Source organism: Panthera leo, chromosome B4 (genome assembly GCF_018350215.1).
Source record: "Panthera leo isolate Ple1 chromosome B4, P.leo_Ple1_pat1.1, whole genome shotgun sequence".
NCBI lineage: Eukaryota > Metazoa > Chordata > Mammalia > Carnivora > Felidae > Panthera > Panthera leo.
Window position 1 is genome coordinate 75,215,365 of NC_056685.1, and position 71,915 is coordinate 75,287,279.

General features: G+C 41.5%; 5 protein-coding genes across 5 annotated transcripts; 4 read left to right on the plus strand and 1 right to left on the minus strand.

Moving 5' to 3' along the window:
* The first annotated feature begins 5,637 nt into the window (after positions 1-5,637).
* Positions 5,638-6,641, plus strand: LOC122225635 (olfactory receptor 8S1-like). Its single transcript, XM_042948475.1, has one exon. The coding sequence runs from the start codon at positions 5,688-5,690 to the stop codon at positions 6,639-6,641; it is 954 nt and encodes a 317-aa protein (XP_042804409.1). The 5' UTR covers positions 5,638-5,687.
* A 7,585-nt stretch (positions 6,642-14,226) lies between these two features.
* On the plus strand, positions 14,227-15,174 carry LOC122225636 (olfactory receptor 8S1-like). Its single transcript, XM_042948476.1, has one exon. The coding sequence runs from the start codon at positions 14,242-14,244 to the stop codon at positions 15,163-15,165; it is 924 nt and encodes a 307-aa protein (XP_042804410.1). The 5' UTR covers positions 14,227-14,241; the 3' UTR covers positions 15,166-15,174.
* A 13,433-nt stretch (positions 15,175-28,607) lies between these two features.
* Positions 28,608-31,099, plus strand: LOC122225637 (olfactory receptor 8S1-like). Its single transcript, XM_042948477.1, has 2 exons — positions 28,608-28,839; positions 30,147-31,099. Exon 2 carries the CDS (start codon positions 30,164-30,166, stop codon positions 31,097-31,099), a length of 936 nt encoding a protein of 311 aa, XP_042804411.1. The 5' UTR covers positions 28,608-28,839; positions 30,147-30,163.
* A 15,840-nt stretch (positions 31,100-46,939) lies between these two features.
* LOC122225387 (olfactory receptor 8S1-like) lies at positions 46,940-49,821 on the plus strand. Its single transcript, XM_042948301.1, has 2 exons — positions 46,940-47,715; positions 49,659-49,821. The coding sequence occupies exons 1-2, from the start codon at positions 46,940-46,942 to the stop codon at positions 49,819-49,821; spliced, it is 939 nt and encodes a 312-aa protein (XP_042804235.1).
* A 9,807-nt stretch (positions 49,822-59,628) lies between these two features.
* LALBA (lactalbumin alpha) lies at positions 59,629-62,169 on the minus strand. Its single transcript, XM_042948479.1, has 4 exons — positions 61,762-62,169; positions 61,025-61,183; positions 60,479-60,554; positions 59,629-59,958 (listed from the first exon to the last, which is right to left on the minus strand). The coding sequence occupies exons 1-4, from the start codon at positions 61,892-61,894 to the stop codon at positions 59,901-59,903; spliced, it is 426 nt and encodes a 141-aa protein (XP_042804413.1). The 5' UTR covers positions 61,895-62,169; the 3' UTR covers positions 59,629-59,900.
* Between the last annotated feature and the right edge of the window lie 9,746 nt (positions 62,170-71,915).

Consider the following 71,915-nt stretch of genomic DNA (forward strand, 5'->3'; position numbering starts at 1 on the left):
TCCCTTCACTTTAGAAATAAGGACGCCCCTTTCCTCCAGGTATAGAGAGGGCACCTCTTACGTGAGAGTTTTATGATCTGTGTCAGGGGAAGATCAGAAAGTCCTTCCTGCACCTGCCATTTCTCAAATTCTTTCAGCATGAAATATTCAATAATCCAAGGTGCTACATTTGGGGAGAGTGATTTCATTCTAGACCATAACTTCAACACAGAAGTTCCAAAAGACCATACCAAATCGAATCATCTGACGTTTTTACAAATTTCAACTTGTCTAGTTAATGAGTTTCAAATTGGGCTTCAAGCTATGACTTCAGGGAATAAAGGACATTGGCTCCTTCATCTCCTAGGCTGCCAGGCCCAGTTCACCAATTACTGACTGCTTCATCTATATATACCCTTCTCAAGGGTTTTATGTGAGAATCACTCACTTCCCGGATTCTCCTATGACAGTATTTAAAATCAGAGAGGAAATTAAATAAAAAGATGCCCGTGTGGTGCGGCCTATGACCACTGGAGGGAAGCTCTTCAGTTTTTGTTGAGGATTTGATAGTCTTACCACCTATCGAGTAGGAGAGAAAAGCAGGAGCAAGACAGAACTCAGAAAATGCTTGTCTTGAAGCTTCTACCTTTAAGAGTAGCTCTGGTATAATCAGTTTTCTGCTCTCACTGTGACTTCCAAACAGGAAAAAAAAAAAAAAAAAAAAAAAGGACTGATTGCCTTTCCTGTAACTAGGCTACAGAAACATTTGTTCCCATAGGCATAGAGATCATCCCAGTCCAGATGAAATCTCATCATGAAAAGACCAAAGCGACAGGAAGTCTGAATCACAAAAAGCCTGGAACTCGGTAATGTCCGCTCTGATTGCTCTTCTCTCCTTCCTGGTCCCTATCTTCCCTCTCCTAATCCAGCCTTCTTCTCTTCTCATTAGCTTTCTGTTTGCTGGAGACTGATCTTCCTGACCCAGAAATCACTCTTTCCATCCACTGGGGCCTTTGTCCCAACCAGCTACATGAGAAGAACTCTCTACCCTCAGTGAGTTATGCTGAACATGGGGGTATGGCATGTCTTGCAACCTGGCTTCAAAGTCTGCCCTGGCCTGGGCTCCAGCAGTTCAGTGAAACCTGGGACCAGCAGGTGGAAGCATCAAGGTCAAGGTGGATGGGGCTAGTAGCGAGTACACACCAGAGTAGATCAGAGTAGACAACAGATAATGGTCACCCTGAGAAAACCCTCTTCTTCTAGGATGCCAAACCACATCTACTATAAAAAGTTCATTTTTTTTTTTCGTTTACTAACTCCCCTTGACCCCAGTAAATATGTATGATGTGAAGCACACAGAGAAAGGGTCAGGAGTCTGACCAGGTTTGAGGAAAAATATCTGGATTCAAAAAGTTCCTTTTCAGTTCTCTCCTACATTCATCCCTCCTCCGCAGTCCTGGTGTGAGTCTAGACATCCAAAGATCTTTATACCATTTGCCACTCAGTAACCAAATTCCTACCCCATCCCATCTGCATTTGGCCATGGAGAACATCCCTACATTCGGTGAATAAAAGAAACACTGGACCTCTCTCTCTTCTCATTCTCAATAATCCACCAATCCCAGCATTTGTTCAACTAACTAACATTTTAAAAATTAAATATATATGAGTCTAACAAGACTTTAGGTACTTTGTATTATGCTATGTGGCTCCTTCGCCAAGGAGTGACCCAAGATACCCATCCCCTTAGACAGGATATGACAATGTCATATGCAAAGTTCCTGAGCCCAAATTCCAACTGACTCTTACTATCTCTATGATCTTGAGAAAGTTACTCAACTTTTCTGTGTCTTAGCTCCTCATCCCTAAGAAAGGTATGTGTCAGGACTGTTTCATAAACAAATAGAATCACCATACACAGAGGTGTCTGGGTGGTTCAGTCAGTTAAGCATCTGACTCTTGGTTTCAGCTCAGGTCATGATCTCACAGTTCGAGAGTTGGAGCCCTGTGTCAGGCTCTGTGCTGACAGTGTGGAGCCTTCTTGGGATTCTCTCTCTCTCTCTCTCTCTCTCTCTCTGCCCTTCCCTGTTCATTCTCTCTCTCTTCTCTCTCCCTCTCTCAAAATAAATAAATAAATACACTTTAAAAAATGAAGATAGAGAAAATATTAATTGGAAAGGACTTGACAAACTCAGAGATGAGAGAGGCTCTTTAAAATGGACTCTTTGTCCTGAAAGTTGCTCTCATTGTTTGCTGAATCAGAGTTAAATTGGGCCATCCTAAAACTACAGATCCACCTACAGGACAGACTGAGCTGTCATCTAGATCTAGCCTCTAAGTGAGACTCAGAGTCTTGGGATCTTTATGAATGCTTAATATTAATAGTGGAGAAAAGACATCTCTACTTTTTTGTCCAAGTAAAGAAAATGACAAAGACTGAAAACTCGGCTAGTTTTTCAGGATTTAACTTTTTGTTGTGAGTCCTCTGGGCAATACCGACATCAGACTCTGGTGTCAGAACAAAGCTAGAGAATAAAAGGCAGACTAAGAGGTCAAGGGACTGGTCAGAAGAACATGTGAAGATACCAACCAAGGGGTGTTTAATAAAGAAGCAGGACTTGAATGTAGAGTGCTATATCAAGTTTCAAATGAAGCATAAGGAACTAGTCTAGAAAGATAAGTCATCCCTGGATACTTGATGAGACTGACTTAAAATCTAGCAGAGAAATGTGCATGTATATAGCAGTTCAACATAAGTATCTGCAACGTGGCTTTCTCTAAGTCCAGCATAACCTGACATACAGCAGGAAATTCATGAGTGAATGAATGGAGCTTTGGATGGACAGATGGAAGAAAGATCAATGAATAAATGTATAGAACTTAGAAGGCTAAGTTAATGGAAAAGATGTATTAAAGAACGAATGGATAAACTAAATAAATTACTGCTCAGGAAAATGAATGAATGAACAGGTAATGTCATGTTAGCCTTTCTTATAGAGTCTGAAATGGGATAGCAGGCATGGAATATGTTAGGTACACCAACAGTTGCTCAAAACTGAGACAATCTATACACGCACTGCAAACACACATATACACACGTACCATTTCTTTGCTTCCCCCTCTGTTGTCTTCTTATTGCTGGATCCTTATCAAGCTTACGGGTCTGAAAATTTTTCTAAAGAAGATTAGCTAACGAGTCTGTCCAATTCACTTCATGGCTTTCTTTTTTCATCCAACAACTGCTAAAAGATCCACCGTATGTGCTTCTCATTGGGCCAAGTACTATGATATAGAGATACCAAGTAATTTAGAGCATAATTACCCTCATCAAAGAACTATATAGTGTCATTGTTTGGTGGGGGGAGGAGAAAAAGAAATAAAATGACATAAATATTCGAACCACTAACTGCCAAAATAAGATGGTGATTCAGCAATGTCATAAAATGAATAGAGTTGTTTATGGTGAGTTAATGACTTAGCACAGAGTGGAAGCATATCGGGTGAGATCCTCCTCACCTGAAGCAGATGGTGAGGATTACACGAAGTTTTATGGGGCAGGGCCTGTGAAAGATAAAGAGGAGGAATCAGGATTGGGTCAGAAAAGCCTTCAGACTGTGATTCAGATGTGACACCGGCGACGGGAAAGAGGGAAGACCAACAGAATTGTCTAGGAGAGCTTCAGACTGCAGTGCGGATCGGACAAATATTCATCCAAGCCAGTGGGAGATCAGAGCAACGACCTCCTCGACCTCCTCGTAGAGAAGGCATGCTCATTCACTGCCTCCCTGCAAACAGTTTGGCCTCTGCTAAAGCTGTGGTTAATCTCAAAGGTCCTGCAACTGGGTGCTGTCAGTTAACTGCATCCTTCACAGCTGAATGTTAGGTTCTTTCTTTAAGGTAGACCTTTCTTTAAGAAGTGCTTTAAGGAGCACTTCCAAGGCTGCCACCAGATGAGAGCTAGCATCCTTAAGAAATTGGCAAGAAACAGGGAGGCAGAGGTGCCAGATGAGAATAATGAAGACCCGGGTGAAGTCCTGATGTAGCCACTCATTCACTCGGGGAAGGCAAAACACTCACATACTCCTGATTCTAGATTTGAAAAATTAGTATAGAATAACCTATCCAGAATTGTGAAATGAATTCTCATTTAATTGTGAAATTAAATGAGAAAAATGTCACAATTTTAAGAGTGCCAAGGACATATTAGGCCCTCGATTAAAATATATATATATATATATATATATATATATATATAGCTATTTTTTATTATCATTATGTACTGTGGGAGTTCAAAGAAGCAAATGATCACAAAGGATCTCAAGAACAGGTCAAAATTAAGATGGGAGTAAAACAATAAATAAGATTTCAATTAATTACCTAAAAGGCATTTCCAGTAGAGATGTTCGAGTAAAAGCTGAGAGAAAGTTATTCCTGTGGGTGCTCAGGAACAAGTACACCTGTCTGTCCACAGCATTGAGACCAAAACAGTTAAGACCAATTTTAATGTCTAAATGCCATGTATGATGGAGAATTTGAAGGCAGGCTTTAAAGGAAAGTCACTGTAGGAAAGAAAGGCTAGGTATACAAGTCATGGCCTTGGACAAGTTACATAATTTATGATACTCATTTTTCAGTTTGCATAAAAGGAGTCAGCAATAATTTCCCTTATTCTTTTGTCCCACATCCAAAATTCACACACACACACAATCATTTTTTAATCTTGTTCCAGAGGGTCAAATTAACAATATATGTTAATGTGTATCATCAACAGTAAAAAGTTGAAGAAAAACAAAATGATGCTACTAAGCAATTATGAATCCTAGGAGGGTTTTGAAATGAGGCAAGAACAGATTGGAGAATAGAGAGGAGGCAAATGTTGAAATATCCCCCTAGCAACTCTGCTACAATGCATAAAACACACACAGAATACTGCTGACAAAGCAGTGCTCAGTTGAAGGAGGCGGAATAAATTAGTCATCAACTAGGTCTGAACAAATTTGCAAATTCCCCCAGCCATCTTTTAAAATTTTTTTTAATGTTTATTTATTTTTGAGGGAGAGATAAACAAAGTGTGAGCAGGGGAGGGGCAGAAAGAGAGGAAGACACAGAATTTGAAACAGGCTCCAGGCTCTGAGCTGTCAGCACAGAGCCCTAGTCGGGGTTCAACTCAGGAACCGTGAGATCGTGACCTGAGCCGAAGTCGGACGCTCAACCCGCTGAGCCACCCAGGTGCCCTATCCTCAGCTGTCTTTAAAGTAGAATAACAGTGGGGACGCTTGGACGCCTGGGTGGCTCAGTCGGTTGAGCGTCCGACTTCGGCTCAGGTCATGATCTCACGGTTCATGAGTTCGAACCTCGACTAGGTCTCTGTGCTGACAGCTCAGAGCCTGCTTCGAGCCTGCTTCGGATTCTGTGTCTCCCTCTCTCTCTGCCCCTCCCCCCACTCATTCTCTGTCTCTCAAAATAAATAAACATTAAGGAAACATTTAAATAAATAAATAAAGTAGAATAACAGCTATATGGAAATATCACAGTGAGTTTGAACCGAACCCTAGAAGGGAAAGGAGGGATTCCAGATCGTCAATAAGGGCATACGTGAAATCTAAATAATTAGGAAGTAGTATACACATAAAAGTGGGTCCCTACCTCTGTAATTGGGAAGTTTCAAGTCCATGTCTGTATTTACTTCTAGGAAACACGCTCTTTAGATGGCCTTGAGAAACCACAGCACCATCACTGAGTTCATCCTCCTTGGGCTGTCGGCTGACCCCGAAGTCCAGGTGCCGCTCTTTGTGCTCTTCCTGGGGATTTACCTCCTGACTGTGATGGGGAACCTGACGATGCTGCTGGTGATCAGAGCTGATTCCCAGCTCCACACACCCATGTATTATTTCCTGAGTCATCTCTCCTTCCTGGATCTTTGCTTTTCTTCAGTCACTGTGCCCAAGCTTCTGGAGAACCTCCTGTCTGAAAGGAAAATCATCTCAAAAGAGGGCTGCCTGATTCAAGCTTTCTTTGTGTTTGCCATTGGAGGAACAGAAATTTTCCTGCTGTCTGCCATGGCCTATGACCGCTATGCTGCCATCTGCCACCCTCTGCTCTATGGCCAGATGATGAGCAGCCAGCTGTGTGTAAGGTTGGTATGGGCTTCATGGAGCCTGGGTTTCCTGGATGCAGTTATCAACATCCCCCTGGCTATGAACTTGAACTTCTGTGAAGCCCATACGATCTCCCACTACAGCTGTGAGCTACCCTCTCTCTTTCCTTTGTCCTGCTCGGATGTCTTCAGCAATGTCACTGTCCTGATTGTTTCCACACTCTTGCATGGCTTTGGTACATTCTTCCTGATCTTCTTCTCTTATGCCCGTGTTGCAACCACCATCCTGAGCATCAGCTCCCCCACAGGCAGAAGCAAGGCTTTCTCCACCTGCTCCTCCCACCTCACCACAGTGAGCTTCTTCTATGGATCAGCTTTCCTTCGTTATCTCATGCCAACTTCAGGCTCGCCGCTGGAGCTCATCTTCTCCATACAGTATGGCACAGTCACTCCCCTAGTGAATCCCTTCATCTATAGCCTGAAAAACAAAGAAGTAAAGGCGGCTCTGAGAAGAATGTTGGAGAAATGTTTGCAATGGCATAAGTATCAGGCTACAAAGAGATGATGAATTAGGAAGGAACTACAGGCTTCAGGATATCTGGTGGGTTGACACTAAAACCTTCTGATGGCCCACTGTTTTAGATGCTAAAAGGTACCACATAAAAGCTTAAGAAAGAGACACAAAGATACCTTGAGGGTGAGGTCAGGGTAGGAGAAGGTGGTTCAGATTAAATCCGGCTCAAAGGCAGATCAATGGAATATATAGTCACCTTGATTAAAAGAGTTCTTTAATCATAATTTATTTCTCTATTGTTTCATTGACACTGAGTTTAAAAATGTGTGTGTATTGGGTTACTTTTTAGAATTAAATGTACAGAAAGTCACTGAAAACCATGAGATTTCACCAAAACATTGAACCGCGGGGAAAGAACAGTTACAGACTTGGGGTCTGTGGAGACATTTGGGCTTTGGTTGGCAAGCCCTTGCTAAAATTCTGGACAGCACAAGCGACAGGTCAGTGACTTGGGCGATACCAAGAACTCTATTGTTACTTCAGAGTTGAAACATGAGGGAAAATGTGGCTCATTCTAGGGTAAGTCAGGAAAATTTAGACCTCTGCTACGATTCACCTCCTTTAAGCTTTATTTTTTCCATCTAGCCTACTTGGGGAATGCAAGGGATTTTAGTCAATTGTTCTGGAATAATTTCCTTTTCATGTATTTTAGCATGGGTTTATGAAATACGCAGTGTGTGTTACATAATTCACCACATGTGTATCTTCTGAGAAATTTTTCCATGCTATTTATGATTTTTCTCAAAATAGATTAAACTGTAGTAACTTATACTCATTCAACGTTATTTTCTGTACAGCAATACTGAGACACCTAATAATGCATGTCATTGATGAGGGACAGAAGCAGGAAAATGTTTAGGCTTAGCCCAGATTTAGGCTGATTTATAGTCTGCGCAGTTCCAATAAGGATCAAATATGTGCTGATTGCTACATTCTTTAAGGGTCTCACAACTGCCTGTATATTACTGGTAGTTAATATCGAACTGAATGATAAGCACCAGAGGAATCTTGCAAAAGTAGTTTTGTGAGTAGAAATTCGAAGAAATTTGTAATCTGATACTCCCTGCAAGCCCTCTACCCTTTGATTCTAAACAGATAACCACCAGCCTCACACAGCAAAAGTGTAGCTTTTTCTGCCCATGGGTCCTGTCCCCATGCTGCCGAAATAAACTTACTAAGTTGCACCATACAATGTCTCAAGAATTCTTTCTTGACCTTTGCTCCACAACCCCGCATCATTTTGATGAATGGGTTAAAACACTTCAGTTCCATTTTACTTTGTTTTTTCATTAGCATGTTATCATAAAACATTATCAGGTACCGAATCATGCACTAATTAATAACACATCTGTATTTCCAATTTTTTAAGTTATAATAAGAAAGCAGATACATTAAAGAAAAGATGATGATTATCAAAAAATAATTCCATCACCCATATTTAGGTATATTTTCTTCTAATGTCTCTTATACATAAAAATTTTATTTTTTTAATGTTTATTTATTTATTTTGAGAGAGAGAGAGAGTGCAAGCAGGGGAGAGGAAGAGAGGGGGGTGGTGAGAGAGAATCCCAAGCAGGCTCCACACCATCAGCACAGAACCTGACACGGGGCTCTATCTCACAAAGCCATGAGATCATGACCTGAGATGAAATCATGAGTTGGATGCTTAACCGACTGAGCCACCCAGGCACCCCAAGATTTTAACATAATCCATTTATTGGGCAGGGCCAATTCCATGGCAAATATACATGAAACTTTTTTTTTCCATTTCTTTAGTTCAACTGTGCTGTACAATCTCCATTTCCTTCCCCACCTCATCTGTCAGCTTTTCCAATTCTTCTCTCTCTGGCTCAGACAGGCATAGAGGAAAGATCAGCAAGTCTACTGCTGAAGCAGATGTCTAACAGGAATGAGATCACAGTATATTCCGCTTGCAGGCATTCTCTGTTTTTGTGAGTTCTTCTCTTAAGAGCCCGTTCATTTGGATTCCACAAAAGAAAAGCAATCCTACTTGCCCCATGAGAAAGGAAGGAAACGACTTCTCACCACAAATACTAAATTCCCAATAAGGCCAGTGAAATGAACACCCTCCCCAATTTGTTCCCAACCCAAACATTTTATTTAGCCAGGGAAGGAGGGGGTTGGGAATAACTAGTGGTCGCATCATAGGTTCTGCTCTTACTAAGCCTTGAAAAGGGTCTGATGCCATTATTGGTAGATATTATGAAATGTGGGGTATTTATGTTGTGGGAATATAAACTGGTTCGGCCACTATGGAAAACTATATGAAGATTCCTCAAAAAAATTAAAAATAGTTCTACCATGGGGCACCTGGGTGGCTCGGTTGGTTAAGCGTCTGACTTCGGCTCAGGTCATGATCTCATGGTTCATTGGTTCAGGCCCCACATTGGGCTCTGTGCTAATAGCTTGGAGCCTGGAGCCTGCTTCAGATTCTGTGTCTCCCTCTCTCTCTGCCCCTTCCCCGCTCACGCTCTGTCTGTCTCTCTCTCTCTCCCTCTCTCTCAAAAATTAAAATAAACATTAAGGGGCGCCTGGGTGGCTCAGTCAGTTAAGCGTCTGACTTCGGCTCAGGTCACGATCTCACGGTCCGTGGGTTCGAGCCCCGCATCGGGCTCTGGGCTGATGGCTCAGAGCCTGGAGCCTGCTTCCGATTCTGTGTCTCCCTCTCTCTCTGCCCCTCCCCCATTCATGCTCTGTCTCTCTCTGTCTCAAAAAAAATAAATAAACGTTATAAAAAAAATAAATAAAAATAAAATAAAATAAACATTAAAAACTTTTTAAAAATAGGTATACCATATAATCCAGCCATTTCACTTCTGCATATACACCCAAAGGAAATTAAAATAAGATATCAAAGAGATATATGCAATCCTGTGTTTATTGCAGCATCATTCATAATAGCTAAGATATGGTAACAATCTAACAGCCCATCAAGAAATAAAGGGATAAGGAAGGTGTGGTGTAGGTATACAATGGAATATTATTCAGCCATAAAAAAGAAGGACATCCTGCCATTTGTAACAACATAGATGAACCTTGAGCACTTAATGCTAAGTCAGACAGAAAAAGACAAGTACTACATGGTATCACTTATACATGGAATCTAAAAAAGCCAAACTCATAAAAACAGAATAAATGGTGGTTACCAGAAGATGGGAGGTGGGGAGATAGGAGAGATTTCATTTAAAGATACAACCTTGCAACAAGTAGTAAATAAATCCTAGAGGTCGAATGCACAGTACAGTAAATATAAGCAACAATATTGTATTATAATCATCAAACTTGCTTAGACACTAGAACCTGATTATTCCAACCACTAAAAACAAATTATAATTATATAACATGACAGAGGTGCTAATTATCACTACAATAGCAATCATATTATATAAATGTATCAAATTAACATGGGGGCGCTTGGGTGGCTCAGTCGGTTGAGCGTCCGACTTCAGCGCAGGTCATAATCTCGCAGCTCCTGAGTTCGAGCCCCGCGTCGGGCTCTGTGCTGACAGCTCAGAGCCTGGAGCCTGTTTCAGATTCTGTGTCTCCCTCTCTCTCTGTCCCAACCCACTCGCATTCTGTCTCTGTCTCTCTCAAAAATAAATAAACATTAAAAAAAATAAAAAAAAATTAACATGTTATTCATCTTAAATTTACATAATGTTATATGTCAAATATATTCCAATTAAAAAAAAACTCACAGAGAGCAGATCTGTGGTTGCCAGAGGCCAGGGGGTGGAGGGTAGGCAAAAATGGGTGAAAGTGCTTGAAAGGTACAAACTTCCAGTTATAAAGTAAATAAGTCCTAGGGATGCAATGTACAGCCTGGTGACTATAATTAATAATACTGTGTTGCATATTTGAAAATCACAGAGAGTAAATCTTTAAAGTTCTCAAGGAAAAATTTTCTTTCTTTCTCTCTTTCTTTCTTTCTTTCTTTTTTAGAGAGAGAAAAAGAAAGTGCCAGTTGGGGAGGGACAGAGGAAGAGAAAAAGAGAGAGACAGAGAGAGAGAGAGGATCCCAAGCAGGCTCCATGCCAAGCATTGAGCCCAACACAAGGCTCCATCATATATATATATATATATATATATATATATATATATATATATTCCTTTTGGCTAACATTTGTTGAGGATATATATATATATATATATAGAGAGAGAGAGAGAGAGAGAGAGAGATTTAAAAATCCTTTTCCTATCCTTCCTTCTCCAGTCCCTACCAGCTTAATAAAAGTTCTTTTAGGCTTTAAATAATTGCTTTAATTCAGAAATTTCAAATACTCCCCTGTGCCTCTTACTATTTACCTTCCTAGTCAACTGGAAAGTGTGTTAATTGGGAAGTCCAGAACTTGGTTTCAGACTAGACTTCAGAGAATACAAAGCATTGGCCCAGCTTCCCCTGGGTGCCAAACCCAGCCCATGGCTGCATAAGCATAGACAGCCTATGATTGGTTTTATTAGATTGTTCTTTACTTAAGAAGTATTTTTAAGATAGTATTCAGAATCACAGAGGAAGTAAACGAAGAGATGGCAGGTTACTAGATCTGAGATCATGTGAGGAAGTTTTAATGAAGTATATGCTGGTTGGAAATATGAGCTTCTTTATAGATATTGTTCTTGTCCTTCTACAGAGTGGCCTGCACTGTAGAATGACACCACTCTATGTTAAGGTATTCAGGAAATAATCTTGATATTCTGGCCTCCTCAGTGTTCCTAAAGTTTGAACCATTCAGATGCCTAATATCCACCGACAACAAGAAGAAAAAGCTATCTGTTCTGTCAATAGTCAGAGTCCGGTGACATAGGTTCTCTTATGGGGAGAATTTACCAATGATGTGTCTACCTGAACGGGAACGCCGGAACACACAGGAGCTGCCTCCTCCAGGAAAAGCCAGGAACATGGTAATATCCTCCAACATATCTGATATCCCTCTACTTTTTCTTCCTAGAAAGTTCTATATGTGTTTTAATTTTGCTCACCATTCTCCACCTTGACCCCATCTCCCAGAACCTCCTGATACATCCCACTAGTGCTAGATCCCGAGACTCCTGTTCAACCCATTCCTCTTTCCTGAGCTTGTGGTGGAAACTTCCCACTCCTTGGTAGGCCACCTCCTTCTCAAGATTGGCCCCTGAGGTCTCTGTTACTGAAAATGTTGCATTTGTCCCAGCTGCCTTGGACACGACCTCAGAAAGATCTCTCTTCGCTCCCTCATGACACTGGTGACAGGGACATCTCACAGCCTAGACATAAATCCTTTTATGCATCAGGATCCCAAAAGATTGCAGAAAGCTGACACCTGAAATGAAATGAGGGTAACAGAAATAGATGCTGACTTGCTGAAGCTACTTATTCCCCTGCTTGCACAGAACTTCTCTATTCGTACTTTTTTCTATTATTAGAACAACCTTCAGATCTAGCCACCACTGTGACAACGTGAATAGTGTGACACAGTACTGGAGAGGACAGCTATGAGAACAGTCTCAAGTGGGTTACACTGACCTTTGGCTCCCTCCTGCTTCCGGCACTGATATCTTCCTCTCCTTTCAAATTACTTCTCATGCACAGAAGGTCAGAACATGGCACCCAGCCCCAGGAAGCCTCAAGCCACTTGGAAACTGACCTTCCAAACACATCCTTCATTCACTTATTCTTTCCAAATAAATCCAAAAACCAGTGTGGGCAAGGGTTGTCTAGAACACTTGTGAAATCCTCTTATTTACATATTTTACCCTTTCAGCCACCCCTTGTTTGATTTCAGTCCTTTGTTCTCACCCACGTGTAAATCTGACATGAGTCTCTCTTAGGTTAGTATGAAATAAAGCCAATGTCTTTCATTCTAAATAATGAATGAAATACTCATTTCCTGTTTAAAAACTGATTTATTGGGGCGCCTGGGTAGCATAGTCGGTTAAGCGTCCGACTTCAGCTCAGGTCACGATCTCGCGGTCCGTGAGTTCGAGCCCCGCGTCAGGCTCTGGTCTGATGGCTCAGAGCCTGGAGCCTGCTTCCAATTCTGTGTCTCCTTCTCTCTCTGCCCCTCCCCCCTTCATGCTCTGTCTCTCTCTGTCTCAAAAATAAATAAACATCAAAAAAAAAATTTTTTTTTTTTAATTGATTTATTTTCATGCCTGGAATGCAATCTAGAATTGAATAGAAGACTTTGTCCTTGGTCATTAAAGAAATCCCTGTAATCAGTTTGAGTTGCTGTTTAGGATGGTGAGGAAGGTGAGCTCCTTTTTTGTGATATCCCAAAATCATATGACACAAATAGCTGCTACCTTCATCCACACAAAACGTGGATGTTAGCACATTAATAAAAAATACTTTTTTCAAAAACGCTACAGTCTTCTTAGATGGGACCCTGAACTCCCCAAAGACACTGTGGTCAGGTACCCTCTTGTGAGTGAAAGCAAAAAAATGGAAACAGTTTTCAGGATAGCCTACCCACAAAAACTTGTTGCTCTCCAAATCTCTGATAAGCATAGAACACACTTATCATTCCACTTCACTTGAGAAGATTCCGAGCGAAATGTTTGCTTTCAACAGTGTTTACAATTTTATCCATGCAGGATCCTCAAAAGTAAATTCCCCAGCTGTTTATGCTTCACCACCACTGGATCTGGCTGAAGTCACACCAAGGTAAACACTGCACTGTTGGCCCAGGCACACAGGGAACCTAGACGTGGGTCTAAGATGAGCTTGAGCTTGGGAATAGTAGGATTTGAGGGGAGGCTGGAAGTCACATGAAAATTTGGGTCAGTGGAATAAAGGAGAACATGTGAAAGCAGAACAATGTAATCGAAGACACAAAAATAAATAGACCTTTCTAGTATCAAAAGGGGTGAAAAAGGCCAAAAGATAGATTCAGACAAATGAGGAAGAAGTCTGAATGTCAAGGCAGGAAAAGTGGTCTTTGTTTCTAGATGCTGGGATGAGAATCAGGAAAAAACTACAGAATCTATTTCCTGGCTCTCCTACTTGTTCTCAACAGGGCTCAATATCATATTCCTCAGGGGTAACATGGGATAAATTTCTATGCCTAAAATACCCCATAAAATGGCTGTGAGAACGAATAGGATTTTTGTATATACTCTGTCTACAAAAAAAAAAAAAATACTATTAAAGTTTATTGTGCTGTTTAGGAAGTAAGAAGTCTTGGATTATTTTGAACAAGAAGAATGAAGAAAGGAGAAAAGGCTTAAACCATTCGCTGTAGATATGTCATATAATGGCTTTTGAAACAAGATGGTAAGGATTTCTGAACTTTGGAGCATGCAGTGAAAATTGAATAACAACTAATGTGTAAGCAAGGCAGCAATACTATTTATCCAGCAAATCCCTGTGAAACAAGAATGGAATTCTCTAAAGTACGTGAATACTAGACAAGAAAGGATAAAAACTCTTCCTGAGATACAATGAGGGCAGCCTTGAGATACTGAGCACAAGGTCAAGCAAAGCAGAGAGGGAGGGATGTATAAGAAGACATGATGATGCCCTAAAAAATGGGAACAATCATAGGTGATATCACCCCCTTTCTATTTTATTCCAGGGAAATCCCCTCCACAAATGGCCTGGAGGAACCACAGCATCATCACCGAGTTTATTCTCACGGGGCTGTCCGACGACCCCCACATCCAGGCTCTGCTCTTCGTGCTCTTCCTGGGGATTTACCTCCTGACCATGATGGGGAATCTGATGCTGCTGCTGGTGATCAGGACCGATTCCCGCCTCCACACGCCCATGTACTTCTTCCTGAGTAACCTGTCCTTCATGGACCTCTGCTTCTCTTCTGTCACTATGCCCAAGCTACTGAAGGACCTTCTGTCTGAGAAGAAAACCATCTCAGTAGAGGGCTGCCTGACTCAGGTGTTCTTTGTGTTTTTTTCTTCGGGGACTGAAGCCTGTCTGCTCTCGGTGATGGCCTATGACCGCTATGCCGCCATCTGCCACCCTCTGCTCTACGGCCAAGTGATGAGCAGCCAGCTCTGTGTGGGGTTGGTGCTGGCCTCATGGGGCCTGGCCTCTCTCAATGCATTTGTCATTGTGCTTTTGGCTATTAACCTGGACTTCTGTGAGGCCCAAACCATCCACCACTACACTTGTGAGCTGCCTGCTCTTTTCCCTCTGTCTTGTTCTGATATCTCCATCACAACCAATATCCTGCTCTGCTCCAGTTTACTGCATGGGCTGGGAACCTTCCTCCCAATCTTTTTCTCCTACGCCCGTATTATCTCCACCATCCTGCACATCAGCTCCACCTCAGGCAGAAGCAAGGCCTTCTCCACCTGCTCCTCCCACCTCATCGCAGTGATCCTGTTCTTTGGCTCAGGTTTTCTTTGTTATCTCATGCCTCCCTCGGGTTCCTCTTTGGATTTGCTCCTCTCCTTGCAGTACAGTGCAGTCACGCCCTTGCTGAATCCCCTCATCTACAGCCTAAAGAACAAAGAGGTGAAGGCAGCTGTAAGAAGGACACTGGGGAAATATTTCTAATGTAGTGAACAAAGACACACTTACTAAGCAAAAATCACAAAGACTGTGTTCCGTTGCATTCTTCTTTTGTTCCCACCTCTTCCCACACAGTGTCAGATAATTTGGAAGAAAGACTCTAGAGCTTGTCTGAACAGAGCTTGCCTGTTCTTCAAAGGCAGTAGTTCTTGATTTGGGCTCCTCATTTGGAAAGGCTGCTCTGTTGGTTGGAAGAGAACGCGAAGACAATTTTCCACAAAACAGATCAATAAGACAAAATAATTAGGTTGAAAAGATACGATGATCATTTCAGGAGATTCGGCATCTGACTGAGGAGTCGCAGAAAGAATTAAAAACAAGGGAGGAATGGGGCACCTGGGTGGCTCAATCAAATAAGCATCCGACTCTTGATTTAGGCTCATGTCATGATCTCAGGAGTTCGTGAATTTGAGCCCTGCGTCGGCCTCTACACTGACAGTACAGAGCCTGCTTGGGACTCTCTCTCTCCATCTCTCTCTCTGCTCCTCCCCCATTCATGCTCATTCTCTCTCTCTAAAAATAGGGGGGGGGGGAGAAACTTATTACACAGAAGATAACTTTTGCAAATACCAACTACTTTTAAGTTTTTTTAAACAAAACTTGGGTAAAAAGAAAAAAACTCCTTTGTTAACACTGCAATCAAAACCCTATGTAGAATATTATGAACATGAGAACATTATATACTAAAGTTACAAAATATTGCCAGTGCAACCATTATCTTTATCTATCCTTATATTGATTCATTAGTAAACAAGAAAAAAAATTAAGTTTCTGAAAGCTCATATCCAAGCATTAAAAAATAAAAAAACCTAACATAAGCAAAGGAGAATAAAAGAACTGAGAACACAAATTAATAAGTCAAAAAACAGAAAAACAGAATTGAGAAATAAATCCAGGCTCTAGTCATTCAAAAAAGATCCATAAAATTTGGAGCACTTGGGTGGTTCAGTCGGTTAAGTGTCCAACTCTTGATTTCGGCCCAGGTCATAAACTCACAGTTGGTGAGTTCGAGCCCCACATCAGGCTCTGCACTAGCAGGACAGAGCCTGCTTGTGATTCTCTCTCTCTCTCTGCCCCTCCCTTGTTCTCTCTCTCCCTCTCTCTCTCTCTCTCCCAAAAATTAAACTAAAAATTTTTTTAAATCTATAAAATTTGACATAACTCTGTAGAATATATTCAAGAAAAAAGAAAAAGAAAAAGAAATCAATAATACATTGACATAAAGAATAAAAATTTTAATGAAATACTAAGATTCATCCCAATAAATTTGAAAAGCAGGCTTTTGTCTAATTTTAAGGAATATGTAACTCAAGAAAAAGAAAATTGAGCCATTAGATGTATAAAAACAAAAAAAGTCAAAGGATTAGCTCAAATGGGCAACAAGCAGGGATAGTTTTTCAGGTGAGTACAAACTTCAATGTTATATGCATTTTTTAGAGTACAGAATAATACGGAAAATTGTCAATGCATTTTCAGAGCTATAGCAACTCTGATTCAAAACCTAAAAAAATCATCATCCTCTGGGGCGCCTGGGTGGCTCAGTCAGTTAAACACTCAACTCTTGATTTTAGCTTAGGTCATGTTCTCATGGTTTGTGAGATCAAGCCTGCATCTGGCTCTTCTCAAACAGCATGGCATCTGCTTGGGATTCTCCCTCTCCCTCTCTCTCTGCCCCTCCCCTGCTCTCTCTCTCTCTCTCTCTCTCTCTCTCTCTCTCTCTCAGAATAAATAAATAAAAACCTTAAAAATTTTTTAATTATCATCCCCTAATGAATACATAGACAAAAATTCTGAATTAAATATTAATCCATTGAATCCAAAAGTATACTGAAAGAATAGCAATCTAAATAATAATCATGACCAAATAAATTTTGCTATTGGTTTGACTTCTCAAATCAATAGGTTAGAATGAGAATAATCTTATTCCACCTGAATAGCTTCTTAACAGGTATAAAAATAAAATTCTACGATCATTGTGACCCCAAATATTTAATAATAAAAACTCTTATGATTCTCTCTTTCAATAAAACATATTTAAAATTAATCAGTATTGAACCACATGTTTCAAAATAATAACAGATAATATCAGATTGAAGAAATTACAGTTTAATCAAAGAAACAACATGGGGCACCTGAGTGACTCAGTCAGTGAAGCATTGGACTTTGGCTCAGGTCATGATCTCCTAGTGCATGAGTTTGAGCCCCGCATCAGGCTCTCTGCTTTCAGTGCAGAGCCCACTTCAGATCCTCTGTCCCCCTCTCTCTCTGCCCCTCCCCCATTCTCTCTCTCTCTCTCTCTCTCAAAAATAAATAAACATTTAAAAAAATAAATAAATACAAAGAGAAGAAAAGAAACAATACTACCAGGGAGCCTGGTGGCTAAGTCGATTAAACACCTGACTCTTGATTTCAGCTCAGGTCATGATCGGTTCATGAGTTTGAGCCTCATGTCAGGCTCTGTGCTGACAACACAGAGCTTGCTTGGGATTCTCTCTCCCTCTTTCAAAATAAGTAAACATTTAAAAAATAAGAAGAAGAAGAAACACCACTCATATTACTTAAGAAGATTATGCAGTTTCCCTCCAATACAGTGAAACGAGATTAGAATATGACATTCAAATTTGGATGGGAGGGATCCACAAATATTCAGAGTCGCTAATGATTATCTACCTAGAAATCTAAGATATTTCATTAGAAATGAGAAATTACTGGGGCTCTTGGGTGGCTCAGTTTGTTGAGCTTCTGACTCTTGATTTTGGCTCAGGTCATGATCCAGAGTCATGGGATCAAGCCCTGAGTCCTTTTCCTCGCTGAGCATGGAACCTGCTTACAATTCTGTCTCCCTCTGCCCCTCTCCCTGCCTCACACTCTCTCTCTAAAAACAAAAGAAATGAGAAATTATTAGTATTCTAAGAGAGTTCAGAAAGGCAAACAACTTTGGAATATTCATGCAATCAGTAGTTTTTCTATACATCCACAACATTAGTTAAACCAAAAAAATGTATCTTCCAGAAAAATATCCATTCACTATGGCGAGAGAAATATAAAAACTTCAGGATTAAACTCAATAAGCATTCAGAACCCATATGAACGAAGCAACAAAACTGAACTAAATGTCATAAGAGGTGCTTAAATCAGCGGAGAAAGTATTCATCAGGCATGCTTTCATCTTCAAGTAACCAAAATGTGATTAACAATAACATAAACTGTAAAAAGATTTATCACTGAATTAGCAATAGGTCTGGAGATGGATGGTTCCAGAGTTAGTTGAGTTGCTCAATAATCATCAATGACTTGGGTTCTTTCCATCCATCCACTGTTCCATATTCATGCTTTGGATTTCATCCTCGGTCTTGTTATAGGGTAAGCCTTGAGAGCTGTTATTTTTTCTCTTTTGTAATGCAAGGGGCTGACTCAGGCTTTGGTTGCCCAGGCAACTTGAATAAACACGATTAGATAGAGAGATCTTGGTTCATGCCCATAACTGACCATTTCAGCCTCTTGTTTTTGTTTTTGTTTTTTCCTTCTTAATAAATCCTTATTTTTTCAAAGTTTCCTGATGGTTGTCTCCGAAGGGCGTCTCGCAATCATCACAAGAACCACAAGGGCTGCCCAGTCATAAAATTCATTTGGAAAAGGGAAATTGTGGGAAGCTCACCCAGACCCAGGCATTTTTAGCTACAGTTTAACTATCCATAGGCTGAGGCTGGCCCTAAACACTTGCCCAGGCAGCTTCAGTTCTAGACATCATGGTCTTATAAAACACAGACCAAAGCTAAAAGAAGGAAAACTATTACTTTAGTCCGTCCTTGAACTTTACATAAATGAAACCATTCTAAATGCTGAAAACTTAAAATATTTAGTCTTCAATCCTGGTGAGGAGGTGGTTAACTTCAATCTCCTTGCACTTCTGTTTTGCTTTCCTTATCAGGCAAAAGAACAAGAAGTGCTGTAATTTTTGTCTCTCAATTTACAAAGGAATGTTCTCTAGATGACGTCACCTTCAGCTTTGCTACTTACAATTATCTATTTGCATGACCTTGGGGAGCCTGTTTGCATGACAATTGTCTGTTTGTATGACCTTGCTGCTTACAAGTATCTACAGTATTTGCTTGTCTATTGCATTAAGAGGTGTTGGATTTTAAAATCCTGAATACACTAAAAGGCAAAAAAAATAGACAAACAGCAATAAGAATTGGTCAAGTCCCCAGAGCAATTGAGCTATCCCTCATATGTGAAATTTAATTTGCTAGTAGAGATTTTAGGCAAATGCACATTTATATAAATGGGCTTTTCAGTGATTAGTCTTAAGGAGAACTGGTTTGGACCAATTTAAACCTGGGCAGTCTACACATACTGACTGGTTTCTCATGCTCTGAAATATTCTCTTCCATAAATGTGTAAAATCAGTATCAGTGGCTGTGGTGGTGGGTAGAAGCCAGACTTCAGTGTGTTGAATAAATAGAACACATTTAAAAAAGTAATAAGTTCACACCACATTCTCAAGGTGTTTTAGAGAATGAAAGAGGAAAATAACAAGAAGGTGTGTTGAGGTTGAAGACATTTTTAACAATGAGAAAAAGACGTGGCTGCACTTACAGGTAGTGAGAGAAAAAAATGGAGAAAAAAATTGAATATAGAGATATGGGAGGTTCGAATAGAAAAACTTCATATTAGGCCAGTTAAGTCCAGTCCCCCTTCCTACACTAATCACTAGGACCAAGGGACTTGTGCATTAAGACAGTCTACACCCAGGTAATGGGCCTATCAGAGAACAGAGCTTGGGCTACTACACTTCAGGTGCACTGAAGTCCACAGGTTGGGAGGTCATCCCTAAAACACACACTTTTTTTTTGCCTCCACCGTTTTGATCTACCCACTGTCCTTTTCCTCCTCCCGTTGGTACTGCCCTCTAGTGTTAGGTTCCCGTTCACTCCCAATGTCATAATAGCCAACTTCAGCATTAATGTTGGTAACCTGATCTCAAATTCCTTATAATGTCTACCCTAAGTCACCATTGCTCAACTTGTACAAATAAAGTGACCCTCAAGATCCGACCATTCATCTTATCTGAATGGTTCCACCGCTGTTGTCTCTAACCTCTGATGGAAATCGTCTGTCCTCACAGCTCCCTCACTTTTTCACCTGCAGCACCGCTTTCTAAACACTCAAGTTCTTCAGTCCATCCCTTCTTTCTGTCCACGACGATCACCCCACAAAAGCTTCATTTCAGTTATTTCTGTACATCGATTTAGCAGCTCTTGTGTCTGTGCCTTCAATGTCTTGCCAGCTTGTTCTTTCATTGCATCTACAGGCCCCACTACTTTCTCCATTTCTGTATCCAGGACATTAACCTCCATGGAATTCTGCTTCTGCTTCAAACATAGTTTGACCTTCAGAATGAATAGTCTCCTTCCTCCTTAAATATAACAAGAAAATTGTAGTAGATGACCTTCCTTTACACTTGACAGAGAATCACTTAATCATTTCTTCCATACTCAAAATTCTACCTATATCTGCACATGACTTTAACGCTTTCTTTCAGTGCCAGTGAAATAGTCAATAAGGACGCCTTCTATACCTGCAATGGGTGTGTGTGTGTGTGTGTGTGTGTGTGTGTGTGTGTGTATTGGGTTGTGTGAATCTTTTGCCACCTTTCCCTGGACCTTGCTTCATCATGGTTTACCATTTTATTCTGCATTCTTAACTTCGTCTGCTTTATAGGCATAAACTATACCTATAGGTATAAACACTTTCCCATAGGTACAAATATTTTAACATGCTATTTCATCCCACCTTAAAAAAAAATAGTTATTCTCCAACACTGTTGTCCTCAGCCTTATATCTTCTTATCTTTAAACTCGTGTGCATCTATTCACAAAATATAGTTTCACAGGAACACTGGGGTGGCTTAGTCGGTTGAGCATCCGACTCTTGATTTTGGCTCAGATCATGATCTCACGGTTTGTGGGATTGAGCCCTACATTGGGCTTTGCACTGACAGCACAGAAACTACTTGGGATTCTCTCTCTCCCTCTCTCTCTGCCCCCCTCTCAAAAAAGTGATACACATTAAAAAACATTTAAAAATATATATATGTGTATATATATATAAATATGTATGTATATATATATATATATATATATATATATATATATATATACACATACACATACATATATATATAGTTCACCAACTAACACTGTCAAGGTACAAAGATGAATAAAGAAGAATAACAGATATATAAACAGGTAACTATATTTCAATGATGTAATTTTGATTGCAGACTGAGTAGAGGGTACTTCTAGAGCTGAGAGGATGGGTACTTACACAATCTTGATTGGGAACATTGGAAGAAATTCATGTAAATCAAAGGATTTATTCTTGAGGGATGATCCTTGGACTGGTGCTTTCAAGTCCTTCAGTCTCTCCCATCAGTAACCGATGAAGTTTGACAGTACTGATGAGCCTTTTCTTTCGCTGGTAATTTGATTTGGATCCTCTGGATGTCACTCCTGGATCTAAAGAAAACTTCACCTCAGTCTATTTGTCGTGTCCACTTCCTGACTACTTCTATAAATGATGTTATTCCCACAATTCTGACCTTGGGAAACTTCTCTTTCTATATACATTCTTTCCTGGCATTATTTTATTCACCTCTATGGTGAATAAAACTCATATGGTTTTGACCCCCTAATCTGAAGTCCAAACTAATCTCCTGACCATTGAGCAACACATCCTACCACTATACACACATTTAAAATGCAACATATACAAAATAGAGTACATTTATTCATACTTTTGCATAATAAATGCTTATTAAAATACTTACTATGAACCAAGCACTCCATAAAATCTATCCTCCATTATGTCACCCCCATGCACTTTTTTCATTAATAAGTGTGAAACTCTCATAGTCCTTCTGTTTGTTGCATCTGACTGGTGGCGTAAATTAAATTGTGAGTATCACAAAAACTTATTATGTGAAACTCATGCTTTGCCACCAACTGTCTCATCTGATACAAGTCACTTTCATTTTCTCATTTAAAATGAAAGGCTACAAAGAATACAAAAATACTAATCCTAGGGGTGTGTGAGTGGCTCAGTCGGTTAAGCATCCAACTTCAGCTCAGGTCATGATCTCACGGGTTGTCAGTTCGAACCCCGTGGGGGGCTCTGTGCTGACAGCTCAGAGCCCGGAGCCTGCTTCAGATTCTGTGTCTCACTCTCTTTCAGCCTCTCTCTCTTTCTCCCTCTCAAAAATAAATAAACATTTGAAAAAACTTTAAATACTAACTCTAAGGAATACATGCGCCCTGATGTTTATAGCAGCATTATCTACAATAGCCAAATTACGGAAAGAGCCCAAGTGTCTATCGACTGATGAACAGATAAAGAAGAGGTTGGTGTATATTATCATGGAATATTACTCAGCCATAAAAAAGAATGAAAACTTGCCACTTGCAATGACATTGACGGAGCTAGAGAGTATTATGCTAGGTGAAATAAGTCAGACAGAGAAAGACAAATACCATATGCTTTCACTCATATGTGGAATTTAAGAAACAACCATTAAAAAAAAAAAAACATAGGGTGGGGGAAGAGAGAGACAAAGCAAGAAACAGACTCTCAACTATAGAGAACAAACTGGTGGTTATCAGAGGGGTGGGGTGGGGGGATGGGTGAAATAGGTGATGGGGATTAAGGAGTGCACTTGTTGTGATGAGCACCAGGTGTTGTACTGAAGTGCTGAATCGCTGTATTAGACACCTGAAGCTAATATTACATGGTATGTTAACTAACTGGAATTTAAATAAAAACTCAAAAATAAAATAAAGGGCTAAACCAGATCGAATGTTTTCAAACCTCTTTTAGCCCTGACTATATTCTTTTTTAAATCCTACATAAAAACATAAACAAATAAAAGTGATCAAAGTAGAGCTTCTTTGGATTAATGGGGGGCTCGAGAAGATGCAATGCCACTCACTTACGCCCCCCTTTTCCTTGTCTCCCAACAGGGCTGAGCCAAACTGCTACCACTCCATCAGCTGGTCCACCTCTCACCCAATCACGTCAAGTCCTAAACTGCCTCTTACCTTATTTACCTTCATAGTTTACAGATGCCATGCCAGTCAAGGATCGACGCTTTCCAAACACCACAAAAATCATACTAAATTGGCCTTAATTACAAGGAGTACTATTTGCTTCCCAGAACTGAGTTTTTTTGTTTTGGTTTGGGTTTTTTGCTGACATGCTGTCACATATTAAGCATTCAGTGAAGTCCGGATTTAACCTTGCTCAGAGGATGACATTTACTGGGGCCCGAGAGAGACAAAGGGCTACAGGCAGACAGCTGCAGGTGTGCTGGTCTCTGGCTGTCCTCCTGGCCACCCAGGAACACCAACTGGAATAGTCATCCATACCTTGCCCCACTCCGGCCCTAGAGCATTCCACACTCCTGCAACATGACGGCCAAGGCACCCACTACTCAGAGGCCCTGGCACAGATGCCTCCTCCAGGAAGCCTGCCCTGAGTCCCTCCAAAGTTGACTATAGACAGGTACTGGAAGATGTGTTCCAGTACCTGGAACACAGGTACTAGACAGTTCTAGACAGGTTCTAGACAGTTAGAAAATCAATAAATAAAAATAAACACAGGGGTGCCTGGGTGGCTCAGTCAGTTGAGCACCTGACTTCAGCTCAGGTCATGATCTCACAGTTCATGAATTCGAGCCCTGCGTCAGACGCTCTGCTGACAGCTCAGAGCCTGGAGCCTACTTGGGATTCTGTGTCTCCCTCTCTCTCTGCCCCTCCCCCTTTCATGCTTGCTCTCACTCTCTCTCTCTCAAAAATGAATAAACGTTAAAAAAAAAATAAATAAATAAAAACAAACCAGTAACCACAAAGATGGGGGCCCCAAAGGAGACCATTCCTGCCCACTCACCAGCCTGGGCCCATTTACCATGTCTGCAGAATGATGCCTATGTGCCCCACCACTTGTGAATCCAGCCCAGCCATGACTGCTTCACATGACCAGCCTGGAGATGGGAGCAGAGAACTCAGAGTGGGCCGTCCAGACCTCCCCATCCCCCAGACACCCAGCATAACCGCTCACACAGGGGCACACGCACCCAGTGGTCAGGGAGCCCTGCCCTTCCAGTTCCTGGCCCTCACGATGTGTTAGGGTGTTAGGGTTGCTGGGTCACAGGCACCGCTCTGGACAGGACCGCGGCCGCCCGGAATCAGGGACATGCGTGTGTCCATCTGTTCTGTCCTGTCTAGTTGCCCCCACAGGGCCCGTCCTCCCTGTCCCTTGGGGAGCACCCTCCAGGAGCACTACCCACCCTGGAGAAGTGTTTGGAAGCCGCGTATGGGCATCTGGGAGCTGTACGTGTAACATGTCTCATGTTAGTGAAAACCGACCTCTGTGCTCTGGAGCAGAGATATGTAAGGCGAAGAGAGTTTGGGTGTGAAGAAGGAAGATAGGTATTACTTTGCCAGGCGAAGGAAGCTGCTGCAGGCTCATGCCTCCAAGACTGCAAGCCCATCCGGGGGTAAAGGGCTGAGGGGTTTCTAGGAAAATACAGAATATGGCAGCTTCGATACAAATCCGGGACACGGAGCCAGCCACGTTCATCATGTCTTCTTCCAGCCATGGTCTCATGACTGGGGCTGGCACCGGCCGACCAGTCCCCTAAGTATGAGGTCAGCGGGATGTCAACATCGATACTGAGGTCCTGGAACAAAGGATTCCACAGAAAAACAAGTGAAGGGGATGGGGAGGTTTCAAGAATGAGGAGGAGTTTAAAGTTTAAAGTCGAGCCTTGCTGAAACATTAGTGTGTCCATCTTAATTTCCACCCGTTGTTTCTGTGGCAATTTCAGTCATGCCACCCAGGAGCCAGGGGAGCCGTGTGGGCACAGAGCAAGTGGGGTGAGTAGGGCCCTCTCATCACCCATCTACCCCCTCCTGGCCCTGCCCGGGCCCATCTGTACACTGAGGCGAGCCAAGGGTCCACACGGATGGTCTGGCAGGAGGAGTACAGCTCCACAGAGACCACGGACTCCATGGCATCCTCCACCAATGGTGAAGGGTAACGTGCCCTCCGTGTTTGTTACTTATATGTGAGCCCCAATAAATGCTGATGACGCTTCTCTGCCTTAAATCAGAAATACAAAATTTTGACTTCAGACATTTCAAAGACCCTCTGTAGGACTTACTAAAAACAATTCATTACATACTTCAATTACCATTCTTTAATAAACTCCTTTAAAAATTCAGTATGTGCTTAAAATAGAAACACTAGAAACTTAGGGCTGAATAATATTCCCAAGGTGGATTTATAGCCTTTCGTTTAACTATTATAACGGACGATCCTGTCGGAGGAATGAGGAAAACTGCGATGTCCGCTGGAAATGAGTTGCAGTTCAGGCGGTAATGTGTCACAGCTCACCTCCCTCAACACTTTCTACGGGCTTTCTCAGGCCAATGATGCCATGGGGGAAATGTCCATTTTCCAGCAGTTTTTCTTCAAATCTCTTTCTTAGTCTCTTGTTTTTCAACACCCCCACTCCCACCCCAAGCCTAATAATAGTCTTTTCTAGGCTTTCAATAATTCCCTCAGCTCAGAAACTTGAAATACTGCCCTGGAGAGAACCTCTGTGCCTCCTACTCAATTCACCTTTCTAGTTAAGTGCGAACTGCGGTTAGTGAGGCCCGAGCTCGGCTTCAGACTGGGACTTCAGGGAATACAGGGCAGCGGCCCAGCTTCCTCTGGGGGCCCGACCCAGCCCCTCGGCTCCCTAAGTACAGATGGCCTTCTGACTGGTTCTGTTAGATTGTTCTTTCTTTAGGTGATGCTCTCAGAGAGTATTCAGGAGCGCAGAGGAAATAAATGAACACCAGGCACGTTACTGCACCTGAGATCATGTGAGAAGGTATCCATGGGATGTGTGCCTGTTGTTCAGAACAGGAGCTTCTTTAAAAAGAACCGTCCCTGTCTTTCCATACAGCGGCCTGCATTGAAGCATGACCCCACTCTAGGTTAAGGTGTTCTGGAGAATAGTCCTGATTCTGTGACGTATCCAGTGCTTCCAGAGCTCGAGCCATTCTAATTTCCCTCACTCACTGACAGCAAAGAGAAAAGGCTCTATACTCTGCAAAGAGACGCTTGCGACGGGGGTTCTGTTATCGGGACTTACCTACCAAGAGTCTGCTTGTGATTGGGAAGACAGAACATGTGGAGTTGCCTCCTCCAAGAAAAGCCAGGGGAATGGTAATATCTCGTCTGGTTTTCTGGTGGCCCCCCTGTTTTTCTGCCTGTAAAGTGCTGTGTATGTTTCAATTCTGCTGCTTTTCCTCTCCCCCCTCTCCACCCCACGATCCTTTCCATCTGTCCTAAAGTCTGAGGTGTCTGCTCCACCCGTTCCTTGTCCCTAAGCTAGAGGGGGGAGCATCTTACTCCTTGGCAGACCATCTCCCCAGATGGGACTCTGATATCTCTGCTTCTCTGAATGACGCATCTGTACCAGCTGCCCTAGACACCTTCCCTCCCTCCCTGCTTCACACTAAGGAAGTGACACTTTAAAGTCTGGGCATAGGGGCGCCTGGGTGGCTCAGTAGGTTAAGCGTCCAACTTCAGCTCAGGTCATGATGTCACGGCTTGTGAGTTCGAGCCCCATGTTGGGCTCTGTGCTGACAGCTCAGAGCCTGGAGCCTGCTTCAGATTCGCCTCTCTCTCTCTCTCTTTTCTCTCGCCCTTTCCCTGCTTGTGCTTTCTCAAAAATAAATAAATAAAGTCTTTTAAAAATGTTTAAAAAAAAATAAAAAGTAAAGTCTAGGAATAAATCCCTCTCATGCTTCAGGACCCCAAAGGATTACAAAAAGCAAACACCTGGAATGAAATGAAGGTATCAGAGAGAAAGGTGGACTGTCAGAGGCACTTATTTTCCTGCTTGCTCAGCACAACAGTTAGAAGCACAGTAGGCTTTTTTCCTCGTTGTGGAAGTCCCCCTGCAACAGTTAACCTCCTGAGAGCCATAAACTCATAAACATACCCAATATCCTCTCTCATCTCTTTGTAAGAGAAATCGATCGAACGACCAGGTATCTGGTGGGTATGAGGCATCTGTGTTGGCAAAATGGCAACACAGGCGTTTATCCAAGACACTGCTGAAATCCTCCTTCTACATCTCCCATCCCTCCATGACCAGCCCCCCTGTCCACTCCTGCCCACAATCCATGTTCTAACTCTGGTGTCCGTCTGCCACATCTCAGGATGGAAGCTTCCCTTCCCAAGAGTAACTGCTGGTCTGCTTTACTTTTATGCTTCATTGATCTGGGATTAATTGTTCCTGGTCATTAAAGAAGTCTGAGGCATCAATCTGGGGTGCTGCTGAGGGATTGTGAAGGGGAGGGAGATGCCTTTGTGACAACTTGAAATCACACAAGAGAAGTCGCTGTTGCCTTCTTCCATAAAAAACGTGGGTGTCGGGCAGGACAGAAAAGGATTCTCCATAAATGCTACGCTTCTTCAGATGAGAGAGCTTGAAGCCCCAGCGGACACTGTAGCCAGGTCCCCCTTATGAGTGAAAGCGGAAGAAGGCAAGCGATTTCCAGGGTAGCCATATCCCTAAATATTTTGAAATACAGGAATCTTTGGGAAGATGGCTTCCACGTATCATTTTACTTTGCTTGTATGGATTCAAGATACAGTGTTCACTTACTGCAGTATCTACAATTTTATCCATGCAGGATCCTCAGAAGTAACTTCTCCAGTTATGCTTCACCACCCCTGGACCGAAGCTAGTGTCCTGCAGGCACACAGAGGTGAACATTGCCCTCTCTGTCCTGGCACACAGGTAACCCAGACTTGGGTCTAAGATGGACTCAAGTGGGGCTGATGGATTTGTTAATGGGATCAGAATTTAAGCTTTTCATGATGCGAGTTAGCACCTAGTCATAAGATGGCTGCAAAGCTGAAAGGGTCAGAAGCAGGGCTCTCTGAATCGGTAAGATTAAATATTTCTGTGAAGACAAAAGCCCACTATGGGATCGGACTGTGGACTGACAGACAAAAACAGAATACTGCTAAATTAGCCTCAGACGTCCAACTGAGGAAGGAATCTTCGCATAGGATGTAGTCTGAGAAGCTAGGGTTCAAAATGATTCTTAGTATCACGATTAACATAAATTGCTCACCATCTGGTCCTCTTGGTTACACAGCTGATCCCTAGAGCAAGCGGATGCAAGAAACACTTAAAAGAAAATCGGAAGACTCTTCACTCTGACCCGCAGGGGGCAATAAAAGAATGATACATCCACAATAAATTACAAGCAGCTTCTTGCAATGGTGGCAACAATGTTGTGGATTCTACAAAAATGAGACCGCAGGAGGGGCTGCGGCGTGAGGCGGTGTGCTCTGGGTAGATAACAGCATCCTGGAAATTCAGCCGCGGTGGCCTCCACGCAGCGTGAGTGGGCAGCCTGGCGACGCTGGGGGGCAGCAATGTCAGCAGGACTTCTGCCGGGCGCTAGCGCTGTGGGGGGCCGCTGGAGTCCGGGAGGAGACTGTGCTGAGGATAGTCCAGAGGTTTTTTTCTAAGGCACGCGGGAGATGACGTGGAGAGGCTTCCAAAATAATCGGACAGAAATCTGAGAGGTAATCAGAAGCCAACGGGCAGGCAAGAGCCAGAGAAATGCTGATTTGTGATTATTGTTGTCAAGTTGTGATCTATATTCTCAAGGAGCTCACAATCGGGAGGGGAAAACTGAGATGGCTGTCTAACATGAGACAAGACACACAGTTCAGACTATGCCATAAGGCACCTGAGAGCAAGTGTCCCAGTGATTTGAACAGAGAGCTGGGCAGTCAGGACAGGCTAGAAGCAAAAAGCAGGTTTACAGATGACACTGGAAGACCCAGGAGAGTCTGGGTCAGTGGGCTTAAGAGGAGAACATATGAAGAAGAATGTGAGCAAAGACACAGAAACAAATAGACCTTTCTGGTATCTAAAGCAGCCAAAATGGCCACGAGTTTAAGGGCAGATGAAGAAGAATTTGAAGCATCTGAATAAGAAAAGTGTTCCTTATCACTGTGCACTAAGCCTAGACATTGGGCTGATAATTAGGAAAAAAAAATAATGTAATTTACTTCTACTTCTCCTATTTTTACTTCTATTTGTTGTCAACTTGACATTACAAAATACCCCTTAATATCAGACTTCTCTCACGTAAAAATGGGGATAAAATTCCTTGCCCCATGGCTAATAATTCCTTATCAAATTTTACAGAATTGCCTTGAAACAATTGAGATAGTGATTAAAAAAATGCTCTGTATTTAATAAAGTCTTACTAAAGTTAAATGCTCTGTTCATAAGTAGAGAGCAAGGACACATTATGACTTTCATGGTTCCAGGCACTTTTGCCTCCCTAGGCTCCTTTTCTTTCCATACAAAGAGATATTGAAATGTTGCAGTTATAAAGATGAATAGAATGCAGATTCTTCTGATCTTAAAAGAAATTTAAAATGTTTTCATCAGCCATGTAACAACTGGGGCCCTAGGCACTGGACCTACTGTGCCTAATGGATATCAACTCTGGTAGGGAATCACTGGATGATTTTGAACCAAAAACTTGTGGTTGAGACATTGAAGAAAGAAGGTTTAGAAAACCACTCAGATATGTGCTAGATTTTTGACGATTTCTAAAGTCTAAGAAGAATTGGTAGAATCTAAATACTATGAATGTGTAGGTGAACCAAAGCTATTCATTGGTCCAGTGAAATCCCTAATGGAAGGGGCAGAAGATTCTCTGAAGTACGCAAAGACTGTGACGTAGGATCGCTGATAACAAAACAGGATAAAAACTTTTCCTGAGATGCAGTAAGGGCAGCTTCAAGGGATGTATGGTAAGAGGGGTGATGACCTGAAGGAGACAGATCTCATCGCTATTTCTATTCTATTCCAGGGAAATCCCCTCCACAAATGGCCTGGAGGAACCACAGCATCATCACCGAGTTTATTCTCACGGGGCTGTCCGACGACCCCCACATCCAGGCTCTGCTCTTCGTGCTCTTCCTGGGGATTTACCTCCTGACCATGATGGGGAATCTGATGCTGCTGCTGGTGATCAGGACCGATTCCCGCCTCCACACGCCCATGTACTTCTTCCTGAGTAACCTGTCCTTCCTGGACCTCTGCTTCTCTTCTGTCACTGTGCCCAAGCTACTGAAGGACCTTCTGTCTGAGAAGAAAACCATCTCAGTAGAGGGCTGCCTGACTCAGGTGTTCTTTGTGTTTATCACCGCAGGGACTGAAGCCTTTCTGCTCTCGGTGATGGCCTATGACCGCTATGCCGCCATCTGCCACCCTCTGCTCTACGGCCAGGTGATGAGCAGCCAGCTCTGTGTGAGGCTGGTGCTGGCCTCATGGGGCCTGGCTTCCCTCAATTCAGTCATCATTGTGCTTTTGGCTATTAACCTGGACTTCTGTGAGGCCCAAACCATCCACCACTACACCTGTGAGCTGCCCTCCCTCTTCCCTCTGTCTTGCTCTGATATTTCCATCAATATTGACATCTTGATCTGCTCCACCTTACTGCATGGGCTGGGAACCTTCCTCCCAATCTTCTTTTCCTACACCCGTATTGTCTCCACCATCCTGAGCATCAGCTCCACCTCAGGCAGAAGCAAGGCCTTCTCCACCTGCTCCTCCCACCTCATCGCAGTGATCCTGTTCTTTGGCTCAGGTTTGATTCGCTATCTTATGCCCACCTCGGGTTCCTCCCTGGATTTGCTCTCCTCCTTGCAGTACAGTGCAGTCACGCCCTTGCTGAATCCCCTCATCTACAGCCTAAAGAACGTAGAGGTGAAGGCGGCTGTGAGAAGGACAGTGGAGAAATACCTACACTATTTTAGGTAGTGAACAAGGACGCAGAGTGCAGGAGAGAAATTTGTTTTGCCGTCTGCTTGACCCTCAGGTAGAAGAACTCTGCGGTGCCTGGGTGGCTGGTTGATTGGTTAAAGCCTCTGACTTTGGCTCAGGTCACAATCTCGCAGTTCACGAGTTCAAGCCCCACGTCAGGCTCTGTGCTGTCGGCACAGAGCCCGGGGCTCACTTTGCATTCTGTGTGCCCCAGCCCTTCCCTGACTCACATTCTGTTTCTCTCAAAAATAAATAAACATTTAAAAAAAATTTTTTTTTGAAAGGACAATTCTTGACCACTAACTTGAAGGGAGCCCTGTACCGTCCTCTCCCTGGCTCTCCCAACAACAAAAAGTAAAATACATGAAATTGTATCTAGTTTATCTCTGTGGCTTATAAAGGTCTGTTTTTTCTTCTGCTCCTTTAAAAAAAATTTTTTTTTAACATTTATTTATTTTTTTTGAGACAGAGAGAGACAGAGCATGAACGGGGGAGGGGCAGAGAGAGAAGGAGTCACAGAATTGGAAGCAGGCTCCAGGCTCTGAGCCATCAGCCCAGAGCCTGACGCGGGGCTCGAACTCACGGACCGCGAGATCGTGACCTGAGCCGAAGTCGGACGCTTAACCGACTGAGCCACCCAGGCGCCCCTCTTCTGCTCCTTTATACCACAGCACCACTTCCTTCGTAGAGCTCATGATTCAATGTTGTGTCTCCTGAATTAATCCTTAACGTACTTTATCTTGTCACCCTTATTATTTTTTGTCCTACTGATCTACCTTGTTAAAGATTTATCCATCTTATTGCCCTCTGTAATATTTAGACAATCTTTACTTCCCCTTTATAATTTTAAGCTCATCTTAAATCTGTGTTTATGAAGCTCAATTTTATTTTTTTTAATATGAAATTTATTATCAGATTGGTTTCCATACAACACCCAGTGCTCACCCCAAAAGGTGCCCTCCTCAATACCCATTGAAGTTCAACTTTAAAAAAAAAATGTCGGGGCGCCTGGGTGGCTCGGTTGGTTGAGTGTTTGACTTCGGCTCAAGTCATGATCTCACTGTACGTGAGTTCGAGCCCCGCGTCGGGCTCTGTGCTGACAGCTCAGAGCCTGGAGCCTGTTTCAGATTCTGTGTCTCCCTCTCTCTGTGACCCTCCCCCATTCATGCTCTGTCTCTCTCTGTCTCAAGAATAAATAAAAACGTTTAAAAAAAAAATTTTTTTTTTTAAATGTCGACACCTCCTACAAAAGATTACAAATTTATTTTACTTTAACAATCTTCCTCCTCCCTCTGCCCCTTCAATATCCTTCCCCAGTTTTTGTTTTTGTTTCGTTTTTGTTTTTGTTTTCACCCTTTGGGATTTTCTGTCCGTGGATATTATCAACAAGTTATTATCTTTACATTGGGTGCTGTTGAAATCAATTAAATTCTGGATTTTAATCATAATCTATATTGAGGCTTCATTCTATGTTTAAATTTATTTAATATTCACTGGCATCCCTTTCACAGCACATTCCCCCATTTTACTTCCCCTTTGGCACATCAGAGCATAATGGTTAGGGGCTTTGGGAACCTGACAAATTGCTTACCTATTCTGTGTCTCGGATTCCTAAATACAGAATTGGGATAATAATAGTATCTACATCGTATAGTCATTTTGAGGATTAAAGGAAATGGCACGTAGAGCACCAGAACACTAACAGCCACCGTTTGAGTGTCACTAATCATTATTCATGAGCTCTTTATTTCATTCCGTTTTTATTTTGTTGTCATATGTACTCCTCTAGATTTTTGGTAAGAAGTGGGGATTGTGAAATATTCCAAGACCTTGCATATCTGAGAGTCTATTTTTACTCTACATATGAAAGAGAACTTACCTTGCTGCAGAATTTTGGGGCGTCCTCTTTCTTCTTCTGGACATATTATATACACTGTCATCTGGTATCTAATGGTCTTCAGAATTGTAAGACCAGCATAACATTCTTGCACAAACAATAGATAGAAAACAAAATAGCACTAAGAGAGAAAGAAAAAAAAAAACAGTAAAAAAAAATTTTTTTTTCAAGAACATGGCAGAAAATATCAGTAATGGGAATATACACTCATCGCTTACAGGGAAAAGACTTTAAGATTGGGTTATAAAAGTTATATGTTATATACAAAATAAAGACTTCCAAATAAAGACTTCATAATGGATAAACTTGTAGAATCACTATGCTGTTCACCTGAAACTAATGTAACATGGTATGTCAGCTACACTAAAAAAATCCAATTATTTTAAACAATAAAAAATCATAATCTCAAAAAAAAAGACTTCAAAGTGACTCATGAAGTTTGAAAGTTTTAAAAAATCGTTCAAAGATCTAGAGGCGCCTGGGTGGCTCAGTTGGTTGAGCACAGGACTCTTGATTTTGGCTCCGGTGAGGATCTCAAGGTTTGTGGGATCAAGCCTTGCATGGGGCTCCATGTGGATACCACAGAGCCTGCTTAGGATTCTCTCTCTCCTTCTGTCTCTACCCCTCCTCTGCTCTCTCTCTCTCTCTCTCTGTCTCTCTCTCAAAATAAATAAATAAACAATTTAAAAATAAATAAAATAGGGGTGCCTGGGTGGCTCAGTGCATTAAGCATCTGACTCTTGGTTTCTGCTCAGGTCATAATCTCACACTTCATGAGTTCCAGCCCCGCATCAGGCTCTCTGCTGCCATGGCAGAGCCTGCTCAGGATCCTTTGTCTCCCTCTCTCTTCCCCTCCCCACTTATGCTTTCTCTCTCTCGCTCAGAAATAAATTTAAATGAATGAATGAATAAGTAAATACATAGTTGTTCAAAGATCTAAACTAGAAAATGCATACAAGGAGAAAGCAGTCGTCAAGGTCTCATTGTCAGTCAAGACTGAATTTGAAGAAAAAAAATTAGGGGTGCCTGGTGACTCATTCAGCTGAGTATCCAACTCTTAATTTTGGCTCAGGTCCTGATCACAGGGTCATGGGATGGAATCCCACACGGGCTCTCACTGAGTGTGGATCCTACTTAAGATTCTCTCTCTCTCTCTCTCTCTCTCTCTCTCTCTCTCTCTCTCTCTCTCAATGTTTCTCTCTCTCTCTCTCTCTCTCAAGTCACATAGCATAAAATACTGTAGAAAAGAACAAGGGAAATTAACAAAAATATAATAATTGTGGAAGATTTTATACAGATTTTTAGAGTTCTTAACAAATTAAATAGTCAAAACAAAAGTAATGACAAGGGAAAAAAGGATAATATAATTAAAATTAACCTTCTAATAAGAATATATCTAAATATATATATATACACACACACCCTACATTATAAAATTTCAGAAAGTCAAGGTTGAATAAAATAAGGAATGGATTGACCAGGGAGCAACATGAGGGAACTTTCTAAGCTAGCTACAAGAAAATTAAAGAAAAGAAGAACCCGCCCCCTCTTTCAGGGCTGGAGCATGCAACCCACCTTGCTTTCTGAAATATCTTGGGAGACTTATGGTAGCAATGTGAATGAGCCAAAATTTTATCTCAAACAGACCCTATTTCAAATCCTTGCCCAAACAGGTAGTACCTGTGTGACCTCAAATAAGTTATTTAAGGGGCATTGGCTGACTCAACTGGTGCAACATGCTTGATCTCTAACTATCTTGGCGTTGTGAGGTCAAGCCCCATGTTGGGTGTAGAGATTGCTTAAAAACTTTTTTAATAATACATAGGTTATTTAATTTCTGTGAGTTTCTCTCTAAAATGAATGTAATCAGGGGCACCAGGGTGGCTCAGTAGGTTAAATGTCAGACTTTGGCTCAGGTCATGACCTTGCATTTCATGAGTTGCCCCTCATCGGACTGACAGTTCAGAGCCTGGAGCCTGCTTCGGATTCTGTGTCTCCCTCTCTCTCTGCCCCTCCCCCACTTGTGCTCTGTCTGTCTCTCTCTCTCAAAAATAAACATTAAAAAATTTTAAATGAGTGTAATCATATACTTCTCCTGTGAATTTTTAATTTTTTTTTTCGATGTTCATTTATTTTTGAGAGAGAGACAGAGCATGAGCCAGGGAGGGGCAGAGAGAGAGGGAGACACGGAATCCGAAGCAGGCTCCAGGTTCTGAGCTATCAGCACAGAGCCTGACACGGGGCTCAAACTCACAGACAGCGAGATCATGACCTGACCTGAAGTCGGAGGCTTAACCAACTGAGGCCACCCAGGTGCCCCATCTCCTGTGAATTTTATAAGGACTCAGTGATATTATGTAGAGACCTAGGCACATACCTATTATTCTCAGAACTATATATAATCCAAGCATACAGGTACACTGAAATTATTTCACTTTTTTTTAAGTTTTTAAATTTATTTTTGAGAAAGAGAGCTGGGGAGGGGCAGAGAGAAGAGAGAGGGAGACTCCCAAGCAGCTCACACATTGTCAACGCAGAGCCTGACATGGGTCTCAAACCCATGAACCATGAAATCATGACCTGAGCCAAAGTCAGATGCTTAACTGACTGAGCCACCCAGGCACGCTGAGATTAATTCATTTCTAGTAAATATTCACCAAGAATATATTAAGCACATGTCACCCTGATGACCATACTTTAGTATGACCATACTTTAGTATCAGTGCTTTGCTGATATCTACTATGTAGCATGGGTAAGAGACAGACATCATAGCAGAGAACCCAGCTGGAAGACTGGGAACATGAGAAAGCAGAGGTAGGGATGAAAAATTAAAAATATCTCAGCTTTCCAGAGTTTATGATCTAACTATGTTAGAAGAACTGAAACAGTGAACTCAGCAACAGTGAATGATTAATTGTCCAAATGCCTTTAATATGAAAAACACACATGCTAAAGGAAAAGAAAAGAAAGGGAAAGGAAATCAGTCAGCCAAAGCCTGGGATTGCAAATTCTGCTTATTCATTCACTGATTCACCCATCGAGCTTCCTGTGAGCATCTAGAATGTGTGGAGCTTTCTACATTGACAGGGATTTAATACTAAAGAAGGAGAGTGTGCTGTGCTATAAGGGTTAATTCCAGCAGATGCCAAATTGGCCTGAAGTTTTTTACTGAAATAAGAGACACATCTGCATGGCACTGATCAAGGTATGCCATGAAATGGTCAAGGTATGAAATGCACTGATAAATGGTTTGCTTTGTATCCATGGGTCCACGGTGACTTTTGAAGTGGCTTATCCCAGTGTGTCAGCCTTGTTTATTGATAACAATGAGACTGACTGTATCTGGTCTCAGTGAGACCTCATAGAGACCTCTGCTATTGAGGCTGGTTACATAGCAAGATCTATATGATTAACAAGGTACAAGGTAGTCCTAGAATCCTTTTGTACTTCCTGGTTCCAAAATGTTCCATGCACACATGAGTGATTTCTGATCTAAGAAATATGTCCTGCCATGGCACTGTGGAAAGAGGACAATTGGAGCCAATGCCAGGTGTCTCTGGATAACTTGCTGTGGGGTCGCTTTTGGCTACGAGGTTATCCTTACTTGATGCTTTTGCTATGCTGTGTCCCTTTAGGCAACAACCATAGATTTGTAAGCATTGTTATTTGGGGTCCTGTGAGTGCCCTTTATCAAGCACTAACTGCTGCCATTAGTTCGGTTGGTATCAGAAGGGGGATTATAAGTCCAGTCCCTGATTCATTTTTAACTAAAAATATGGCTAAGGCATTACTGAGATAGAAAAACTCTGGTTCTGCTAAAGGGGGTGGAGATGAATCATTGATGCCAGATGGTTCCCAAGTCACCCTTGATTTGAATCAGCACGTTTTCAAAGCAGTTATTGGTAATAAACCTTCCAGTGGAATCTGAAAATGATAAAACCTAAGCCTCAGATCTAGCAAAGTGGATTAGCAGGAAACTTCAGGCAGGTCCTCAAAAAATCAGTTCCATGGTGGCTGCATTCAATGTTAGCAAAAATAAAAGCTCAGAATCTCCTTTCGTTGGGCTTAACCCTCTCTGGCCAGGAGATGGCGCTTCAACCAAAGGAACCTGGGGCAGATATACCTGCTAAATAAACTATATCTGTGAGACCAATTAACTAAAAAGGTGATTCAGGTGGGACAAATTGACCATGGAGGACAAGAAAACACAAAAATAAGGGATTCTTGAGTGAAAGGAATTGTGACTGCAGCGTACTTTAAAAGAAAGTTCCCTGATGAGACCTTGTGGAAACGGCTACTGAGAATTTTAGACCCAGGGGCAAAGCCCCCCTCCTAGAACACAGCTAAGTGGAGGAGAATGTTTGCTAGCCCCTGAGCAAACGTTTGGGCTTACCTTGGATCTTTGAATCGCTGCTACCTTTGCGGAGATGGTTTGTGCAGCAGCCACTTCTTGACCAGGCTGGATGGAGGAAGCGATGTGTCACGCATATCCCGATAGGTGGGAGCTCCTGGTTGTGGTGTGTGCCATACACGTTGATGGTTTCTTTCTTTCTTTTTTTTTAATGTTTATTTTTGAGAGAGAGAGACAGGAGAGGGAGAGAGCAGGGGAAGGGCAGAGAGAGAGGGAGACACAGAATCCAAAGCAGGCTCCAGGCTCTGAGCTGTCAGCCCAGAGCCAGACATTGGCTGCAACTCACAAACCGTGAGGTCATGACCTGAGTCGAAGTCAGAGGCTTAACCAATGAGCCACCCAAACGCCCCCATGTTGGTAATTTCTAATCAAGAGAGAAAGCATGTGCTGTATGGCCCTGTGGAAGGAAGATAACTGAGCTCCACCCAGTCCTCTCTCCTTGTTATGAGGCAGCCTTTGGCTGTGATGCATATCCATATTTTAATGCCGCTGTCATATTGTATCCTTTTCCTATAAATCTTAGGTTTGTAATATTTGTCATTTTGGATCCTTGGAGTTTTCTTTATCGATGGAAACATGTCTAACTCTTGCCATTAATAAAAAATATATATATCCTCTTGCCCTCAGGGAGTTCACAGTTTAGTGGGAGCTGAATATCAATTATGGGGTCAAGAGGCAGGTTGCATGGCTGGCAGGGAAGATTTCGCATGAGCCATAAGTAGAAATGATTGGTTGGTCATATAGGCCTCTGTAATGAAGTCTGAATGAGCTAGGATTATTTTACCCTAAACCCATAACCAAAGAGACCACACTGGAGACCTTGAGAAAGGTAAATCAAGATATTTGGGTTTGGGGAAATTTCATCTTCAGGAAGAATGCATTATAAGGACTCAAGAACTTGAATGAAGTTCCCATAGAAACTTGGAAGCAAAAACAATAGATGCCTCTCTCTGAGCATTTAGCAGCAATTTGCAATTGATTAGGCCAATGAAATGCAAAATGAAGATATGGCAGAGTTGGCCATTAATATACTCAATGTGTTATTGTATCCAAAAATGTACAAAGGGTTGGCAGCTTGAATATGTCCCACCAAACTCTAATCCCAAGTTCAAATTTCGTGGTTCTCCTTGGCTGAGCTGTGGCTGCTACCATCAGGAAGCTGGGTCGGTGAGGCTCAGGTTCCCTGAGAGTGCTGTTAGGAACAGTGTGTGCAGGCCTTTCTCTCCAGGAGCTGAACATGGATGTTCCTGGGAAGACTAGCGCTCCAGTAATGAGTCTATAGGTCACGGGTTGGCATTACCTCATGCAAAGGGATTTCTGTCCAACTACCAAACATCTAAGGAAGAACTCAAACGGAGATAAGTCTTCCTTTTGTGAGGATGGGAAGTCACACTCTGCCTGGAGTACAGAAGTATGTGTCTGGGGATGGGATGGCAACTTGCAGGCTGCTATAGGCACACAGGTGTGGACTCTCCTCTGCCAGGAGAATGTCGCCACTTACTGAACTCAAACAGCCAGACTTTGGCCACAGTGAGCAAACAAAACAGTATAGAGAGACACAGAGATAAACGTCAAGCAGAAAATAATCAGAACAACCCACAAAAAATGTGGAAGGAGATAGAAATAGATGGACCTAAATAAACAACCAACACAGAAAAAATACAAACAGTGAAGGCATTAAAGAGATTCAAGTACAGTAAAATAAGAGACATTCTGGAAACAAGAATTATAATTTTCCTATTTAAAAACTCAGACTTCTGGTTTTGGCTCAGAGTTGCAGAGGGCTGGCAAGCTATCACTCCTGCTCTTACAATAAGAAAAAAGCTGGGCCATTCTTTACAGGGCTAGAACAAACAATCTTAAGTATGGAACCAAAAAAAGACCCCCAATAACCAAAGTAATGGTGAAAAAGAAACCAAAGCTGGAGGCATCACAATTCCAGACTTCAAGCTGTATTACAAAGCTGTAATCATCAAGACAGTGTGGTACTGGCAGAAAAACACACATAGATCAATGGAACACAATAGAGAACCCAGAAATGGGCCCACAAATATATGGCCAACTAATCTTTGACAAAGCAGGACAGAGTATCCAATGGAGAAATAGTCTCTCCAGCAAATGGTGTTGGGAAAACTGGACAGCAACATGCAGAAGAATAAAATTGGACCACTTTCTTACACCATACACAAAAATAAATTCAAAATGGATGAAAGACATTTAAGTCTCACTTAAGTGAGACAGGAAACCACCGAAATCCTAGAAGAACACAGGCAGCAACCTCTTTGATCTCAGCCACAGCAACTTCTTAATAGACATGTCTCCAGAGGCAAGGGAAATAAAAGCAAAAATGAACTATTGGGACCTCATCAAGATATAAACTTCTGCACAATGAAGAAAACAATCAGCAAAACTAAAAGGCAACTAATGGAATGAGAGAAGATATTTGCAAATGACATATCTGATAAAGGGTTAGTATCCAAAATCTATAAAGAACTTACCAAGCTCAGAACCCAGGAAACAATCCAGTGAAGAAATAGATGTTTTCCAAAGAAATAGATGTTTTCCAAAGAAAACATTCAGATGGTTAACAGACACATGAAAAAATGCTCAACATCACTCATCATCAGGGGAATATGAATCAAAACCTCAATGAGATACCACCTCACACCTGTCAGAATGGCTAAAATTAACAACTCAGGCAACAGATATTGGCGAGGATATGGAAAAAGCGGAACACTTTTGCGCTGTTAATGGGAATGCAAACTGGTGCAGCCACTTTGGCAAACAGTATGGAGTTTCCTCAAAAAAATTAAAAATAGAGCTATCCTATGATCCACCAATTGAACTAACTAGGTATTTACCCAAAGAATAAAAAAACGCTGATTCGAAGGATCACATGTACCCCAATGTTTACAGCAACACTATGAACAATAGCCAAATTATGGAAAGAGCCCAAATGTCCAACTGATGAATGGTTTAAGAAGATGTAGTATATATATGCAATGGAATACTACTCAGCAATGAAAAAGAATGAAATCTAGCCATTTGCAGCAACGAGGATGGAACTGGAGGGTATTATGCTAAGTGGAATAAGTCAGTCAGAGAAAGACGGATATCATATGACTTCACTCGTATGTGGAATTTGAGAAGCATGGCAGATGAACATAGGAGAAGGGAAGGAAAAATAATATAAAAACAGAAGGGAGGCAAGCCATAAGAGACTCCTAAATACAGAGAACAAACTGAGGGTTGCTGGAGGGGAGGTGGGTGGGGGGATGGGTTAAATGGGTGATGGGAATTAAGGAGGGCACTTTTTAGGATGAACACTTGGTGTCATATGTAAGGGATGAATCACTGGGTCCTACTCCTGAAGCCAAGACTATACTGTATGTTAACTAACTTGAATTTAAATTTAAAAAAGAAAAAACCTGGTCAGGGGCACCTGGGTGGCTCAGTGGGTTAAGCGTCCCACTTTGGCTCGGGTCATGATCTCTCAGTTCATGTGTTTGAGTCCCATGTCAGGCTTTGTACTGACAGCTGAGAACCTGGAGACTGCTTCAGATTCTGTCTCCCTCTCTCTCTGCCCCTCCCCCACTTGCTCTCTCTCTCTCTCTCTCTCTCTCAAAAATAAATAAATAAACATTTAATAAAAGAAAAAGAAAAAAGCTAGGGAAATTTAAAAATCAACAACTTATCTTAACCATCAGAGAACTGTCTTGGGCAGATGCCCTATGGAAATCTGGAAAGGAGCAGGTACCTGTAGGGAGACACAAGACCTGAGCATTTGCTTACTCAGGACAGAAGCTGCTGGTGCCATATAAACTAGGAGGAAAATTAAACTAGAAATGTTGATGGATTACTGGAGGCTGACAGTGTGCCAGTGTGAGGCTCCCCAAGGGTTGCAGTCATAGGGAAGCTCCCACCTTCTTGCAGTTTGCTCCTCCAGGAACCCCACCTGGCTCTCACGGGGAGGATGTGGGGGCACGCCAAAGGAAGCTCTCCCCGTGGGCTGGCTGGGGTCGGGGAACAGCAGCCACAATCAAATCTTCCAGGCCCAGCTCCCCTACCTATCTCTCTTGTGGAACAAAAGGCTCAGGCTGAAGCAGGAAATGCATCAAAGCCCACCGGGTGCTGTTGTGGTCCCCTTGCAGCCAGGGAAGGGATTCAATACCTTAGCCTGCAGAAACTCGTGAAAATGGAAAGGCAAAGGTACAAAAATAGCCAAAACAATTCTGAGAAAGAACAGAGCTGGACGACTTACATTATCTGATTTCAGGACTTATTATAAAGTTACAGTATTCAACACAGTGTTGTATCTGCAAAAGGATAGCAAAGGAATAGACATGTTGATCAATGAACCCAAATAAATCCATGCAAATATAATGAACTGATTTTTGAAAGGTGGAAAGGAAACTCGGTAGAGAAACAATGGTCTTTTCAACAAGAGGTGGCAGAGCAATTGGATGACAGAAGGGCAATTGCAAATTAAAAATAAAAGGCTAATTCTCCTGTCGAGAAGAAAGGAAGTAACTTCTCTCCCTCATCGCTTTTCTTAGAGCATTTACTTTAAAAAAAACTTGTAAGTACTTCCTCTGTCTCCTGGAAATGTATGTAAATCTTCTTGAACGTTAAAAAGCCCCTTGCTGGCTTTACTGCCTGGTAATGTCTTTCTCAAGAACCTAAAAACCAACTCTTCAAAATGTAATTACAAGAGAAGACAGTTCCCCTGTCTCCTGCTTTCTGGGGAATGGTAGGAGCCTAACCTCAGAGGGGCCTCACTCCAAGTTGCAAAACCACCTCATGTCATAATGGTGTGAGAAGTTTGTTTTCCTTTGGATAAAGCCCATTAGCAAACCCACACAGCCACCTCAACTACCAAGTAAGTCTAGAATGAGCACATGTGTGACAAATGGTGCTGTGAAGTTCTCTTACTTAAGGACTAGTTATTGTTTATCATGTGACTATGTATGTAATGAGTTGTGTTTGCTTGACTATTGCTGACATAGTAATAGGCAACCCTTCATCTGCCTCCTAACTGCAGTGCTGGGCCCAAAGGAGACATTTATGAATGGTCCACCAGGTTCTGTATATGATGGTGGTCTATTCTTTCTGGATATCACATTTTCTTTTTAAATTTTTTTTTTCAACGTTTTTTATTTATTTTTGGGACAGAGAGAGACAGAGCATGAACGGGGGAGGGGCAGAGAGAGAGGGAGACACAGAATCGGAAACAGGCTCCAGGCTCCGAGCCATCAGCCCAGAGCCTGACGCGGGGCTCGAACTCACAGACCGCGAGATCGTGACCTGGCTGAAGTCGGACGCTTAACCGACTGCGCCACCCAGGCGCCCCTTGGATATCACATTTTCATCTGATTATCTATTTAAGGCTTCAAAGGTTAACTTCCAACCAGAATCTATCTCTGTGACATCAACAGTCAGGGAGCCATCTAATTAAAGACAACTGGAATACTGCTTTTCTGTGTTGAAAGTTTTGCTGTCAATTTGTTCTTTTTCCTCAGACTAAAACCCTGCAGGTTCATTCAGTACTTGACCAACAGGGCAGACAGAACACTACAGGATACTCAGAAGATGGGCCAAGTGCAATGTGACATAATTCACACAATGTGTATGTGGTATAAAGGAATAGAGGGCATCTTCTCACTGGACCACACATCTCTATACACAGTACAGAGTTCTGTGTGCATGCAACACTGACCCTACTCCCTGAGTTTACCCTTTAGAGACTGGTAGACTCCCCAAAGAAGTAAATGCTATCAAGAATAGAACTTTATAGCTGTAGGTTAGTTATGTCTAAGACACCTGCTTGCAAGTCTTGCTTCTTTGGTGTATCAAAATATATTTTGTGATGTACTAAAGTTCCTGATGTCTACCAAATATTAAGGTGCATTTTAGCCTAATTTATTATCTGTATTTTTTTTAATGTTTATCTATTCTTGAGAGAGAGAGAGAGAGAGAGAGCACAAGCAGGGGAGGGGCAGAGCAAGAGAGGGACGCAGAATCCAAAGCAGACTCCAGGCTCTGTCAGCACAGAGCCTGATGCAGGACCCGAACCCACAAGCCGCGAGATCATGACCTGAACCAAAGTTGGACGCCCAACTGACTGCGCCACCCAGGCTCCCCTATCTGTATTAAGTTATAAAAGTAGCCTTAGATGACTAGATATTCTGTTATTTGTATTAACAGAGATCTTTTTCTGAGTATGTGGCTCATGCTGTTGTGAAAAATGTTTTACCTCTTACCTTTGTCAGTTTATAATGAGAAAACTTCCTTTTACCCTATGCAGCTCAGAGAGCAACTTGATGTATTATCTCAAACACAATAAATATGCTCCTGAAGGCAAAAAAAGAAAAGGGGGTTATTGCAGCTTTATTTTTGATAGTGGGACATTGGAGACAATTGTAAGTTCTTTCTCTGTTTCCTTGAAATGTATGTGCTGGTGGTGGGACATTGGAGACAATTTGGGTTAGTTATGAAATCTATTTTAGGAAGATAAAGGCTAAGCTGTTATAGAAGAGATCTTCAAATGCAGTGCCTCAGACAAAATAAAAGATTATTTTTCTCTTAAGTCCAGAGACGTATGGGTGGTCCCAAATGAAAGGCACCAGTTCCTTATATGTTGTTGCTTTGTTATTTCCTGGGAACTTGGTCAATCACCATTCAATCCTCATCCATGGCAAAGACTGACCATCCGTCCTCAGTACTGCCCTTTTCTTCTACCTTTCAGTAATAGAACTTTCCCATGTTTTAGACACATGACTGTTCATATAATGCAGAGACCACATTTTCCAGCTCAATGTGATCAAAGCTGGAGAGCAGTCAAGGAGCTGATAATTATTGAAACTGGATGATGGATACAGAAAGGTCAATAAACTGTTCTTTCTACTTCTCTATATGTTTAAACTTGTTTACAATAAAAAGGGTTTGCCACAATTAAAATTTGTCTTAAAGTTTTTAATCTATTTGGATTTTATTTGAATTACAGTAAATAAAATAATTTTGGATGACATGATGAATCCTTATTTTCTTCTTTTATCATTAAAATATCTTTAATATCTTTCATTTTCAATATATCTTCAGTATCTTTTTCATTTTCTATCTTTTATCATAATCTTATTTGTATAATCATAAATATGATTTAAAACATAATGAAATGAGAAGGAAGGAAAGACAAAGGGAGGGAGACATGAAATTCCAAGTTTTTGCACTAGGAATCCTTAGAATTCCTTATTTTTATCTGTAGACATTATTGGCCACCCTAGGTCCCATCGTTTATGATGCAACCCACTGAAACAAGAGTAATTCAGAGGAGGAATAGTTGGCCCAGGAGAACTCATTCACATTCAGAGCAGGCCTCCTACTTAAGGGCCTCTCCAGGGAGCTCTGTCACTCTCCAAAGTCTAGAGTCAAGATCAAGTCCCTCTGGCCATTGTTATATGGGAAGCAGAGTTAAGAAGGCTTCCCCTTAGACAGAAGACTATAGGAATGTTTCCTTGCTAGGAGTTCCACTCCTGAATCTTCTAAAGTTGAGGGAAGTCCACAGAAGCCCTAGCCATATCTGGGGCTTTTGCTCTAGTGTTGGAAGGATGCCATTCAGTATCACCCATTGAGAGCATCACTTGTTGGCCTAGGGTGCCCAGGTAAAGACAAATCTCCTTCTCATTCATATACATCTTCTCCTAAAACTACCCACTCTGGGAACCTGTGAGTGTCAAACCATGAACAGAGAGATCAGATCCTCACTTATCACCTTCCTGAGTTATCCATCAAAGAGAAAGGTGAAGGTGACAAGTATACCGTGTTCTGGTCTAGACCAAACCCTATCACTGTACATTTTACCAGGTGTTCTTGTTCTCAGTGTTCTTGCATTCTCTCTCTCTCTCTCTCTCTCTCACTCACTCACTCTCATTGGCATTTACCATCCCTGTGATGCACAGAAGATAGTCCAAGATTGACTTGGCTTTATCCAAATCTCCTGGTACCAACTCAGAGAGTAGCACAGTCTTCATGGACTTACATGCTAAGTACTGAGATTACAGAACAAACAGTAGACAATATAGATTCACAGAAACCCTGGAATGGGAAGACCTTGGAGTAGCTGATGTGCACAACCCTCACCTCCATATTGAGGGCTTCCTCCTGCCTGGCTTCCATAAAATCAGCACATTTGTGTGCCACTTCTGCTTGGGTTGACACAGAAGGGAAGAAAGGATTTTTATTTAGTACCAGTAATACCCAAGGAAGTTGTCCTTTAATCTTTAGAATTGCTTTTTTAAAAACTTTTTTTTATTTATTTCTGAGAGAGAGAGAGAGAGAGAGAGCATGAGTGGGTGAGGGGCAGGAAGAGAGGGAGACACAGAATCAAAAGCAGGCTCCAGGCTCTGAGCTGTCAGCACAGAGCCCAACATGGGGCTCAAACTCACAAACTGCAAGATCATGACCTGAGCCAGTTGGGCACTTAACCAACTGAGCCACCCAGGCACCCCTAGAATTGTTTTTTTTTTAATCTTTAGAATTTCTTTATTTTTTAAAAAAAATTGTTTTTATGTTTATTCATTTTTGAAAGACAGAGACAGAGCACAAGCAGGAGTGGGGCAGAGAGAGAGGAGGACACAGAATCTGAAGCAGGCTCCAGGCTCTGAGCTGTCGGAACAGAGCCTGATACGGGGCTCAAACTCACAAACCGCGAGATCATGACCCAAGCCGAAGTCGGACGCTCAACCAACCGAAGCACCCAGGTGCCCCGAAATCTTTAGAATTTCTAAGCGGGAATGGACATTAGAAACCATCTAGTTTTCCAAGATTTTTTAAATGTTTATTTATTTTTGAGAGAGAGAGAGAGAGCAGGGGAGGGGCAGAGAGAGAAAGAGAGACAGAATCTCAAGCAGGGTCCACACTGTCAGGACAGAGTATGGGGCTCAAACTCATGAACCATGAGATCATGACCTGAGCCGAAATCAAGAGTCAGACATTTAGCCAACTAAGCCAACCAGGTACCCCCCGCCCAGATTTTTTTTTTTAATAAGAAACTCAAGTGACTTACTCATGAACTTACTGGGGCAGAGAAAGGTCTTGCACCATCATCAGGTATCACAATATCCCTATCAATCACTCATTCATCATGATCTTTCAGCCACATAGTCAGTCCAAATGTTCATCACTTATTTACTGTGATGATCAGAGCCTTCCTGTGGATTGAGTTCATTTCCTTCTGGAACTGGAGAATAGTACTTCTCAATGCTCTGGAGTCCGTTCCCAACTGCCTTCCTTTCTTTCTCCAGTCTGGATGATCTCTGTTCTCTTCTCTTTCCTTTCTAGGTCTGATTGTCTATGCTCTTCTTTTCTACCTTCTCCACCTTGGCCAATAGCTTCCTACCCTGAGCCAGGAAGGGCTGATGAGCCGTGAACCTTTACTCCCAATGCCTCATCCCCAGGCATGCTCTAAGACTGATAACTCATTTGATCATTCTTCTCCATTCTTGCCCCTCTGAAGGGGAACTTAAATGCTCCATGGAAGTTGGTAACAACATAACCACAGTCACTACATCTGTTCTCTTAGGACTGTCCAACAACCCTCAGATCCAGGCCCTGCTCTTTGTGCTCTTCCTGGGGATTTACCTTCTGACCCTGATGGGAAACCTGACGATGCTACTGGTGATCAGGGCTGATTCCCACCTCCACACGTCCATGTACTTCTTCCTGAGTCACCTCTCCTTTCTGGATACTTTCTATTCCTCAATCATTGTACCTAAGCTTTTAGAGAACCTTCTTTCCAAATGGAAGACTATATCCCCCCTTGAGTGTTTTACTCAGATCTCCTTGGTCATATTTTCTGGGGCCACTGAAGCTTGCCTCCTTTCAGTCATGGCCTATGACTGGTTCCAGGCTGTATGCCACCCACTGTTGTATGTGGTGGCCATGAACAGGAAGGTATGTACTGGCCTGGTGGGAGCATCCTGGGCCATAGGAGTGGGGACAGGCCTGGTTAACAGCATCCTTCTGGATCAGCAGCATTTCTGTGGCCCCAATCTTGTCCATAGTTTTGCCTGCGAGCTTCCCCCAGTCCTCCTGTTGGCCTGTTCTGACCCTTACATTAGCATTGCCTCCATCCTGACCACCATGGTGGTCCTGGGCCTTGGCACCCTTGTCCTATTTCTGGGCTCCTACACCTGTATCATCATGACAGCCCTGGGGATCAACTCTGTCACGGGTCGGAGGAAGATCTTTTCCACCTGCTTTTCTCATTTTCTTGTGGTCACCATCTTTTATGGTTCAGGAGTTTTCAGGTATGTCATACTATATCTCCTAAATGTAAATGTAGGGTATCCCTTGCCCTAAAGTGGCTTTGGTCTGTAGAACTGGGCATTGCAAAGGAGCAGGAAAATTACTATACTGGAATTCAGAAGGCCTAGGTTCTAGTTCTGGTTCTGCTGTGGACTAGCTGTGTGAATTATAAAAAAATCCATTTTCTTTCTCAGGTCTCAATTGTCTAAGTCTGAAAGATGAGCTTATACAAGGACTAGAGACTTTCCTACTTTCACTAACCTATGATTAATAGTTCTCAAAAGGAAATCAGACAGCCCTTGGTAGATTATTATTCAGCGCTAGGCAAAAATAAATAAATAAATAAAACATACAATTCTTGAAACAGATGACATCTTTCTTTCCTACTGGAAGATGATGTCTCTGAGCTGCTTTTACATGGCTCAAGCTCAATTTTAGTATGTAGAGAAAAGAAATATTATTAACCTCACTTTCAGGTAAGGAACCTAACCAGGTGACTTCTCAAATGTTCCAGAACAAGTTAGTAATGGAACCATAATATAAACCAAGTCCCACTGATTTCAAACCTCATGCTCTTTCCTACCATGCTTCTCTCAAACATAAACAGCTCTAGCTGACAAGTCCTCACCTACTAGGAGCAGAATAATTAATGGTCCATGGTATCCACTGAACTGGAGATGGATTTGTACAAATTGCTCCATATTTTCTCACCTGCTTGTTACTTGGAGAGAAGGCAAGGGTGGAAAAGGATGATAAGGAATAGTCAAGAAGAGCTCACCTGAGGCTGTGGGAAAATCTCTTTATCTCTCTCTGCCTGATTTTCCTCATATGCCATAAGGAGACAATAAGATTTCTCCTACCTACTTCACAGAAATGTTAGGAGGGATAGATGAAGAATAATGACAGTAAAATGAATATCTTTTTAAATCAAGCACACCAGAACCCACAAAGAACATTCCAATGGTGATGGCACTCTAGCACACACACAAAAAAATTAATGTTTCTTTGGGAAATACTCCCAGTGACACTTAATAAAATGCACCCCCAAGATTTATTCTTATTATTTTAAATTAATATCTTGTGCTTAGCACATTTTTATTTTCCACGCTTGGCTTCTTTACTAAGCCAAAGAAAAATGCACCTAAAAGGACAAATGTATGTTCCAATAAGGATTATATAAAATAATGTGCCATGGGGCACCTGGATGGCTCAGTCAGTTGAGCAAAGGACTTCAGCTCAGGTCATGATCTCACAGCTTGTGAGTTCGAGCCCCAGGTCGGGCTCTGTGCTGACAGCTCAGAGCCTGGAACCTGCTTCGGATTCTGTGTCTCCTTCTCTCTGCCCCTAACCCACTTGCATTCTGTCTCTGTCTCTCTCAAAAATAAATAAACATTAAAAAAATTTTTTTAATAAATAAAATAAAATAAAATAATGTGCCGTGACTGGAGATAATTCCCAGAGCCATAAATGTTGGGAACAATGACAGTATTATTAGAGAAGCATACACTTTTGCCAGAAACAATCCTCACAGGATGAGAACATACATTGTATATACAGGGAAAAGAAGAGAAAAAAAATCCTCATATCTTTATCATAACTATTAAGAAAAGATGTTTTGAAGCATATGAAGTACTACAGAAATGCATGAAATTATTAGTTTTTTTCTAATCTGCAGCCCTTGATGTGCTACAGAACTTTCTTTTTCTCAGGGCAGCCCTTATAATGTTCTGCATAAGAGAACTCATGTTTGGAGGCATATGAAGGTGGAAATGATTGACTTCTCAGTGATCATATAGTCACATCTAGACGTTGCTGCCATTGATAGTCAATTCAGCTCTGAGGACCCACTTTGCAGAGACTCTGGGATGGGATGGACCATGCCTGCCAACAGTATTGTGGCCATTGTTCTGAGCTCAGTTTACTCCTCTGTGCCATTCCCTTCAAGGTACATGACTCCAGCATCTGGCTTAGCCCTGGAACAAGTGGTCTCTGTGAAGTACAGTGTGGTGACCCCATTGCTAAACCCTCTCATCTACAGTCTGAAGAACCAGGAAGTGAAAGCAGCCTTCAAGAGAGTGCTGGCCAGGAAGCCCAGGCTTACCTTCTAACCGAGTTCCACTGCCTGCTCGTAACAGGAGAAACAGTGGTGCAAAGGAAGAGGAGGCAGGAAGAACTATCACCAGCTATGTTCTTTCTTCTAAAAACAGAAGATTAGTTCCTCTAACTCCACTGTCCTCCCCCAATCAAGTGAGATAGGAAAACCCCCACAGAGCACATGACAGGGGGGCCAGTCACCACTCAAGAAAATTCTGACAAAAAAAGTGTGAAGGATCCTCAAAAAATTTAGAACTACCATATGATCCAATAATTCCACTGCTGGGTACTTATCCAAAAGTAAATTATTATATCTAGATGTCAGAGGAAAATAGCATGGAGGAGAAATTGGGATAGAAAGGGAGTCCATATTATTGGGCACCATTCTGAGACCTCCTCACACAGAGCTCTGGGAGAGGGTGCACTCTGACAGCCCTGCCCTGAGCCTCCCCACAGCAACCTGAGCCTGGACCACTTCAAATCCCTTCTTGGTTCAGGACTTGTTCCAGGGCTAAGGAAGGAGAAGGAGTTGGAGAAACAGAACAGATTCTCAGCTGCCATCCCATCTCTCCTTCAGCTCCCAAGAATGTTCTCAGGAAGAGAACAACAGCACTTTCCTGTCATGCTTCTATCAAATGCCAAGAGGTCAGGACTACATCAGTCAGGACTACTTCCATGCCAGCTCCCTGGCTTCCCTCTGTTCTTCTGAACTTCAAGCTAAGATACTCTCTGAAAATAAATTTGTTGTCAGTTTCCTCTAGCAAACTCCTCTTCAGATTATGGCCTCATATATGGTACACTCACAGGTGATGTTTCCTGGTCTTCTCTGTGGCATGAAGGCCAGAGCAATGGGACTGGGCACAAGTCCCAGCCTTAGCTGCATTTCTTCTTGGACCACTTGGTGAAGCAGGTCCCTTATGTTACCAGAGCATTTGACTTCCTGAGGGGTAACTAAGACAGGGTAATAAGAAGTTGATATGTGAGCTCTGTAGGAAGAATGGCCATCTGACCCTGTCCTCCCACACACACCCATACAAAGGAGTCACTCCTAAAACCTGTAGACTTGGGTAAATCATTTTGTCCCAAGGGGGAATAGCATGCAATACTTCTGGGAGATGCATCACATTGTGTTTAAGTTCACACTAAAGTCACATCATGAGTACCAAGTTATTTCCTGAGAGTCTCTTTTCATTAAGTATAGGAGAAGGATGGCCTCTCCACCCCTTTCATGGTCCTATCAGTCTCTAAACAAGCCATAGGGAGACTTCATGTGGGAACTGCTCATCTCTGAGACAAGAGAAGTATGATCTGACTACCAAAAGGCCCTGCAGGTATAGGGGTAGGAGGAGTGTAATCAGCTATATTAGACATCTAAGAAAGGCAGAAGAAGAAAAACAGGAAGTAGAAGATAACTCAGTTAACTCAGAAATGTCATTTTTTTTCTTCAAGTTTTTACTTAAATTCCAGTTAGCTGGATGGCGGTGTAGAAGGACGCTGGGCTCACTGAGTCCTGCTGATCACTTAAATTCCACCCACACCTGCCTAAATCACCCAGAAAACCGCCAGAAGACTAGCAAAATGGATTCTCTGGAGCCAAGCATAGACAAGAGGCCCACGGAAGAGGGTAGTAAGGGCAGAGAGGCGGTGCGCGCTACACAGACTGGCAGGAGGGAGCTGGGATGGAGGGGCAGCCCACCAGCAAAGCAAAGCAGAGCTCCCGAGTCTGGCTTGCAAAAGCAGAGGGGCCGGATGGAGTGTGTTCTGACAGCAAGCGGACTTAACATCTGGAGGTTATAAGCTAACAGCTCTGACTCTCAACAATAGCCAAATTATGGAAAGAGCCTAAATGTCCATCAACTGATGAATGGATAAAGAAATTGTGGTTTATATACACAATGGAGTACTACGTGGCAATGAGAAAGAATGAAATATGGCCCTTTGTAGCAACATGGATGGAACTGGAGAGTGTGATGCTAAGTGAAATAAGCCATACAGAGAAAGACAGATACCATATGTGCTCACTCTTATGTGGATCCTGAGAAACTTAACAGGAACCCATGGGGGAGGGGAAGGAAAAAAACAGAGGTTAGAGTGGGAGAGAACGAAAGCATAAGAGACTCTTAAAAACTGAGAACAAACTGAGGGTTGATGGGGGGAGGGAGAGAAGGGTGGATGATGGGTATTGAAGAGGGCATCTTTTGGGATGAGCACTGGGTGTTGTATGGAAACCAATTTGACAATAAATTTCATATATTAAAAAATAATTTTAAAAAATTAAAAAAAAATAAGTTAACAGCTCTGCTCGGAGAACGGGAGGGCTAGAGGACAACGGGAGGGAGAGTTGTTGAGCCCCGGATGACAGAGCTCAGCTTGGGGGGGAACAAAGGTGCTCGCCAGTGCCATCTCCCTCGCCCATCCCCCAGCCAAAATCCCAAAGGGAACCAGTTCCAGCCAGGCAACTTGCTTGCACGGGCGCAAACACCCAATGCTGTGCTTCTGTGGATCCATCCCTCCAGCGGGTCTGACTCCCTCCCAGCGCCGCAGGGCCCCTCCTGAAGTGGATCATCAAAGGAAAAGTAAGCTGAGCCTACCCCTCCCGCCACTATGCACCTTGTCGATCCACCCCAGCTAATATGCCAGATCCCCAGCACCACAACCCTGGCAGTATGCAAGTAGCCCAGACAGGTGCCACACCACCCCACAGTAAATCCTGCCCCTAGAAAAGGGGAAGAGAAGGTACAGCCAGTCTGACTGTGGCCCCAGCGGTGGGCTGGGGGCAGACATCAGGTCTGACTGTGGCCCCGCCCACCAACACAAGTTATTCAAGACAGCACTGGGGAAGTGCCCTGCAGTTCCCCACCACTCCAGGGACTATCCAAAATGATGAAACAGAAGAATTGCCCTCAAAAGAAACTCCAGGAAGTAGCGACAGCTAATGAACTGATCAAAAACAATTTAAACAATATAACAGAAAGTGAATTTAAAATAATAGTCATAAAATTAATCTCTGGGCTTGAAAACAGTATAAAGGACAGCAGAGAACCTATTGCTACAGAGATAAAGGGACTAAGAAACATCCAGGAGGAGCTAAAAAATGCTATAAATGAGTTGCAAAATAAAATGGAGACAACCACAGCTTGGACTGAAGAGGCAGAGGAGAGAATAGGTGAACTAGAAGATAAAATCATGGAAAAAGAGGAAACTGAGAAAAAGAGAGATAAAAAAATCCAGGAGTATGAGGGGAAAATTAGAGAACTAAGTGATGCACTAAAGAGAAATAATCTATGCATAATTGGTATTCCAGAGGAGGAAGAGAGAGGGAAAGGTGCTGAAGGTGTACTTGAAGAAATCATAGCTGAGAACTTCCCTGATCTGGGGAAGGAAAAAGGCATTGAAATCCAAGAGGCACAGAGAACTCCCTTCAGACGTAACTTGAATCGATCTTCTGCATGACATATCATAGTGAAACTGGCAAAATACAAGGATAAAGAAAAAATTCTGAAAGCAGCTAGGGATAAACGTGCTCTAACATATAAAGGGAGACCGATATGACTCGTGACGGATCTCTCTACTGAAACTTGGCAGGCCAGAAAGGAATGGCAGGAAATCTTCAATGTGATGAACAGAAAAAATATGCAGCCGAGAATCCTTTATCCAGCAAGTCTGTCATTTAGAATAGAAGGAGAGATAAAGGTCTTCCCAAACAAACAAAAACTGAAGGAATTCATCACCACTAAACAAGCCCTACAAGAGATCCTAAGGGGGATCCTGTGAGACAAAGTACCAGAGACATCACCACAAGCATGAAACCTACAGACATCACAATGACTCTAAACCCATATCTTTCTATAATAACACTGAATGTAAATGGACTAAATGCGCCAACCAAAAGACATAGGGTATCAGAATGGATAAAAAAACAAGACCCATCTATTTGCTGTCTACAAGAGACTCATTTTAGATCTGAGGACACCTTCAGATTGAAAGTGAGGGGATGGAGAACTGTTTATCATGCTACTGGAAGCCAAAAGAAAGCTGGAGTAGCCATACTTATATCAGACAAACTAGACTTTAAATTAAAGGCTGTAACAAGAAATGAAGAAGGGCATTATATAATAATTACAGGGTCTATCCATCAGGAAGAGCTAACAATTATAAATGTCTATGCGCCGAATACCGGAGCCCCCAATTATATAAAACAATTACTCACAAACATAAGCAACCTTATTGATAAGAATGTGGTAATTGCAGGGGACTTTAATACTCCACTTACAACAATGGATAGATCATCTAGACACATAGTCAATAAAGAAACAAGGGCCCTGACTGATACATTGGATCAGATGGACTTGACAGATATATTTAGAACTCTGCATCCCAAAGCAACAGAATATACTTTCTTCTCGAGTGCACATGGAACATTCTCCAAGATAGATCACATACTGGGTCACAAAACAGCCCTTCATAAGTATACAAGAATTGAGATCATACCATGCATACTTTCGGACCACAATGCTATGAAGCTTGAAATCAACCACAGGAAAAAGTCTGGAAAACCTCCAAAAGCGTGGAGGTTAAAGAACACTCTACTAAAGAATGAATGGGTCAACCAGGCAATTAGAGAAGAAATTTAAAAATATATGGAAACAAACGAAAATGAAAATGCAACAATCCAAATGCTTTGGGATGCAGCGAAGGCAGTCCTGAGAGGAAAATACATTGCAATCCAGGCCTATCTCAAGAAACAAGAAAAATCCCAAATACAAAATCTAACAGCACACCTAAAGGAAATAGAAGCAGAACAGCAAAGACACCCTACCCCAGCAGAAGAAGAGAAATAATGAAGACCAGAGCAGAAATAAACAATATAGAATCTGAAAAACTGTAAACCAGATCAACGAAACCAAGAGTTGGTTTTTTGAAAAAATAAACAAAATTGACAAACCTCTAGCCAAGCTTCTCAAAAAGAATAGGGAGATGACCCAAATTGATAAAATCATGAATGAAAATTGAATTATTACAACCAATCCCTCAGAAATATAAGCAATTATCAGGGAATACTATGAAAAATTATATGCCAACAAACTGGACAACCTGGAAGAAATGGACAAATTCCTAAACACCCACACACTTCCAAAACTCAAACAGGAAGAAATAGAAAGCTTGAACAGACACATAACCAGAGAAGAAATTGAATCAGTTATCAAAAAATCTCCCAACAAATAAGAGTCCAGGACCAGATGACTTCCCAGCAGAGTTCTACCAGACATTTAAAGCAGAGGTAATACCTATCCTTCTCAAGCTATTCCAAAAAATAGAAAGGGAAGGAAAACTTCCAGACTCATTCTATGAAGCCAGTATTACTTTGATTCCTAAACCAGACAGAGATCCAGTAAAAAAAAGAGAACTACAGGCCAATATCCCTGATGAATATAGATGCAAAACTTCTCAATAAGATACTAGCAAATCGAATTCAACAGCATATAAAAAGAATTATTCACCATGATCAAGTGGGATTCATTCCTGGGATGCAGGGCTGGTTCAACATTCACAAATCAATCAACGTGATACATCACATTAATAAAAGAAAAGAGAAGAACCATATGATCTTGTCAATCGATGCAGAAAAAGCATTTGACAAAATTCAGCATCCTTTCTTAATAAAAACCCTTGAGAAAGTCGGGATAAAAGGAACATACTTAAACATCATAAAAGCCATTTATGAAAAGCCCACAGCTAACATCATCCTCAATGGAGAAAAACTGAGAGCTTTTTCCCTGAGATCAGGAACACAACAGGGATGTCCACTCTCACCGCTGTTGTTTAACATAGGGTTGGAAGTTCTAGCATCAGCAATCAGACAACAAAAAGAAATCCAAGGCATCCAAATTGGCAAAGATGAAGTCAAGCTTTCACTTTTTGCAGATGACATGATATTATACATGGAAAACCTGATAGACTCCACCAAAAGTCTGCTAGAACTGACACATGAATTCAGCAAAGTTGCAGGATACAAAATCAATGTACAGAAATCAGTTGCATTCTTATACACTAATAATGAAGCAACAGAAAGACAAATAAAGAAACTGATCCCATTCACAATTGCACCAAGAAGCATAAAATACCTAGGAATAAATCTAACCAAAGATGTAAAAGATCTGTATGCTGAAAAATATAGAAAGCTTATGAAGGAAATCGAAGAAGATATGAAGAAATGGAAAAACATTTGGTGCTCATGGGTTGGAAGAATAAATATTGTCAAAATGTCAATACTACCCAAAGCTATCTACACATTCAATGCAATCCCAATCAAAATTGCACCAGCATTCTTCTCAAAGCTAGAACAAGCAATCCTAAAATTCATATGGAACCACAAAAGGCCCCGAATAGCCAAAGTAATTTTGAAGAAGAAGACCAAAGCAGGAGGCATCATAATCCCAGACTTTAGCCTCTACTACAAAGCTGTCATCATCAAGACAGCATGGTATTGGCACAAAAACAGACACATAGACCAATGGAATAGAATAGAAACCCCAGAACTAGACCCACAAAAGTATGGCCAACTAATCTTTGACAAGGCAGGAAAGAATATCCAATGGAAAAAAGACAGTCTCTTTAACAAATGGTGCTGGGAGAACTGGACAGCAACATGCAGAAGGTTGAAACTAGACCACTTTATTACACCATTCACAAAAATAGACTCAAAATGGATAAAGGACGTGAATGTGAGACAGGAAACCATCAAAACCCTAGAGGAGAAAGCAGGAAAAGACCTCTCTGACCTCAGCCGCAGCAATTTCTTACTTGACACATCCCCAAAGGCAAGGGAATTAAAAGCAAAAATGAACTACTGGGACCTCATGAAGATAAAAAGTTTCTGCACAGGGGCGCCTGGGTGGCTCAGTCGGTTAAGCGTCTGACTTCGGCTCAGGTCATGATCTCACAGTTCGTGAGTTCAAGCCCCGCGTCGGGCTCTGTGCTGACAGCTCAGAGCCTGGAGCCTGCTTCCCATTCTGTGTCTCCCTCTCTCTCTGCCCCTTCCCTGCTCATGCTGTGTCTCTCTCTGTCTCAAAAATAAATAAACATTAAAAAAAAAAAAGTTTCTGCACAGCAAAGGAAACAACCAACAAAACTAAAAGGCAACCAACGGAATGGGAAAAGATATTTGCAAATGACATATCGGACAAAGGGCTAGTATCCAAAATCTATAAAGAGCTCACCAAACTCCACACCTGAAAAACAAATAATCCAGTGAAGAAATGGGCAGAAAACATGAATAGACAATTCTCTAAAGAAGACATCCAGATGGCCAACAAGCACATGAAAAGATGCTCAACATCGCTCCTCATCAGGGAAATAGAAATCAAAACCACACTCAGATATCACCTCACGCCAGTCAGAGTGGCCAAAATGAACAAATCAGGAGACTATAGATGCTGGAGAGGATGTGGAGCAACGGGAACCCTCTTGCACTGTTGGTGGGAATGCAGACTGGTGCAGCCACTCTGGAAAACAGTGTGGAGGTTCCTCAAAAAACTAAAAATAGACCTACCCTATGACCCAGCAGTAGCACTGCTAGGAATTTACCCAAGGGACACAGGAGTACTGATGCATAGGGGCACTTGTACCCCAATGTTTATAGCAGCACTCTCAATAGCCAAATTATGGAAAGAGCCTAAATGTCCATCAACTGATGAATGGATAAAGAAATTGTGGTTTATATACACAGTGGAGTACTACATGGCAATGAGAAAAAATGAAATATGGCCCTTGGTAGCAACGTGGATGGAACTGGACAGTGTTATGCTAACTGAAATAAGCCATACAGAGAAAGACAGATACCATATGGTTTCACTCTTATGTGGATCCTGAGAAACTTAGAAACCCACGGGGGAGGGGAAGAAAAAAAAAAGAGGTTAGAGTGGGAGAGAGCCAAAGCATAAGAGACTCTTAAAAACTGAGAACAAACTGAGGGTTTATGGGGGGTGGGAGGGAGAGGAGGGTGGGTGATGGGTATTGAAGAGGGCACCTTTTGGGATGAGCACTGGGTGTTGTATGGAAACCAATTTGACAATAAATTTCATATATTAAAAAAAATTCCAGTTAGCTAACATACAATGTAATATTAATTCCAGGTATAGAATTTAGTGATTCATCACTTACATATAACACCAGTGCTCATCAGAACAAGTACTCTCCCAAATACCCATCACCCATTTAACCCATTCCCCCACCCACATCCCCTCCAGCAACCCTCAGTTTGTTCACTGTATTTAAGAGTCTGTTTCCTGGTTTGACTCTCCCTTTTCCCCCCTCCTCTGTGTTCATCTTTTTTGTTTCTTAAATTCCACATTAATGAAATCATATGGTGTTTGTCTTTCTCTGACTGACCTATTTCACTAAGCATAATACACTCTAGCTCCATCCAAGTCATTGTAAATGGCAATATTTTATTCTTTGATGGCTGAGTAATATTCCATTGTACATGTATATACATTTGGGCTCTTTCCATAATTTGGCTACTATAAACATCAGGATGCATGTACCCTTTGAATTAGTATTTTTGTATCCTTGGTAAATACCTAGTAGTGCAATTTCTGGGTTGTAGAGTTCTACTTTAAATTTTTTAGAAACCTCAATGCTGTTTTCCAGAGTGGCTGCACCAGTTTGCATTATCACCAACGGTGCAAAAGGGTTGCCCTTTCTCTGCATCCTCACCAGCACCTGTTGTTTCCTGTGTTATTAATTTTGGCCATTCTTACAGGTGTGATGTGATATTTCATTGTAGTTTTGATTCATATTTCCCTGATGATGAGTAATGTTGAGCATCTTTTAATGATTCTGGTAGCCATCTGTACATAAATGTGGTGTTTTAAATTGGAGTTTTGGCATGCTGGATTGTCAAAGCAGGAACAGATATAAAAAAAAAAAAAACAAAAAACAAAAACAAAAACAAACCACCTGAACCAAAACCCTCCTTTTAAGATGAGGAAGTTGAAGCACAGAGGACAGAGATGACATGCCCAGGTTTGCACCATCAATGAGTAGCAGAAACAGACTTTAGGACTCAAATCGCCCTCAACCCATTGGTCACCCTTTTCAGATTCTTGGCACCCCTATCTTTGCTGTCCTTCTCCCACCCCGCATCTCCACCAGTCAAAAATCCAACCCATACTTCAAAACCAGCTTAAATGCCACTCCTTTAATAAATCCTTTCTTGATCTCTTTTTCCACAGCACCCCCCCAATGTAAAGTATCTTTTTTTATGAATGTTCAGAGCACATTTCTAAACTCTCTCATGCTATGACATTATCCCTTGTATTATAATAATTTTTTTAATTTTTTTAACTTTTATTTATTTTTTGATAGAGACAGAGCACAAGTTGGGGAGGGGCAGAGAGAGAAGGAGACACAGAATCCAAAGCAGGCTCCAGGCTCCGAGCTGTCAGCACAGAGCCTGACACGGGGCTTGAACTCACTAGCCGTGAGATCATGACCTGACTTGAAGTCGGACGCTTAACCGATTGAGCCACCCAGGCGCTCTGCATTATAATTATTTATTGTTTATCTTATCTTTCCTACTAGTCCTTGAGGGAAGGGACCCTTTTGCCAATTTTTTACTCCTTCTATAGTTCCTTGAATATGCTAGTGATCAATGAGTTTCTTGAATCGAGTTGCAACAGAAAGTAACCTCCATCTTTCTAAGTTCAGTCTATTTCCTCTTTAATAGAGATGGAAGGTGGCTATGACTTATAGCTTCAGTGTCCACCCTCTCACACTACTTCCTCCTCCTCCCTCCAGGAAGAAAATACAGCCAGCCATTCAAAATCAGGCCCTTTATTCAAGACAGAGGTGGAATCCATTGTTGTAGTTAAAGTGCCATCAGGGGGCACTAAGCAAGGGTCAAAAGTCCAGTGTACCAGTCACACATCCCTGGAGAATCATTCTCAAGTGTCCAAAGGTGTCACTACAGAGTTCAGGGCTCAAAGACAAATCAGCTTCAAGGGGGTAGAAAGAAGCAAACTGAGGTAGCCTTAGGGGAGAGGCATTTCAGGAATGTACAGAGGGCAGAAACAGCAAAGACCGCAGGCACTCACATCTCACAGTGCCACTGTTCCAGTTTCTCAGAGCAGAGTGGTTTATGGGCCAACCTGATAATGGAAAAAGAGACAGGACAAGTTGGATGACTGGATCTTAGCCCAAACTTCCATCTAGCTTTATTCCCAAAAGGGTCAAGGTGGAAGAGTGTGGATGAAAATTACAGAAGGACATTCCTAGCCACATGGCAAGGGACACTGAGCCACCTAATGCGGTAGGGTTCACTTTTAAAACTCCAAAAAATTGTAGGACTGGAAAAGACATGCAGTGGTATCAAGGGCTCGCTTCAGGGTCTAGGACTAAAACAAGCTGAATTAGACGTCCACATCCAGGTGAATGGAGCCATAGGTCTCAGCCTTCTCTTTCTCATGCTTGTTAGGAATATTGTTAAACAGGAGTGGTGTGAGGGAAGCTTGGAAAATCGGAAACCTGAATCTTCTCAATGACTTTTGTTTTGAAAACTACATTCTAAATTAAATGGTCAGGAGATAGAAAGAGAGGACAGTAGTGCTGGACTAAAGGAGTGAGAAAAAGGAGGAGAAGGGAAAAGTAAAAAATAGAATGGAGATTCACCAGTAGTCAATTCCTTCCTTATCCAGGATCTTCTTGGCACAAATAATGTCATCAGTAAGGTCATCATCCAGGAACTCTGGCAGGAGTTGCAAGGAGAGGAATGAGAGAGCTAAGTATTACCCAGAAAGATAATGTGTTTCCCTCTTCCCTGGATCTATTAGGTCTGGTCCTTCTCTGAACTGGAGGTTTATGCCTGTTGCCTTTCTATATGAGAAAGTCAATACAATAATGTTCCCCATCCAAGATAAGGATTCCCTTCACTTTTCTTGAATGTCTCCAGAGGAACTGTCAACTTCATCAACTGACTTACTCTGAAAATGCAGGGTATTAGACTTCAAGAATCCCAGACAGCTCAGATCATCTACCCGTGAACTTCTGGGAACTGCCTGGGGATTTAGTGAACATGAAAATTCTGTCAATTCAAGCCCCACAGTTGAAGTGGAGTACAAGGCAGTGAAATCAGAAGTATGCTTGACACCAAAAATAAGATTATCCCAGAGGTAGCCTCCAGGAAAACAGAGGAACAGGATAAAAGAGGCTACTCACTGTCACAGGAGATGTCACAGATGTTCCTTGACTGAAGGATCTGGTTGTCCCTGCACCAAAATTTATTGTTGATCTGGAAGAGTCCATATTCTGTGCTGCCATTGTTATTGACTATGGTTTGTGTATCATAACCACTAGTATGAAATATGGTACAGATCCCTGAGGGAAAGATGAGAAAGAGGTATCACAGAGGTGACTATAAATTATGCATTTATAGCATAAATAAGTACCTGTATTACCAGACATAGAAAGGCTCTCTAGCCAATCTCCAAATATTGCAAAGCACAAAATATATTGATGAAATGAAAAGGGTTCCAAAAAGGACAGACAATAAGAGAAAGGGAAAATAGGGGCGTCTGGGTGGCTCAGTCGGTTAAGTGTCCGACTTCAGCTCAGGTCATGATCTCACAGTTCGTGGGCTCGAGCCCCACATCAAGCTCTGTGCTGACAGCTCAGAGCCTGGAGCCTGCTTCAGATTCTGTGTCTCCCTCTCTCTCTCTGCCCCTTCCATAGTCTGTGTCTCTCTGTCTCTCAAAAATGAATAAATGTTAAAAAAAATTTTTTTTAAAGAGAGAAAGATAAAATACATGAATAAATGTAATAAAAAGAGTAAACAGATAAGCAGATAAGATAAAAGGATTATTATATAATTGAATAAAAGTGGAGAGGGAAAGGTGGATGAAAGAGAGACACATATGAATTGAAGAATGGATGAAGCAAGGCAGCAGGGAACTTACATTCAGACAAAGGAATGCCTCCATAGCCATCCATGTCTTTCAGCACCTGGGACAGCTCACATTTTGTAAATTGCTTCCCCCGGATGGCAGGGAACATGATGCCAATCAGGAGCAGAGAGACAAAGGACATCATTTTGGCTGCCCCCAAGAACCTGAAATAGGGACACCAAACAGCTTCACCTCCTTTTATTTGTGGAGAAAGCCTCAGGGGCCCTGGCACCAAGCCCTACATCCAGGAAGAGGATGAAGAGAGACTGGTCATGCCAACACAGAAACACTGAACCTGCCAGCTGCCTTCCGTACTTTTACCCCATTTTTCCTTCTCCTCCCCTAATCTCTAGTCCATACCAGTTATTGTTTTCTGCCCAGAAAGAGTTCCAAGCATGATTCTGTTCCCATTTGGCTTTGTTACGTACCTTTGTTTCTTGTAGATTTGGTTCTAGGAAGCAGGATGTCCCTAGCCTACTTCGGGAACAAAGGAGGCCTCAGGGGTAATATGAGTGAGGCAATCAGAAAATAAACGAAGGGTCTTGGCAAAACCCCCTCCCCACTAGAGACATACAGAATATGGAAAAGGAGTGTGTGTCATTACATGCCATAAGCCCAGGATCAGAGTTGGCACTTGTCCAGTCAACTCAGGCATGGAAAAAAGGAAGAGTCCCTTAACATGGTGGTTCATGGCTGGGGGCTCAGGAGTAGGGATGGACGATAGCAACATAGACTAAAAGAATCTGATATAACTTGGATCCAGAGATTTCTTACTTCAGGAAAACAGAGTATGACAGAATCTAGCTCTCCTATGAGCTATTATCCAGGCTCTCCACCACCAACCACCACTACCACTAAACAGCCAGATACTACATTGGTGTTAATTAAGACATTAGGTAAATCCAAAACTAATAACTTGTAGCAGATTTGTTCATGGGTATAGAAACTGGTAGACAGCCTCAGAGTTGGCCACAGATGGTTAAAGAGAGAGTAACCCAAGTCAGTGTAAAGAGGACTTTGAGAACTTTAAGATTAGACTAAGATATATCTACAGTCTACAAAACAAGATTCTGGATCTGAGCTTTTTAAGACCAGTGCCCCTGAACAAGTAAAGTTGAGGGTACCAGTTCTGAATAATTCCTCCAACTTGCTGGCATCAAGCTTCAAATCATGTGCCAATAGCTATTAGCCTCCTTCGTGCCAGGGCTCATCCTCTTTATTCCAATCTCTAAACCTGATTTCTTATATTGAAGTGGGTATCTGTCCCAACCAACAGTTTTCTCTATATCATGGATAACCAGTATATGAAGCTGCATGAGTGAAAATGAGTGTAGAGGATCTTGGTGCCAAGAGAGATGAGCAGAAAGTCTTGATGGCAAAGAAATACATGTTCAGAAACACAATGAAAGGGCTGCTACAACATTTCTCCTCCATTCTACCCAGAGGCATTGGAGGGGTACATGAAGGACAGGAATAGGAATAGGAATTCTGTCACACTAAGCAAGTATGGTTGAGAATATGTCTGGGAGTAGAGGATGACCTTGAACCATCTGACAGATAAGGAAAGCTAGGCCTGCTTGCCTATAATTTGGTTGGTTGTATCTCTGCCCTTCCCTGAAGCAATAAAAAGCAGCATACAGATCTGCACAGCTAAGCGCAAAAAATAAATGTGCCTCGGGCAAGAGGAACCATTATTTCCCTAGAAATGTTTGTAAAATGGCATATCTGAGGATCATCTGGAAAAGAATATGGAAGATGTGTAATGGGAACAATTACAAACATTCAGAGAAAGACGCAGATTCTTGGAGATAGACCAAACAACAATGACCACAGCACTGAAAGAGGAAGAAAGACATCAGCACAGCTACCTTTCCAGACAGGTAGCGTGCTCTCTGTGCAGGCTGAGATCTGAATCAAGGCAGTGAAGAGACATTTACAACACATGGATTTTTTAGAAATATGCTAGGAAGCTATATTCATTCGGATGCTGTCATAAAAATCAGGTTTCTCAAACCAGTCCTATTTGAAGGACTTTTAGAGATTAAGGAATCAGAAGGACCTGCTTCAAAACACATTTGGCAGTTGCCATCCAAAACTATAGTTTGTAGATAAGTGGTAATTTATAGAGAGAGCCAAGGACTACCATTTGGAGGAACATCCTAGATCTACAATAACATTGATCATTACTTCTGGTTAGTATATTCACCTTGTTCTACTTCCTCCCATAATCCACATAAATTACTACTAAGTGGACAATGAAGCAAAATTTTGGACTTGACACATAAATTTCAGACAAATTCTTCATTGAATTATAGAGTTATTTAAAGCAAATAAAATTTGGGGGCACCTGGGTGGCTCAGTCGGTTAAGCATCTGCCTTCAGCTCAGGTCATGATCTTGTGGTTCACAAGTCTGAGCCCTGCATGGAGCTCTGTGCTGACAGCTCAGAGCCTGGAGAGTCCTTCAGATTCTCTGTCTCCCTCTCTCTCTGCCCTCCCCCACTCGTGCTCTGTCTGTCTCTTAAAAATAAACAAACACTTTTAAAAAGCAGATAAAATTTGGAGAGTGAGTGATTTTGATTGGTGCTTTTCTTTGGGGGGTTGCTTGTGCAAAAGTCCTTACAAAGTCACTTAGCACTAGGGACTCACATCCTGTATCTGCACCAAAAGCGTGCTTGCAATTTACATTGGATTATTTTGAATTGTTGTATTTGTATTACTATCTCTATTACTGTTCTTGTGCATAAAAAAGCCAATGGTTCACTTTTGTGAACTGAGAATAGTATCAACAAAAAATGTAAATATACAAATGTAAATCATAACTCACAACTTATTTTAAAATATACTAACTAAAATGGATTTTACCTTTTTGATCAAATATTAGCTAAAACAATTTCATATGCAATTAATAATACGTAATAGAATTTTTATGCAAATATTACCCAATTTTTCATTTTAAATGTCTATTTTTAAAAAAACATAAGAGCACCTAGCTGACTCAGTCAGAAGAACATGTGACTCTTGATCTCGGGGTCATGAGTTCAAGCCCCACACTGGGTGTAGAGATTACTTAAATAAATAAAAACTTTAAAAAATAAAAATAAAAAATAAATGAGCACACATTTATATAATTTTACATCACACCTCTGATAAAATCTTACATCCTGTTTTTTGTTTAGGTGGTACTTTTTTCCTTTCTTTTTTGATTGGTTTCTCTCTCCTCCTCATTTCTTTCCTGCCATACACTGTCCCATTAACTCATATGAACAGTTTACCATATATCCACCCAAATTTTTATAAGTTACCATATTTATATACACACATATTGTTTTGCTATTCATTTGAAAATTTTTAATCCATCTGAAATTCTATCTGGGTTCCCCCTTCTGTTCAACTTGTCATCTTTGTCTATTTTAACACAAATACCTAGTAGACTTAATTGATTTTATATGTTTTGATATCTGATATGACAAGTCTTCTTTGTTATTTTTTATTAAGAAAATTAATCAAACTTTTTATTTTCAAAAAATGTTTTAAACTTACATAAAAGTTGTAAAAATATTGTAATAACTCACATATAGCCTTCGTGGAGATTCACCCACTGTCAACACTTTGCCACATTTGCATGTTCTCTCTCACTTTCTTTTTTTTCTCTGGCTTTACTAAGATATAATTAACATTTAAGCTTAAGGTGCACAACGTGGTGATTTGATCCGCATATATACTGTGAAGTGATTGTTGCAATAAGGTTAGTTAACATCTCCATCCCCTCACATGATGACCATTTGTGTGTATGCATGCGTGTAGTGAGAACATTTAAGATTTACTTTCATAGCAAGCAGGCAAAAATCTCTTTGACATTGGCCACCGCAACTTCTTACTCAACACGTCTCTGGAGGCAAGCAAAACAAAAGTAAAAATGAACTATTGGGACCTCATCAAAATAAAAAGCTTCTGCACAGCAAAGAAAACAATCAACAAAACTAAAAGGCAACCAATGGAATGGGAGAAGGTATCTGCAAACGATATATCAGATAAAGGGTTAGTATCCAAGATCTATAGAAAACTTATCAAACTCAACACCCAAAAAACAAATAATCCAGTGAAGAAATAGGCAGAAGACAAGAATAGACACTTTTCCAAAGAAAACATCCAGATGGTTAACAGACACATGAAAAAATGCTCAACATCACTCATCATCGGGGAAATACAAATCAAAACCACAATGAGATATCACCTCACACCTGTCAGAATGGCTAACATTAACTACTCAGGCAACAACAGATGTTGACGAGGATGTGGAGAAAAAGGATCTCTTTTGCACTGCTGGTGGGAATGCAAACTGGTGCGGCCCCTCTGGAAAACAGTATAGAGGTTCCTCAAAAAATTAAAAATAGAACTACCCTATGACCCAGCAATTGCACTACTAGGTATTTATCCAAGGGATACAGGCATGCTGTTTTGAAGCCGCACATGCACCCCAATGTTTATAGCAGCACTATCAACAATAGCCAAAGTATGGAAGGAGCCCAAATGTCCATCAATGGATGAATGGATAAAGAAGATGTGGTATATATATGCAATGGAGTATTATTCAGCAATATAAAAGAATGAAATCTTGCCATTTGCAACTATGTGGGTGGAACTAGAGGGTATTGTGCTAAGCGAAATTAGAGAAAGACAAATATCATATGAGTTCACTCATATGAGGACTTTAAGATACAAAACAGGTGAACATAAGGAAAGGGAAGCAAAAATAATGTAAAAACAGGGAGGGGACAAAGCATAAGAGACTCTTAAATGTAGAGAACAGAGGGTTGCTGGAGGAGTCGTGGGATGGGGGATGAGCTAAATGGGTAAGGGGCTTAAGGAATCTACTCCTGAAATCATTGTTGCACCATGTGCTAATTAGCTTGGATGTAAATTATAAAAATACATACATACATACATAAAAGATAAATAAACATTAAAAAAATATTGACTTTCATAGCAACCTTCAAGTACATAATACAGTATTGTTAACTATAGTCACCATGCTGTACCTTAGATTTCCCAGAACTTATTCATCTTATAATTGGAAGTCTGTACCCTTTGATCAACATCTCCCCATTTCCCCAACCCCCCAGCCCCTGGCAACCACCATTCTACTCTTTGTTTCTATGAGTTTGATGTTTTGAGGTTCCACATAAGAGTGAGATTTTACAGTATTTGTCTTTCTTTGACTTATTTCATTTAGTATAATGCCCCTCAAGATCCATCCATGTTGTTGCAAATGGCAGGATTTCTTTCTGTTTTAAGGCTGCATAATATTCCATTGTGTCCGTGTGTGTGTGTGTGTGTGTGTGTGTATGTAATATTCTCTAGTCCTTTTTAGATAATCCATTGTTAGTGTATTATATACCTAATAATTTTTAGAAAGTAACTTTTTATGATGTTAAATCTTTAATCTCAAACATATGTATTTTTCTTTCATTCAGATTTTATTTTACTTACTTCAGTAAGATTTTATAGTGTTCTTTATACATATTCAGTGCCTTTTTAATTAAACTTATTCCTAAATATGTGACACTTTTTGTTGTTAATGTGAATGAGATATTTCCCCCTTTCCATTTCTGGGTATTTATAAATAGTACAAAGAACAAGTACTTTTTTGTAAATATATCTTCTACAAAGCCATCTCACCAAAATACATTATAAATTCTAGTATTTTTTTGACTAATTTTGGGGGGTTCTAAGTATATAATCATACCTCCAAAAGTGATAGGCTCTCTTTTTGTTCTTTGGCTTTTAGCAAAAGGAAACTATGAGGAAGCTGTCTGCCTCTGTCATGGCTCATGGCAGAAAATAATTAACAATTACAATAATACTAATGTTCTCCCCTGAGAATATAAAGCCATTGGCGTGTTCCCACTCAGGTCTGAGGTTCAGGTTTACATATCCACAACCAGGCAAGGATGGACCATAATGGATAATATGGTACATAGACATGATTCCTTCCACCCTCTACAGGATGAAAGCACTCATTCCCCCAGCTGCTAGGGGGGTTATCTGCAGACAGCATTTAGCTGAAACCCTCTTAGAGCAAGAGGGCCCTTTTGCCTCAGCAGGGGATAACTCTGCCTGGACACCTCAACTCCACAACTTCCCATGAAACTGGCTAAGCACCTTGTTGTGACTGCAACACAGTTCAACTTGTCCCTCTGACCAAGCCTACTTCCTTCACCTTCCTACCTACCCACCCCTACCCCCCCCACACACACACAGGTGTTGGTTCCAAAAGCAGTCTCCAATAAACTTCTTACACACCAATCTCCCTCTCACAATCTGTTTCCTAGGGAACATGATGTGTAACAAAAATAATAATAACAGTTTGTGGGGTTAGACATTCATAACTAAAATTATTGAAAATAATGTAAGTCAGGCAATACTCAGAATAAAAGTTTCCTAAGGTCTTATATAAGATAATGGTTATTATATTAATTAACTATATTAAAAGTTTATTGGTAAAATTTTCAGATCAACTTGTAAAAGAATAGAAATAGAATATATAAATTCCAAATCCATACAAGAATAACATAGACTAAGAAAATAACATTAAATAAATAAATAAAACTGGGGCGCCTGGGTGGCTCAGTTGGTTAGGCGACCGACTTCGGCTCAGGTCATGATCTCGCGGTCCGAGAGTTCGAGCCCCGCGTCGGGCTCTGTACTGACAGCCCAGAGCCTGGAGCCTGCTTCGGATTCTGTGTCTCCCTCTCCCTCTGACCCTCCCCCATTCATGCTCTGTCTCTCTCTGTCTCAAAAATAAATAAACATTTAAAAAATTAATAAATAAATAAAACATAAATAAAATAGAATTAAAATATCATAATAGAATTAAACTAAAAAACAGTAACTGAAAGATATATGGAAAATGCCCCAAATATTTTGAAAGTAAAGAACACACTTCTAAATAACCAATTGGCCAAAGCAAAAATCTTAAGGGAAATTAAGAAATATTTTGAACTGAATAAATATTAAAATGTAACATATTAAAATTTGTGGGATGCAGCTAAAGCAGTGCTTAGAAGGAAATTTATAGCATTAAATATTTATCCTGGAAAGGAAGAAAAGTATCAAGTCAGTAATCTAAGTTTCCTTCAATTACATTAGCCCTTTAAAAAGAATTTTGGAAATGCCCATCCAGTCAGTCTTACATGGCAGTGTTATGAAGAATGAAAACCAAGTACTAACATGTAATTTCCTCTGTTGCCCATGGAAAGGGGGCAGAGTCCAAATAAGAGAAATAGCCTGGCAATTCCTGGCCAGGGCCATCAGAGAAGTCAATCTGGAACTTTCAAGATGGAAATAGTGGAAAACAGCACCTTCACTTGAGGAATAACTTCCAAAAACATGGCTCTAAAGGAATGTAAGATGAAACTCCCACTTTGCAACTGTATTCAAGAAGACACTAATCCTTGAGGGTGGATGGAATGTACAGGTGAATGCTTTCATTACAAAGAACCAAACTGTGATGAATGTATGTCAGAATCAGAATGATAGGCCAGTCTGGAAACAAGAGCAACCTCCAGGGTTTCCCAGAAATCACTGGGAAATCTGTACCAGGGCTTTCAAATTGGGTGAGAAGTAGATGGGTAAGAAGGTGAAATCAAAACCCAAGAGATTTCAAAAGATGAGCAATATGTAATAACAGGTTAGTATTCAGGCAGTTGGAAACAGGACAGGACATATAAAGGTCAGGAATCCTGTGGCATTCACCCTTCAACACGGCTGGAGCAGAGAGCACCTGTGGAAACAGTAACATGGGTTTCTTTTCTTTTTTTTTTTTTTTTAATGCTTATTTATTTTTGAGAGACAGAGAGAAAGAATGTGAGCAGGGTATGGGCAGAGAGAGAGAGACACACACACACAGAATCCGAAGCAGGCTCCAGGCTCTGAGCTGTCAGCACACAGCCTGACGCGGGGCTCGAACCCATGAACAGTGAGATCATGACCTGAGCTGAAGCTGGACGCATAACCGAGCCACCCAGACACCCCTATGGGTTTCTATTTTTAAGGAGCTTTTATCACTTCTGAGCTGACAACAGTGGGAGCTCTGACAATTCAACCTTTCCTCTGCTCAGGATGACTTTACCATAGATTTTCTTTGTTGATGGAAAATTTACATACAACTAAAAGTACCTATTTTAAGTGTACAATTTGACAAGTTTTGATAAATATATATACTCATGTAACACCACACTCAAGATTTAGAACATTTCCATCACTCCAAAAAGTTCCTTCATATCCCTGAGCAGTCAATCATATCCCTGATACCAGGTAAGCTTTGATCCATAACTATAAATGAGTTTTGCCCGTTCTAGAAATTCATGTTAATGGAATCCTGTTTCATGCCTGACTTCCTTCACTCAGTATTTTTTTGTATTTATCAACGCTACTGTATGTAAACATGGTTCATTTCTTTTTATTACTTAGTAGCTTTCCATTGTATGAATATACCACAGTATATTTATTTGTTCACTTCCTGGTGGATATTTGAGTTATTACTCAAGATCTGCTTTTGTCCGCAGTAGACAGCGTTTCTGATGGGATAGAAAGTTGTGGTACTGGAGTTCCATCTAGTGTCTATTTGTGGTACTGCAGACTCTGGTGTCTGACCAAGCCATGTTTTCAACAGCCCCCAGCCTGACAGCCTACTGCTATCAGTGCTTAGATTCAGGCAAGACAGAAACCAGTCCCTTAGCAGCAGCACCACCACCACCCCCCGCCCCGCAAAAAAAAACAAAAAAAAAACAAAAAAAAAACAAAAAAAAACAAAAAAAACCAGCACATTGGATATACATTCAACTGCTTTCCCTCCCAAGGGATAAGTCAGGAATTGAGGGTTTCCTCCCAATCAGACCATGCCATGGCATGCCATGCTATGCCATGCTGAGAAGGGCTCTGGTGAGTGAATGAATGCCAAGAATTTTCCTGCTGGGGCTTCAATGTGTTTGGCTGGGATGCAGGAATCACTCTCTATTATCTATTCTCCCTCTCCCTCCTCTCCACCTCTTTTATATGTGTGTGTGTGTGTGTGTGTATATACATATATACACACATACATATATATATATACACGTATACATACACACACACACATATATATATATGTATGTGTATATATATATATGTGTGTATATATATATATATATATATATATATACAGAAAATAGCCTTCACAACTCAAGCCAAAAATACATTTATTTCCTGTTTACCCATGTTTGGGGTCTGTTGGTCTCAAAAGGTTAGACATTAACAGTTTGTACCCACATTCAGGAATTCACTTGAATGACACAAGCCTTGGAATTTCACAAAACCACAAATGGCTGATCGCTACAAACACCCACCTTTCTTCCTTGAATATAAGAAATGAGCAGTAGAAGATACATTTCTTCATAACCATTTGGAAAGCAGGGTGGTGCCATTGTACCCAGACTCAAGGCAGCTCTGTCTCCGGCTAGAATGGAAGCTGCAAGCTTGTCTCATGGAGTCATAGGAGAGTTGGGCAGGATATTTTACCCACTCACTGAACATGGAAGTAGCAGGGTCTCCCGTCTCATTGGGTCTGCCATGTTTTAATGAAGTAAAGCACTGGACTTTTCCTGTTTACGTTGTTTCAGATTTGTCATTTTGTTGAGTGGCAAAGAAGGCAGCCATTTAGTAGCTGAAACAGAAGAGAGAACCAGAACTCCCAACATCTAACAGGACGATCCTCATCCAGGAATCTCTTACCTGGTTTCTGGCTTTCTCACAAAGGCAACTCGTTCATGTATCATTGTTAAATCCCTGTCTCTATGGAGGAAGGAGGGTCTAGGTTTCCTATTCTGCAATATTGCTGGTATCCTTTATTGCCTCATTTTTCTCTGTCTAGTTTCCTGCTTCTTTGAACTTACACTAATTGTTTTACTGGATGCCAGACATTATGGATTTTCTGTTGTTGATTGTCTCAATTTTTTTTTTTGTCTTTCTTTAAAGAGTTTTGGCTTGCTATTGGTAGACAATTAAGATATTTAGGTTCAAAAACAAACAAACAAAAATCAGAAACAGATTCATAAATACAGAGAGCAAACTGGTGGCTGCCAGAGTGACATGGGGGGAATGGACAAAATGGGTGAAGCGGAGAGGG

What these genes read in the sequence shown, in the direction of transcription:
- LOC122225637 (XM_042948477.1), top strand. Translation starts at nt 30,164, where the DNA reads ATGGCCTGGAGGAACCACAGCATCATCACCGAGTTTATTCTCACGGGG.
- LOC122225635 (XM_042948475.1), top strand. Translation starts at nt 5,688, where the DNA reads ATGGCCTTGAGAAACCACAGCACCATCACTGAGTTCATCCTCCTTGGG.
- LOC122225636 (XM_042948476.1), top strand. Translation starts at nt 14,242, where the DNA reads ATGGCCTGGAGGAACCACAGCATCATCACCGAGTTTATTCTCACGGGG.
- LOC122225387 (XM_042948301.1), top strand. Translation starts at nt 46,940, where the DNA reads ATGGAAGTTGGTAACAACATAACCACAGTCACTACATCTGTTCTCTTA. An exon ending in TATGGTTCAGGAGTTTTCAG is followed by an intron (nt 47,716 to 49,658) that starts GTATGTCATACT and finishes ATTCCCTTCAAG; the next exon opens with GTACATGACTCCAGCATCTG.
- LALBA (XM_042948479.1), bottom strand. Translation starts at nt 61,894, where the DNA reads ATGATGTCCTTTGTCTCTCTGCTCCTGATTGGCATCATGTTCCCTGCC. An exon ending in CTGTGACATCTCCTGTGACA is followed by an intron (nt 60,555 to 61,024) that starts GTGAGTAGCCTC and finishes AACTCCTGCCAG; the next exon opens with AGTTCCTGGATGATGACCTT. An exon ending in AAGGAAGGAATTGACTACTG is followed by an intron (nt 59,959 to 60,478) that starts GTGAATCTCCAT and finishes TTCCATTATCAG; the next exon opens with GTTGGCCCATAAACCACTCT.